Here is a 52,316-nt window from a genome sequence, read left to right on the forward strand (position 1 = left end):
TGAGTCCATAGGGTGAGTCCATAGGGAGATGGTGAGTCCATAGGGAGATGGTGAGTCCATAGGAGCTGATGAGTCCATAGGGTGAGTCCATAGGAGATGGTGAGTCCATAGGGTGAGTCCATAGGGAGGGTGAGTCCATAGGGAGATGGTGAGTCCATAGGGGGAGTCCACAGGGAGATGGTGAGTCCATAGGATGAGTCCATAGGGAGATGGTGAGTCCATAGGGAGAATCCATAGGGAGATGGTGAGTCCATAGGGAGATGGTGAGTCCATAGGGAGATGGTGAGTCCATAGGGTGAGTCCATAGGGAGATGATCAAATCAAATCAAATTTATTTATATAGCCCTTCGTACATCAGCAGATATCTCAAAGTGCTGTACAGAAACCCAGCCTAAAACCCCAAACAGCAAGCAATGCAGGTGTAGAAGCACGGTGGCTAGGAAAAACTCCCTAGAAAGGCCAAAACCTAGGAAGAAACCTAGAGAGGAACCAGGCTATGTGGGGTGGCCAGTCCTCTTCTGGCTGTGCCGGGTGGAGATTATAACAGAACATGGCCAAGATGTTGAAATGTTCATAAATGACCAGCATGGTTGAATAATAAGGCAGAACAGGAAACTGAGTCCAGTTGAGTCATCATGTCAACTCCTGGGGCAGTCCTAGGAGCACGGTGAGTCCACAGGGAGATGGTCAGGTACTCCTGGGGCATGGTCCTAGGGCTCAGGTCCTCCGAGAGAGAGAAAGAAAGAGAGAAGGAGAGAATTAGAGAACGCACACTTAGATTCACACAGGACACCGAATAAGACAGGAGAAGTAGTCCAGATATAACAAACTGACCCTAGCCCCCTCGACACATAAACTACTGGTGCATAAATACTGGAGGCTGAGACAGGAGGGGTCAGGAGACACTGTGGCCCCATCCGAGACACCCCCGGACAGGGCCAAACAGGAAGGATATAACCCCACCCACTTTGCCAAAGCACAGCCCCCACACCACTAGAGGGATATCTTCAACCACCAACTTACCATCCTGAGACAAGGCTGAGTATAGCCCACAAAGATCTCCGCCATGGCACAACCCAAGGGGAGGCGCCAACCCAGACAGGAAGACCACATCAGTGAATCAACCCACTCAGGTGACGCACCCCTTCCAGGGACGGCATGAGAGAGTCTATAGGGAGCTGATGAGTCCATAGGGAGCTGATGAGTCCAAAGGGAGATGATGAGTCTATAGGGAGCTGATGAGTTCATAGGGAGCTGATGATTCCATAGGGTGAGTCCATAGGGTGATGGTGAGTCCATAGGGTGAGCATAGGGAGATGGTGAGTCCATTGGGTGTGTCCATAGGGAGATGGTGAGTCCATAGGGTAATGGTGAGTCCATAGGGAGATGCTGAGTCCATAGGGTGAGTCTATAGGGAGATGGTGAGTCCATAGGGTGAGTCCATAGGGAGATGGTGAGTCCATAGGGTGATGGTGAGTCCACAGGGAGATGGTGAGTGCATAGTGAGATGGTGAGATCATAGGGAGATGGTGAGTCCATACGGAGATGGTGAGTCCATAGGGAGATGGTGATCCATAGGGAGATGGTGAGTCCATAGAGTGAGTTCATAGGGAGATGGTGAGTCCATAGGGAGATGGTGAGTCCATAGGGAGATGGTGAGTCCCTAGGGAGATGGTGAGTCCATAGGGTGATGGTGAGTCCATAGGGAGATGGTGAGTCCATAGGGAGATGGTGAGTCCACAGGGAGATGGTGAGTCCACAGGTAGATGGTGAGTCCACTGGGAGATGGTGAGTCCATAGGGATATGGTGAGTCCACGGGGAGATGGTGAATCTACAGGGATATGGTGAGTCCATAGGGTGAGTACATAGGGAGATGGTGAGTCCATAGGGATATGGTGAGTCCATTGGGTGGGTCCATAGGGAGATGGTGAGTCCATAGGTGAGTCCATAGGGAGATGGTGAGTCCATAGGGAGATGGTGAGTCCACAGGAGATGGTGAGTCCACAGGGAGATGGTGAGTCCACAGGGAGATGGTGAGTCCACAGGGAGTTGGTGAGTCCATAGGGAGATGGTGAGTCCATAGGGAGATGGTGAGTCCATAGAGAGATGGTGAGTCCACAGGGAGATGGTGAGTCCATAGGGAGATGGTGAGTCCACAGGGAGATGGTGAGTCCACAGGGAGATGGTGAGTCCATAGGGAGATGGTGAGTCCATAGGGAGACGGTGAGTCCACAGGGAGATGGTGAGTCCACAGGGAGATGGTGAGTCCACAGGGAGATGGTGAGTCCACAGGGAGATGGTGAGTCCACAGGGAGATGGTGAGAACATAGGGTTAGTTCATAGGGAGATGGTGAGTCCATAGGTAGATGGTGAGTCCATATGGAGAATGTGAGTCCATAGGGTGATGGTGAGTCCACAGGGAGATGGTGAGTCCATTGGGAGATGGTGAGTCCCTAGGGTGATGGTGAGTCCACAGGTAGATGGTGAGTCCACAAGGAGATAGTGAGTCCACAGGGAGATGGTGAGTCCATAGGGAGATGGTGAGTCCACAGGGAGATGGTGAGTCCACAGGGAGATGGTGAGTCCACAGGGAGATGGTGAGTCCACAGGGAGATGGTGAGTCCATAGGTTGAGTCCATAGGGAGACAGTGAGTCCATAGGGTGAGTCCATAGGGAGATCGTGAGTCCATAGGGAGATGGTGAGTCCAAAGGGAGATGGTGAGTCCACAGGGAGATGGTGAGTCCACAGGGAGATGGTGAGTCCATAGGGTGAGTCCATAGGGAGATGGTGAGTCCACAGGGAGATGGTGAGTCCACAGGGCAATGGTGAGTCCATAGAGAGATAGTAAGTTCATAGGTAGATGGTGAGTCCATATGGAGAATGTGATTCCATATGGTGATGGTGAGTCCACAGGGAGATGGTGAGTCCATAGGGAGATGGTGAGTCCCTAGGGAGATGGTGAGTCCACAGGGAGATGGTGAGTCCACAGGGAGATAGTGAGTCCACAGGGAAATGGTGAGTCCACAGGGAGATGGTGAGTCCATAGGGTGAGTCCATAAGGAGATGGTCAGTCCATAGGTTTAGTCCACAGGAGATGGTGAGTCCATCGGGAGATGGTGAGTCCATATGGCGATGGCGAGTCCATTGGGCGAGTCCATAGGGAGATGGTGAGTCCATAGGAGATGGTGAGTCCACAGGGAGATGGTGAGTCCACAGGGAGATGGTGAGTCCATAGGGTGATGGTGAGTCCATAGGGAGATGGTGAGTCCATAGGGAGATGGTGAGTCCATAGGGAGATGGTGAGTCCACAGGGAGATGGTGAGTCCATAGGGTGAGTCCACAGGGAGATGGTGAGTCCATAGGGTGAGTCCATAGGGAGATGGTGAGTCCATAGGGTGAGTCCATAGGGAGATGGTGAGCATAGGGAGACTGTGAGTCCACAGGGAGATGGTGAGTCCACAGGGAGATGGTGAGTCCAAAGGGAGATGGTGAGAACATAGGGTGAGTTCATAGGGAGATGGTGAGTCCATAGGGAGATGGTGAGTCCATTGGGAGAATGTGAGTCCACAGGTAGATGGTGAGTGCATAGGGAGATGGTGAGTCTATAGGGAGCTGATGAGGCCATAGGGAGCTGATGAGTCCATAGGGAGCTGATGAGTCCATAGGGAGCTGATGATGCCATAGGGAGATGATGAGTCTATAGGGAGCTGATGAGGCCATAGGGAGCTGATGAGTCCATAGGGTGAGTCCATAGGGTGATGGTGAGTCCATAGGGTAAGTCCATAGGGTGATGATGAGTCCATAGGGTGAGTCCCAGGGAGATGGTGAGTCCATAGGGTGAGTCCATAGGGAGATGGTGAGTCCAGAGGGAGATGGTGAGTCCACAGGTAGATGGTGAATCCACAGGGAGATGGTGAGTCCTTAGGGATATGGTGAGTCCTTAGGGATATGGTGAGTCCATATGAAGATTTTGAATCCAAAGGGAGATGGTGAGTCCACAGCGAGATGGTGAGTCCACAGGGAGATGGTGAGTCCACAGGGAGATGGTGGGTCCATAGGGTGAGTCCATAGGGAGATGGTCAGTCCATAGGGTGAGTCCACAGGGAGATGGTGGGTCCATAGGGTGAGTCCATAGGGAGATGGTCAGTCCATAGGGTGAGTCCACAGGGAGATGGTGAGTCCACAGGGAGATTGTGAGCCCACAGGGAGATGGTGAGTCCACAGGGAGATGGTGAGTCCATAGGTTGAGTCCATAGGGAGACAGTGAGTCGATAGGGTGAGTCCATAGGGAGATGGTGAGTCCACAGGGAGATGGTGAGTCCATAGGGAGATGGTGAGGCCACAGGGAGATGGTGAGTCCACAGGGAGATGGTGAGTCCATAGGGTGAGTCCATAGGGAGATGGTCAGTCCATAGGTTTAGTCCACAGGGAGGTGGTGAGTCCATCGGGAGATGGTGAGTCCATATGGCGATGGCGAGTCCATTGGGCGAGTCCATAGGGAGATGGTGAGTCCATAGGTAGATGGTGAGTCCATATGGAGAATGTGAGTCCATAGGGTGATGGTGAGTCCACAGGGAGATGGTGAGTCCATAGGGAGATGGTGAGTCCCTAGGGAGATGGTGAGTCCACAGGTAGATGGTGAGTCCACAAGGAGATAGTGAGTCCACAGGGAGATGGTGAGTCCACAGGGAGATAGTGAGTCCATAGGGTGAGTCCATAGGGAGATGGTCAGTCCATAGGGTTAGTCCACAGGGAGATGGTGAGTCCATCGGGAGATGGTGAGTCCATATGGCGATGGTGAGTCCATTGGGCGAGTCCATAGGGAGATGGTGAGTCCATAGGTGAGTCCATAGGGAGATGGTGAGTCCATAGGAGATGGTGAGTCCACAGGGAGATGGTGAGTCCATAGGGTGAGTCCACAGGGAGATGGTGAGTCCATAGGGTGAGTCCATAGGGAGATGGTGAGTCCATAGGGTGAGTCCATAGGGAGATGGTGAGTCCATAGTGTGAGTCCATAGGGTGATGGTGAGTCCATAGGGAGATGGTGAGTCCATAGGGAGATGGTGAGAACATAGGGTGAGTTCATAGGGAGATGGTGAGTCCATAGCGAGATGGTGAGTCCATAGGGAGCGGATGAGTCCATAGGGAGATGATGAGTCTATAGGGAGCGGATGAGGCCATAGGGAGCTGATGAGTCCATAGGGTGAGTCCATAGGGAGCTGATGAGTCCATAGGGAGCTGATGAGTCCATAGGGAGCTGATGAGTCCATAGGGAGATGATGAGTCTATAGGGAGCTGATGAGGCCATAGGGAGCTGATGAGTCCATAGGGTGAGTCCATAGGGTGATGGTGAGTCCATAGGGTGAGTCCATAGGGAGATGGTGAGTCCATAGGGTGAGTCCATAGGGAGATGGTGAGTCCATAGGGAGATGGTGAGTCCATAGGGAGATGGTGAGTCCATAGGTTTAGTCCATAGGGAGATGGTGAGTCCACAGGTAGATGGTGAGTCCACAGGGAGATGGTGAGTCCTTAGGGATATGGTGAGTCCTTAGGGATATGGTGAGTCCATATGAAGATTTTGAATCCAAAGGGAGATGGTGAGTCCACAGCGAGATGGTGAGTCCACAGGGAGATGGTGAGTCCACAGGGAGATGGTGAGTCCATAGGTTGAGTCCATAGGGAGAGGGTGAGTCCATAGGGAGATGGTCAGTCCATAGGGTGAGTCCACAGGGAGATGGTGGGTCCATAGGGTGAGTCCATAGGGAGATGGTCAGTCCATAGGGTGAGTCCACAGGGAGATGGTGAGTCCACAGGGAGATGGTGAGCCCACAGGGAGATGGTGAGTCCACAGGGAGATGGTGAGTCCATAGGTTGAGTCCATAGGGAGACAGTGAGTCGATGGTGAGTCCATAGGGAGATGGTGAGTCCACAGGGAGATGGTGACTCCATAGGGAGATGGTGAGTCCCACAGGGAGATGGTGAGTCCACAGGGAGATGGTGAGTCCATAGGGTGAGTCCATAGGGAGATGGTCAGTCCATAGGTTTAGTCCACAGGGAGATGGTGAGTCCATCGGGAGATGGTGAGTCCATATGGCGATGGCGAGTCCATTGGGCGAGTCCATAGGGAGATGGTGAGTCCATAGGTAGATGGTGAGTCCATATGGAGAATGTGAGTCCATAGGGTGATGGTGAGTCCACAGGGAGATGGTGAGTCCATAGGGAGATGGTGAGTCCCGAGGGTGATGGTGAGTCCACAGGTAGATGGTGAGTCCACAAGGAGATAGTGAGTCCACAGGGAGATGGTGAGTCCACAGGGAGATGGTGAGTCCATAGGGTGAGTCCATAGGGAGATGGTCAGTCCATAGGTTTAGTCCACAGGGAGATGGTGAGTCCATCGGGAGATGGTGAGTCCATATGGCGATGGCGAGTCCATTGGGCGAGTCCATAGGGAGATGGTGAGTCCATAGGAGATGGTGAGTCCACAGGGAGATGGTGAGTCCACAGGGAGATGTTGAGTCCACAGGGAGATGGTGAGTCCATAGGGTGATGGTGAGTCCATAGGGAGATGGTGAGTCCATAGGGAGATGGTGAGTCCATAGGGAGATGGTGAGTCCACAGGAGAGATGGTGAGTCCATAGGGTGAGTCCACAGGGAGATGGTGAGTCCATAGGGTGAGTCCATAGGGAGATGGTGAGTCCATAGGGTGAGTCCATAGGGAGATGGTGAGTCCATAGGGAAATGGTGAGTCCATAGGGAGATGGTGAGTCCATAGGGTGAGTCCATAGGGAGATGGTGAGTCCAGAGGGAGATGGTGAGTCCACAGGGAGATGGTGAGTCCATAGGGATATGGTGAGTCCATAGGGAGATGGTGAGTCCATATGAAGATTGTGAATCCAAAGGGAGATGGTGAGTCCACAGCGAGATGGTGAGTCCACAGGGAGATGGTGAGTCCATAGGTTGAGTCCATAGGGAGATGGTGAGTCCATAGGGTGAGTCCATAGGGAGATGGTGAGTCCACAGGGAGATGGTGAGTCCATAGGGTGAGTCCACAGGGAGATGGTGAGTCCATAGGGTGAGTCCATAGGGAGATGGTCAGTCCATAGGGTGAGTCCACAGGGAGATGGTGAGTCCAGAGTGAGATGGTGAGTCCATTGGGCGAGTCCATAGGGAGATGGTGAGTCCATAGGTGAGTCCATAGGGCGATGGTGAGTCCATAGGGTGATGGTGAGTCCACAGGGAGATGGTGAGTCCATAGGGAGATGGTGAGTCCACAGGGAGATGGTGAGTCCACAGGGAGATGGTGAGTCCACAGGGAGATGGATGAGTCCCTAGGGTGAGTCCATAGGGTGAGTCCATAGCGAGATGGTGAGTCCAAAGGGAGATGGTGAGTCCACAGGGAGATGGTGAGTCCATAGGGAGACGGTGAGTCCACAGGGAGATGGTGAGTCCACAGGGAGATGGTGAGTCCACAGGGAGATGGTGAGTCCACAGGGAGATGGTGAGAACATAGGGAGTTCATAGGGAGATGGTGAGACCACAGGGAGATGGTGAGTCCACAGGGCAATGGTGAGTCCACAGAGAGATAGTAAGTTCATAGGGAGATGTGGGGTCCAAAGGGAGATGGTAAGTCCACAGGGAGATGGTGAGTCCACAGGTAGATGGTGAATCCACAGGGAGATGGTGAGTCCATAGGGAGATGGTGAGTCCACAGGGAGATGGTGAGTCCACAGGGAGATGGTGAGTCCATAGGGAGATGGTGAGTCCATAGGGAGACGGTGAGTCCACAGGGAGATGGTGAGTCCACAGGGAGATGGTGAGTCCACAGGGAGATGGTGAGTCCACAGGGAGATGGTGAGAACATAGGGTTAGTTCATAGGGAGATGGTGAGTCCATAGGTAGATGGTGAGTCCATATGGAGAATGTGAGTCCATAGGGTGATGGTGAGTCCACAGGGAGATGGTGAGTCCATAGGGAGATGGTGAGTCCCTAGGGTGATGGTGAGTCCACAGGTAGATGGTGAGTCCACAAGGAGATAGTGAGTCCACAGGGAGATGGTGAGTCCACAGGGAGATGGTGAGTCCATAGGTTTAGTCCACAGGGAGATGGTGAGTCCATCGGGAGATGGTGAGTCCATATGGCGATGGCGAGTCCATTGGGCGAGTCCATAGGGAGATGGTGAGTCCATAGGAGATGGTGAGTCCACAGGGAGATGGTGAGTCCACAGGGAGATGGTGAGTCCATAGGGTGATGGTGAGTCCATAGGGAGATGGTGAGTCCATAGGGAGATGGTGAGTCCATAGGGAGATGGTGAGTCCACAGGGAGATGGTGAGTCCATAGGGTGAGTCCACAGGGAGATGGTGAGTCCATAGGGTGAGTCCATAGGGAGATGGTGAGTCCATAGGGTGAGTCCACAGGGAGATGGTGAGTCCATAGGGTGAGTCCACAGGGAGATGGTGAGTCCATAGGGTGAGTCCACAGGGAGATGGTGAGTCCATAGGGAGATGGTGAGTCCACAGGGAGATGGTGAGTCCATAGGGAGATGGTGAGTCCACAGGGAGATGGTGAGTCCATATGAAGATTGTGAATCCAAAGGGAGATGGTGAGTCCACAGGGAGATGGTAAGTCCACAGGGAGATGGTGAGTCCACAGGGAGATGGTGAGTCCACAGGGAGATGGTGAGTCCATAGGGAGATGGTGAGTCCCTAGGGTGATGGTGAGTCCACAGGTAGATGGTGAGTCCACAAGGAGATAGTGAGTCCACAGGGAGATGGTGAGTCCACAGGGAGATGGTGAGTCCATAGGGTGAGTCCATAGGGAGATGGTCAGTCCATAGGTTTAGTCCACAGGGAGATGGTGAGTCCATCGGGAGATGGTGAGTCCATATGGCGATGGCGAGTCCATTGGGCGAGTCCATAGGGAGATGGTGAGTCCATAGGAGATGGTGAGTCCACAGGGAGATGGTGAGTCCACAGGGAGATGGTGAGTCCATAGGGTGATGGTGAGTCCATAGGGAGATGGTGAGTCCATAGGGGTGAGTCCATATGGGGAGATGGTCAGTCCATAGGTTTAGTCCACAGGGAGGTGGTGAGTCCATCGGGAGATGGTGAGTCCATATGGCGATGGTGAGTCCATTGGGCGAGTCCATAGGGAGATGGTGAGTCCATAGGTAGATGGTGAGTCCATATGGAGAATGTGAGTCCATAGGGTGATGGTGAGTCCACAGGGAGATGGTGAGTCCATAGGGAGATGGTGAGTCCCGAGGGTGATGGTGAGTCCACAGGTAGATGGTGAGTCCACAAGGAGATAGTGAGTCCACAGGGAGATGGTGAGTCCACAGGGAGATGGTGAGTCCATAGGGTGAGTCCATAGGGAGATGGTCAGTCCATAGGTTTAGTCCACAGGGAGATGGTGAGTCCATCGGGAGATGGTGAGTCCATATGGCGATGGCGAGTCCATTGGGCGAGTCCATAGGGAGATGGTGAGTCCATAGGAGATGGTGAGTCCACAGGGAGATGGTGAGTCCACAGGGAGATGGTGAGTCCACAGGGAGATGGTGAGTCCATAGGGATATGGTGAGTCCATAGGGAGATGGTGAGTCCATAGGAAGATGGTGAGTCCATAGGGAGATGGTGAGTCCACAGGGAGATGGTGAGTCCATAGGGTGAGTCCACAGGGAGATGGTGAGTCCATAGGGTGAGTCCATAGGGAGATGGTGAGTCCATAGGGTGAGTCCACAGGGAGATGGTGAGTCCATAGGGTGAGTCCATAGGGAGATGGTCAGTCCATAGGGTGAGTCCACAGGGAGATGGTGAGTCCATAGGGAGATGGTGAGTCCACAGGGAGATGGTGAGTCCATAGGGATATGGTGAGTCCATAGGGAGATGGTGAGTCCATATGGTGAGTCCATAGGGAGATGGTGAGTCCACAGGGAGATGGTGAGTCCACAGGGAGATGGTGAGTCCATAGGTTGAGTCCATAAGGAGACAGTGAGTCCATAGGGTGAGTCCATAGGGAGATGGTGAGTCCACAGGGAGATGGTGAGTCCATAGGGTGAGTCCACAGGGAGATGGTGAGTCCATAGGGTGAGTCCATAGGGAGATGGTCAGTCCATAGGGTGAGTCCACAGGGAGATGGTGAGTCCAGAGTGAGATGGTGAGTCCATTGGGCGAGTCCATAGGGAGATGGTGAGTCCATAGGTGAGTCCATAGGGCGATGGTGAGTCCATAGGGTGATGGTGAGTCCACAGGGAGATGGTCAGTCCATAGGGTGAGTCCACAGGGAGATGGTGAGTCCACAGGGAGGTGGTGAGTCCACAGGGAGATGGATGAGTCCCTAGGGTGAGTCCATAGGGTGAGTCCATAGCGAGATGGTGAGTCCAAAGGGAGATGGTGAGTCCAAGGGAGATGGTGAGTCCATAGGGAGACGGTGAATCCACAGGGAGATGGTGAGTCCACAGGGAGATGGTGAGTCCACAGGGAGATGGTGAGTCCACAGGGAGATGGTGAGAACATAGGGTTAGTTCATAGGGAGATGGTGAGTCCACAGGGAGATGGTGAGTCCATATGGAGAATGTGAGTCCATATGGAGAATGTGAGTCCATAGGGTGATGGTGAGTCCACAGGGAGATGGTGAGTCCATAGGGAGATGGTGAGTCCCTAGGGTGATGGTGAGTCCACAGGTAGATGGTGAGTCCACAAGGAGATAGTGAGTCCACAGGGAGATGGTGAGTCCACAGGGAGATGGTGAGTCCAAAGGGTGAGTCCATAGGGAGATGTTGAGACCACAGGGAGATGGTGAGTCCACAGGGCAATGGTGAGTCCACAGAGAGATAGTAAGTTCATAGGGAGATGTGGGGTCCAAAGGGAGATGGTAAGTCCACAGGGAGATGGTGAGTCCACAGGTAGATGGTGAATCCACAGGGAGATGGTGAGTCCATAGGGAGATGGTGAGTCCACAGGGAGATGGTGAGTCCACAGGGAGATGGTGAGTCCATAGGGAGATGGTGAGTCCATAGGGAGACGGTGAGTCCACAGGGAGATGGTGAGTCCACAGGGAGATGGTGAGTCCACAGGGAGATGGTGAGTCCACAGGGAGATGGTGAGAACATAGGGTTAGTCCATAGGAGATGGTGAGTCCATAGGGAGATGGTGAGTCCATATGGAGAATGTGAGTCCATAGGGTGATGGTGAGTCCACAGGGAGATGGTGAGTCCATAGGGAGATGGTGAGTCCTAGGGTGATGGTGAGTCCACAGGGAGATGGTGAGTCCACAAGGAGATAGTGAGTCCACAGGGAGATGGTGAGTCCACAGGGAGATGGTGAGTCCATAGGTTTAGTCCACAGGGAGATGGTGAGTCCATAGGGAGATGGTGAGTCCCTAGGGTGATGGTGAGTCCACAGGTAGATGGTGAGTCCACAGGGAGATGGTGAGTCCATAGGGTGATGGTGAGTCCATAGGGAGATGGTGAGTCCATAGGGAGATGGTGAGTCCATAGGGAGATGGTGAGTCCACAGGGAGATGGTGAGTCCATAGGGTGAGTCCACAGGGAGATGGTGAGTCCATAGGGTGAGTCCATAGGGTGATGGTGAGTCCACAGGGAGATGGTGAGTCCATAGGGAGATGGTGAGTCCATAGGGAGATGGTCAGTCCATAGGGTTAGTCCACAGGGAGATGGTGAGTCCATAGGGAGATGGTGAGTCCACAGGGAGATGGTGAGTCCACAGGGCGATGGTGAGTCCATAGAGAGATAGTAAGTTCATAGGGAGATGGTGAGTCCAAGGGAGATGGTAAGTCCACAGGGAGATGGTGAGTCCACAGGGAGATGGTGAGTCCATAGGGAGATGGTGAGTCCACAGGGAGATGGTGAGTCCACAGGGAGAGTGTGAGTCCATAGGGAGATGGTGAGTCCATAGGGAGATGGTGAGTCCATAGGGAGACGGTGAGTCCACAGGGAGACGGTGAGTCCACAGGGAGACGGTGAGTCCACAGGGAGATGGTGAGTCCACAGGGAGATGGTGAGTCCACAGGGAGATGGTGAGAACATAGGGTTAGTTCATAGGGAGATGGTCAGTCCATAGGGTTAGTCCACAGGGAGATGGTGAGTCCATCGGGAGATGGTGAGTCCATATGGCGATGGTGAGTCCATTGGGCGAGTCCATAGGGAGATGGTGAGTCCATAGGTGAGTCCATAGGGAGATGGTGAGTCCATAGGGTGATGGTGAGTCCACAGGGAGATTGTGAGTCCATAGGGAGATGGTGAGTCCATAAGGAGATGGTGAGTCCATAGGGAGATGGTGAGTCCATAGGGAGATGGTGAGTCCATAAGGAGATGGTGAGTCCATAGGGAGATGGTGATTCCACAGGGAGATGATAAGTCCATAGAGAGATAGTAAGTCCGTAGGGAGATGGTGAGTCCACAGGGAGGTCGTGAGTCCACATCGGTCTATATCTATCAGCGCGTCACAACTTTATTCATTTGCACAATGTCTCTTGTTCACTTTCGCTTGTAATTGTACATTCTCACCGAAAATGACATTTGGTAGCTACTTCTAAAACATTTTTAGTAATTCAGCAGACGCTCTTATCCAGAGCGACTTACAATGTTTGACTACTTTATTCTCTCTCCTGCCTGATCATCCTGCCTGCCCTGACCTTGATTCTGCCTGCCCTTCGGTACCTTTTGGACTCTGAACTGGTTTGGACACTTTTGCCTGTCCACGACTATTCTCTTCCCCTATTGGATTAATACATATTGTAAGACTCCAACCATCTGCATTTGGGTCTCGCCTTGTGTCATGATACCTAGAGGAAAACCTGGTTCAGTCTGCTTTCCACTAGACACTGGGAGATGAATTCACCTTTCAGCAGGACAATGACCTAAAAAACAAGGCCAAATCTACTCTTGAGTTGTTTACCAAGAGGACATTGAATGGTCCTGAGTTGCCTAGTTACAGTTTGGACTTAAATGTGATTGAAAATCTATGGCAAGACTTGAAAATGGTTGTCTAGCAACAGGCTTGGGCAGTATTCAGATGTTCATATCGTCATACTGTCCATCTCTCACAAGGGGTGCCAAAAATGCAAGAAAATCCCATTGGGCCTCCATTACCATGATGCTAAATGAGCGATAGCAAACAAACTAATGGCAAAGATAGGCAAATCCAATTCATAAAATTACTGTATCCAAGCATAGCTTAGTAGTCCCATTTAGCTCAGTTGGTAGAGCATGGTGCTTGCAACACTAGGGTTGTGTGTTCATTTCCCACGGAGGACCAGAATCAAAATGTATGCACTCACTACTGTTAGTCGCTCTGGATAAGAGCGTCTGCTGAATTACTAAAAATGTTTTTGAAGTAGCTACCAATTGTCATTTTCGGTGAGTGTGGACAATTACTAGCGAAAGTGAACAAGAGACATTGTACAAATGAAGAAAGTTGTGATGCATGCTTTTCTGAAGGAAGAGCTGCATGTGTACACAGAGCAGAGGGGGGAAGATCAGAGAAGAAACAGCAGCATGTGTACACAGAGCAGAGGGGGGAAGATCAGAGAAGAAACAGCAGCATGTGTACACAGAGCAGAGGAGGAACAACAGCGTGTGTACAGTCATCCGGACATAGGGTCATGAATCAGACATTTGACACGCGCAGTCTACTGTGACGACCCTCCCACTTTGTCTGCCGTATTCTGTCTTTGTTCTTGTTTCCTTATTAGGATGCCGGTGGGCGGAGTTAGGAGGGTCGTCAGCTACATGGGAAACACCTGGGCCAGGTGTCTCCCAGGATAAATACACCACTTCCCCATTCATGGAGGAGACTCTCTCCATGCAGACACCTTTATGGATTTTGTTGTGTTTCTTGGTGGTTTTTGGGTTGTTTGCGACAACATCTTTCAACACCCTGCATTATCACATTCATGCATGCAAAACACTCACTTACACTACTGATTACTGATTACACACACCATTGTATATTTTCATTAGTTGCTTTAGTTAATAAATATATCTTTTGTTACTCCTTATCTCCACGTTGTCTCCCTTTTGTTACGGGCTTTGAGCCGGTTCGTGACACTACTTTATTTTCTCTTGCAGGAGTCAACTGGGAAGACCATCAAAAAGAGAATAGAAAAAGGAGTACGGGAAAACACTGGCACAGAGAGACAGGAAACACAGGGATAAATACACTGGTACAGAGAGACAGGAAACACAGGGATAAATACACTGATACAGAGAGACAGGAAACACAGGAATAAATACACTGGCACAGAGACAGGAAACACAGGAATAAATGCACTGGTACAGAGAGACAGGAAACACAGGGATAAATACACTGGCACAGAGAGACAGGAAACACAGGGATAAATACACTGGTACAGAGAGATAGGAAACGCAGGGATAAATACACTGGCACAGAGAGGCAGGAAACACAGGGATAAATACACTGGTACAGAGAGACAGAAAAAACAGGGATAAATACACTGGCACAGAGAGACAGGAAACACAGGGATAAATACACTGGTACAGAGAGACAGGAAACACAGGTGATAAATACACTGGCACAGAGAGACAGGAAACACAGGGATAAATACACTGGCACAGAGAGACAGGAAACACAGGGATAAATACACTGGCACAGAGAGACAGGAAACACAGGGATAAATACACTGGTACAGAGAGACAGGGAACACAGGGATAAATTCACTGGCACAGAGAGACAGGAAACACAGGGATAAATACACTGGCACAGAGACAGGAAACACAGGGATAAATACACTGGTACAGAGAGACAGGAAACACAGGGATAAAGACACTGGGACAGAGAAACAGGAAACACAGGGATAAAGACACTGGGACAGAGAAACAGGAAACACAGGAAACACAGGGATAAATACACTGGTACAGAGAGACAGGAAACATGGGGATAAATACACTGGCACAGAGAGACAGGAAACACAGGGATAAATACACTGGTACAGAGAGACAGGAAACACAGGGATAAAGACACTGGGACAGAGAGACAGGAAACACAGGGATAAATACACTGGTACAGAGAGACAGGAAACATGGGGATAAATACACTGGCACAGAGAGACAGGAAACACAGGGATAAATACACTGGTACAGAGAGACAGGAAATACAGGGATAAATACACTGGTACAGGGAGACAGGAAACACAGGGATAAATACACTGGTACAGAGAGACATGAAACACAGGGATAAATACACTGGTACAGAGAGACAGGAAACACAGGGATAAATACACTGGTACAGAGAGACAGGAAACACAGGGATAAATACACTGGCACAGAGAGACAGGAAACACAGGGATAAATACACTGGTACAGAGAGACAGGAAATACAGGGATAAATACACTGGTACAGGGAGACAGGAAACACAGGGATAAATACACTGGTACAGAGAGACATGAAACACAGGGATAAATACACCGGTACAGAGAGACAGGAAACACAGGGATAAATACACTGGCACAGAGAGACAGGAAACACAGGGATACATACACTGGTACAGAGAGACAGGAAACACAAGGATAAATACACTGGTACAGAGAGACAGGAAACACAGGGATAAATACACTGGTACACAGAGACAGGAAACACAGGGATAAATACACTGGGGAAAATAAGCGACACCTGGAGGGGGTGGAGACAATTGCAGGAACAGGTGAAACAAATCAGGGTGACACTCGGATTTTGTCTGTGCTTAGCTCCATTCCGTTTATTTTTTTATCCTGAAAAACTCCCAAGTCCTTAACAATTACAAGCATCCCTATAACATGAGGCAGCCACCGCTATGCTTGAAAATATGGAGAGTGATACTCAGTAATGTGTTGTATTGGATTTTCCCCAAACATAACACTTTGTATTCAGGACAAAAAGTACATTTCTTTTCCATTTACTTTAGTGCCTTGTTGCAAACAGAATGTATGATTTTGAGTATTTTTTATTCTGTACAAGCTTTCTTTTCACTCTGTCATTTAGCTTAGTATTGTGAAGTAACCACAATCAAATACAATTTTATTGGTCACATACACATGGTTAGCAGATGTTATTGGTCACATACACATGGTTAGCAGATGTTAATGCGAGTGTAGCGAAATGCTGGTGCTTCTAGTTCCGACAGTGCAGTAATATCTAACAAATTCACAACAACTACCTAATACACACAAATCTAAAGGGGTGAATGAGAATATGTACAAATAAGTATATGGATGAGCAATGGCCGAGCGGCATAGGGAAGGTGCAATAGATGGTATAAAATACAGTATGTACATGTGATATTATTAAAGTGTCCAGTGATTGGGTCTCAATGTAGGCAGCAGCCTCTCTCTGTGTTAGTGATGGCTGTTTAACAGTCTGATGGCCTTGAGATAGAAGCTGTTTTTCAGTCTCTCTGTCCAAGCTTTGATGTACCTGTACTTACCTCACCTTCTGGATGGTAGCAGTATTAACAGACAGTGGCTCAGGTGGTTGTTGTCCTTGATGATCCTTTTGGCCTTCCTTTGACATCGGGCGCTGTAGGTGTCATGGAGGGCAGGTAGTTTGCCCCCGGTGATGCATTGTGCAGACCGCACCACCCACTGGAGAGCCTTGTGGTTGAGGGTGGTGCAGTTTCCGTACCAGGCTGTACGCTCAGGAGCTTAAAACGTCCCACCTTCTCCACTGCTGTCCCTTCGATGTGGATAGGGGGGTGTTTCCTGAAGTCCACGATCATCTCCTTTGTTTTGTTGACGTTGAGTGAGAGGTTGTTTTCCTAACACCACACTCCAAGTGCCCTCTCCTCCTTCCTGTAGTCTCGTCGTTGTTGGTAATCAAGCCCACTACTGTTGTGTCATCTGCTAACTTGATGATTGAGTTGGAGGCGTGCATGGCCATGCAGTCGTGGGTGAACAGGGAGTACAGGAAGGGGCTGAGCACGCACAATTGTGGGGCCCCAGTGTTGAGGTTAAGTGGAGATGTTGTTTCCTACCTTCACCACCTGGGGGCGGCCCGTCAGAAAGTCCAGGACCCAGTTGCACAGGGAGGGGTTGAGACCCAGGGCCTCTAGCTTGATGATGAGCTTGAAGGGTACTATGGTGCTGAATGCTGAGCTGTAGTCAATGAACAGCATTCTTACATAGGTATTCCTCTTGTCTAGATGGGATAGGGCAGTGTGCAGTGTGATGGCGATTGCATCATCTGTGGACCTGTTGGGGTGGTATGCAAATTGAAGTGGGGTCTAGGGTTGCCGGTAAGGTGGCGATGATATGATCCTTGACTAGCCACCCAAAGCACTTCATTATGACAGAAGTAAGTGCTACGATAGTCATTTAGTTCAGTTATCTTTGCCTTCTTGGGTACAGGAACAATGGTAGACATCTTGAAGCATGTGGGGACAACAGACGGGATAGTGAGCGGTTTAAATATGTCCGTAAACACACCAGCCAGCTGGTCTGCGGATGCTCTGAGGACGCGGCTAAGGATGTTGTCTGGGCCAGCAGCCATTATCACAGCCATTAAACTCTAACAGTTTTAAAGTCACCATTGGCCTGATGTTCAAATCCCAGCAGAGTTTGGAAAGGCGCCTGCATCTTTGTAGTGACTGGGTGTATTGAGACACCATCCAAAGTGTAATTAATAACTTCACCATGCTCAAAGGGATATTCAGTGTGTGCTTTTTTTATTTTTACCCATCTACCAATAGGTGCCCTTCCTTCCGAGGCATTGGAAAACCTCCCTGGTCTTTGTGGATGAATCTGTGTTTGAAATTCACTGCTAGACTGAGGGACTACAGATAATTGTATGTGTGGGGTACAGAGATGAGGTAGTCATTAAAATATCATGTTCAACACTATTATTGCACACAGTTAGTCCATGCAACTTGTCTTGTTAAGCTAATTTTATTTAGGCTTGCCGTAACAAAAGGGTTGAATAATTTTTGACTCAACATTTCAGATGTTCATTGTTAATTATTTTGAGATTATAAAAAAAAAACATTATTCCACTTTGACATTATGGGCTATTGTGTGTAGGCCAGTTATACAACATATCAATTTAATCCATTTTAAATTCAGGATGTAACACAACAACATGTGGAAAAAGTCAAGGGTGTAAATACTTTCAGAAGGCTCTGTAAACTACAGAGTAAATGTCACAGTAGTATCGTCCATTCTATACTATAGTTGGTAGTGTAGGAATGGCTCTGAAGTATGGCCACCCAGTTCACAATCCTATTGACAGAACAGGAATATTATCTACTGGGAGATTTCTTGAATACTGTCAGCAGCTAAAACTGATTTCCGATGACTCCCTGTCCCTAATCACTACTCAGTGTTACTACAGTCCCTGTTCTGACCTCTCACCCACACATTAACTACTCACTGTTACTACAGTCCCTGTTCTGATGTCTCACCCACATGTTAACCACTCACTGTTACTACAGTCCCTGTTCTGATGTCTCACCCACACATTAACTAATCACTGTTACTACAGTCCCTGTTCGACCTCTCACCCACACATTAACTACACACTGTTACTACAGTCCCTGTTCTGATGTCTCACCCACACAATAACTACTACACTCACACACTCTACGCTAAGGACTGATTGTTAACGCTTATCTTTAGGATGATGAATATGATGACCCCCAAAGATGGCGGTATCTGAGAGGGGTCATCCATCTATCCATCTATCACTCCTTAAATGCCCTGGAGGCACTCAACATGCAGTTTGGAGTGATCTGTGTCTCCACCTACTAGCAGGCTCAATCACTGCAGGTTTTCAGATAGTCCAGACAAAATTTATGACATGCCTTTTAGTTTCCTTCTCCATTTTGGAACATCTTTCACTTCTGGATTAGTATTGTAGTTAGAATTTAATACATGGTTTAGTAAATAGGGGCAGCAGGTAGCCTAGTGGTTAGAGTGGAGGGGTGGCAGGTAGCCTAGTGGTTAGAGTGGAGGGGTGGCAGGTAGCCTAGTGGTTAGAGCATTGGACTAGTAACTGGAAGGTTGCATGATCAAATCCCTGAGCTGACAAGGTAATAATCTGTGTTCTTTCCCTGAACAAGGCATTTAACCCACTGTTCCTAGGCTGTCATTGTAAATAAGAATTTGTTCTTAACTGACTCGCCTAGTTAAAAAAAGGTTAAAAAAATTGCATTGACAGGAAACACTGTTGGGGAAATATCAACTTTCTGTATTCTGATCAGCCTCCAGTATTTATGCTGCAGTAGTTTATGTGTCGGGGGGCTAGGGTCAGTTTGTTATATCTGGAGTACTTCTCCTGTCCTATCCGGTGTCCTGTATGAATTTAAGTATGCTCTCTCTAATTCTCTATTTCTCTCTTTCTTTCTCTCTCTCGGAGGACCTGAGCCCTAGGACCATGCCTCAGGTCTACCTGACATGATGACTCCTTGCTGTCCCCAGTCCACCTCCAGTTTCAACTGTTCTGCCTGTGATTATTATTATTTGACCATGCTGGTCATTTATGAACATTTGAACATCTTGGCCATGTTCTGTTATAATCTCCACCCGGCACAGCCAGAAGAGGACTGGCCACCCCACATAGCCTGGTTCCTCTCTAGGTTTCTTCCTAGGTTTTGGCCTTTCTAGGGAGTTTTTCCTAGCCACCGTGCTTCTACATCTGCTCTGCATTGCTTGCTGTTTGGGGTTTTTGGCTGGGTTTCTGTACAGCACTTTGAGATATCAGCTGATGTATGAAGGGCTATATAAATACATTTGACAATCAGGCAGGATATAACCCCACCCACTTTGCCAAAGCACAGCCCCCACACCACTAGAGGGATATCTTCAACCACCAACTTACCATCCTGAGACAAGGCCGAGTATAGCCCACAAAGATCTCCGCCACGGCACAACCCAAGGGGGGTGCCAACCCAGACTGGAAAATCACGTCAGTGACTCAACCCACTCAAGTGACGCAGCCCTCCTAGGGACGGCATGGAAGGGCACCAGTAAGCCAGTGACTCAGCCCCTGTAATAAGGTTAGAGGCAGAGAATCCCAGTGGAGAGAGGGGAACCGGCCAGGCAGAGACAGCAAGGGCGGTTCGTTGCTCCAGAGCCTTTCCGTTCACCTTCACACTCCTGGGCCAGACTACACTCAATCATATGACCTACTGAAGAGATGAGTCTTTAGTAAACACTTAAAGCTTGAGACCGAGTCTGCGTCTCTCACATGGGTAGGCAGACCAATCCATAAAAATGGAGCTCTATAGGAGAAAGCCCTGCCTCCAGCTGTTTGCTTAGAAATTCTAGGGACAGTTAGGAGGCCTGCGTCTTGTGACCGTAGTGTTTGTGTAGGTATGTACGGCAGGACCAAATCGGAAAGATAGGTAGGAGCAAGCCCATGTAATGCTTTGTAGGTTAGCAGTAGAACCTTGAAATCATCCCTTGCCTTAACAGGAAGCCAGTGTAGGGAGGCTAGCAGTGGAGTAATATGATCAAATTTTTTGGTTCTAGTCAGGATTCTAGCAGCCGTATTTAGCACTAACTGAAGTTTATTTAGTGCTTTATCCGGGTAGCCGGAAAGTAGAGCATTGTAGTAATCTAACCTAGAAGAAACAAAACCGTGGATTAATTTTTCTGCATAATTTTTGGACAGAATGTTTCTGATTTTTGCAATGTTACGTAGATGGAAAAAAGTTGTCCTTGAAACAGTCTTGAGATGTTCGTCAAAAAGAGAGATCAGGATCCAGAGTAACGCCAAGGTCCTTCACAGTTTTATTTGAGACGACTGTACAACCATCAAGATTAATTGTCAGATTCAACAGAAGATCTCTTTGTTTCTTGGGACCTAGAACAAGCATCTCTGTTTTGTCCTATTTTAAAAGTAGAACGTTTGCAGCCATCCACTTCCTTATGTCTGAAACACAGTCTTCTAGCGAGGGCAATTTTGGGGCTTCACCATGTTTCATTGAAATATACAGCTGTGTGTCATCCGCATAGCAGTGAAAGTTAACATTATGTTTTCGAATGACATCACCAAGAGGTAAAAACCTTGTGGGAGATCTGTCAACATGCTCTTGAGCAGGACGTTGACCCTTTGTTGCTTCTGTGTATCGCTCTGGATTGGAGTCTGTTAGTTGACTGGTGTGATGTGGTTGTTGAGTGGCTTCACTGCAAGTATATTGGATGTTTTAAATATTTTTTTTAAATGTATCAAGACAAGAGATGCTAACCATCCCCCTCATCATTGTGTTGAACAAGTCAAGAGATTCTGATGGACACACAAACTTGGTAACCACCTAGCCTACCAAAGACAGAACAGTTTAATGGACACACCAACTTGGTAACCACCTAGCCTACCAAAGACAGAACAGTTTAATGGACACACAAACTTGGTAACCACCTAGCCTACCAAAGACAGAACAGTTTAATGGACACACCAACCTGGTAACCAACTAGCCTACCAAAGACAGAACAGTTTAATGGACACACCAACCTGGTAACCACCTAGCCTACCAAAGACAGAACAGTTTAATGGACACACCAACTTGGTAACCAACTAGCCTACCAAAGACAGAACAGTTTAATGGACACACCAACTTGGTAACCAACTAGCCTACCAAAGACAGAACAGTTTAATGGACACACCAACTTGGTAACCACCTAGCCTACCAAAGACAGAACAGTTTAATGGACACACAAACTTGGTAACCACCTAGCCTACCAAAGACAGAACAGTTTAATGGACACACCAACCTGGTAACCACCTAGCCTACCAAAGACAGAACAGTTTAATGGACACACCAACCTGGTAACCACCTAGCCTACCAAAGACAGAACAGTTCTCAGGCTACTGTGGATGAACCCTCCTCACTCCTAAGGACCCTTGATGAGGTGTGTAGTGTCTCTCTGAGGTGTGTACTGTTCCCTTTCACTTTTACACTGTATGTCACAAAGGTATAGTCAAGTGGTTCAATGTCAAGAATGGATATAGTTTCATCAACAGGAATGAGACAAGGGAAGACGTCTTCTTTGACGTCTTAGTACATGTTAAATGAAACAGTTCCGTTAGGATCGAATCTACGTTCATGTACCTGCAATACCTCAGAATGCATGGCTGTATGTTCTAAACTAAAAGTTGACCCCTAAACTGTTCATTTATCTGCTGTTGTGGTGCTGCTCAAATATCAGTCTGGATTGATAACATGCCACAAGCTGCAGTTTGTCCATTTGTTTCCACCCCCCTTTTCCCACTTCCTGTGATTCTGTATGATACTTTGATGACTAGTGTCTAACTTGTAGAGAGCGATTGGAGCTTATGGTATTTGTATATTTGTTTTCTAATTTGCTTCATAATTGGTATGTAAATGCATATTTTACAAAAATAAACCCATGAGTGTAAGTTGTTAGTCTGGTCCCAGATCTGTGGTCTCCTTCTATAGCCTGGTCCCAGATCTGTTGTCTCTTTCTATAGCCTGGTCCCAGATCTGTAGTCTCCTTTTGTAGCCTGGTCCCAGATCTGTAGTCTCCTTTTGTAGCCTGGTCCCAGATCTGTTTGTGCTCTGGCCAACTCCATAGCTCAAACCAAACTGTTTGGCATGACAGCTCAAACAGGCTGGCACTCAGGCTAATACTTTGTTGTTGAACATACAAAATGAATTTGTCATCGGGACAACTAAAATACTGAGAGTCATCAAGTAAGTTGCTTCATATCATCAGTCCTACAGTAGGACTGTAACTGACTGCATGAAGTCAACTCTAGACATCTTTCAGAATGAACACATGGTATACAGTACAAAGCAGAAGTGTTTAATCATGAACAACCACCTCAGAGGTGTCTATGTTCTAAATAGACCAATCTGTGGTGAAAGCAGAACATTCACAATATATTCAACACACGCAGCTTGTTATTAATCAGTTTCAGACACTAACTGAAATACCTCTAACTCAACAGATAACTATCTGAAGGGGGTTGATCTCTAACTCAACAGATAACTATCTGAAGGGGGTTGATCTCTAACTCAACAGATAACTATCTGAAGGGGGTTGATCTCTAACTCAACAGATAACTATCTGAAGGGGGTTTGGGGATTTTATAAAGCAGTAGAGCAACATCTGAAAACTAGCAGATCAGTGTTTGACTACTATACACATTTACCTAGCTCTGGTCCAGGCCGTTACAATTCCTCTAACGCCATGGACCAGAGCTAACATTTACCATACAATCATGGTCATGTTCAAGACTGAACCTGAGATTAAAAGCATACAGTACATGATATACACAGTTGTCCATCTTTCATTATGCATTCATTAGCCAACAGTTAAAGGTTGAAAAGGTACATGACTGACTTCCTCATGTAAAATACTCTGCAGTGTATCAAAGCAGCAGTTTATTATATATATACAAGGATGTTATTTCTCTGAGGTTCAGATTACACTTCCCAAATATATGGTTCAACTTGAATCTCAATAAGGCACACCACATCTCTCCCACATTGTGTTCCAGTGTGCTTCTAGAGCTTCTGTCGATCGCTTCTCCAATCTGTAATACCGCCGGTCTGCATAATCTGCTGTTAGTGGGAAGAAATCAAATACTTCTGCAAAACTAGTCACTCCTAGCTTTTAAGATTTTGGGTCTGAGTCCCAAATGGCACCCCTATCCCATATATAGTGCACTACATTTGATTATAGACCTATGAGCCCTGGTCAAACATAGTGCACTTTATAGAGAGTAGGGCATCATTTGTGACGCACCCTTTCTCTACAGTGTGTTGCTGTAGGGGGTCTGAGCATGCTGAGGTAAAGAATGCACTAACTGTAAGTCTCTCTGGATAAGAGAGTCTGCTAAATGACTCACTACTGTAAGTCTCTCTGGATAAGAGCATCTGCTAAATGACAAATGTAAATGTAAGAAGCTGCATTGCATCTATGGAAATGAAGGATGCAGCTGCCTGCTGTGTATTATTGAACAACGCTCTGCCGTCGTCGACACAATGCTTTAATGATGCTCTTTGAAGGCAGATGGAGTCAGAGCCCAACATCCAGCATAGTTCACCTTAGTTCATGTCAACTCTGTGAGGGATGATGAGGCCTGAACAGCCTTCCCAGGTCTCCATCAGTCTCTCTCTTCATCAGCCTCCTATACAGTCTCCCGTGGCAGTCTCATCTCTGCCATCAAACCTGAGGTGGAATAAAGAGTTCAGTCTGATCTCTGACATCAAACCTGAGGTGGAATAAAGAGTTGGGTACCTACCCTGGGTGTGTGTTGAGTACCTACCCTGGGTGTGTGTTGAGTATCTACCCTGGGTGTGTGTTGGGTATCTACCCTGGGTGTGAGTTGGGTATCTACCCTGGGTGTGTGTTGGGGACCTACCCTGGGTGTGTGTTGGGACCTACCCTGGGTGTGTGTTGGGTATCTACCCTGGGTGTGTGTTGAGTATCTACCCTGGGTGTGTGTTGAGTACCTACCCTGGGTGTGTGTTGGGGACCTACCCTGGGTGTGTGTTGGGTATCTACCCTGGGTGTGTGTTGGGGACCTACCCTGGGTGTGTGTTGGGGACCTACCCTGGGTGTGTGTTGGGTATCTACCCTGGGTGTGTGTTGAGTACCTACCCTGGGTGTGTATTGGGTACCTACCCTGGGTGTGTGTTGGGTATCTACCCTGGGTGTGCGTTGGGTATCTACCCTGGGTGTGTGTTGGGTATCTACCCTGGGTGTGCGTTGGGTATCTACCCTGGGTGTGCGTTGGGTATCTACCCTGGGTGTGCGTTGGGTATCTACCCTGGGTGTGAGTTGGGCTCCGTCCATGAGGCTCTGTCTGAGCAGCCCTGTCACAGTCTCCAGCTCCTGTTCAGCCTCGTGGACATTGGGGTCCAGCTGTAACACCTCCTGGAGGTCACTGCTGGAAGACAGGTAGTCCTGGGAAGGGAGGGAGAGGAGGCGAAGAGAGTGGGGTAGAGGAAAAGAGAGTGAGGATGAAGAAAGGGTGAGAGTGTGTGGAGAAAGAGTGAGAGAAGGAGGGGGAGGTAGAATGTCAAAAAGTGGTTAAAAATCAATGGTATTTGGTATTTTATTAGGATCCCCATTAGACTTTGCGACAGCAGCAACTACTTGTCCCGGGATCCACACAAAACACAACATATTACAGAACATTAATAGACAAGAACAGAACTACATACATGTTTTTAAAACAGCACACATATCCTACATATCAATACACACAAACTATCTAGGTCCAATAGGGGAGAGGCGTTGTGCCGTGAGGTTTTGCTTTATTAGTTTTGTTAAACCAGGTTTGCTGTTCATTTGAGCAATATGAGATGGAAGGAAGTTCCATGCAATAATGGCTCTATATAATACTGTACGCTTTCTTCAATTTGTTCTGGAGCTGCGTGTAAGTTGACTATGCAAACCATTTGGTATTTTCAACACATTAATGTTCCTTATTAAAACATGAAGTGATGCAGTCAGTCTCCCCTCAACTCTTAGCCAAGAGACACTGGGATGCATAGTATTAATATCAGCCCTCTGATTACAATGAAGAGCAGGATGTGTTGCTCTGTTCTGGGCCAGAAGCACCTTAACTCAGTCCTCTGCAGCACTGGACCACATGACTGGACAATAATAATAAAAACATGTTGCATCTCTTCTATCCTCAAGGGCGATAGTGTCCATTGGTTTTCCTTGTTCTTCTCACAAAAACATGGGCACAAAACCATTTTTTCCAAGTTTATAACAGAAAAATCTGCAACGTGAAAAAGGCTTTTTAAAAATATATATTTTACATATAAACAAAAAAACGACTTCATGTTTCTATTTTCACAAGTGGGTGTGGTTACATGTGGAATGCCTGTCATTTTACAAATGCACATGCAACAGTTCCTGTCTCTTCAAAATAGAAGTTCATCCTTCTAACTTCATTCTATTAATCTACTATCTATTATACCTATTAAGTCATATATTAATGCCAGTGGTGTAAAGTACTTAAGTAAAAACACTTTAAAGGACTATTTAAGTAGTGTTTTGGGCATATCTGTAAAGTACTACTTATTGTAAGTAGATATTTTGGAGTATCATTACCTGACTTTACTATTTATATTGATTATAAGTTTTAATTTTTACTCACTAAACAAATACTGCCTTTGTAAACTATGTTGGAGAGTTGGAGTGTGTCCCTGTTTGTACGTACACTACCGTTCAAAGGTTTGGGGTCACTAAGAAATGTCCTTGTTTTTGAAAGAAAATCACCTTTTTTGTCCATTAAAATAACATTAAAATGATCAGAAATACAGTGTAGACATTGTTGATGTTGTAAATGACTATTGTGGCTGGAAACGGCTGATTTTTTAAATGGAATATCTACGTAGGCGCACAGAGGGCCATTATCAGAAACTATCACTCCTGTGTTCCAATGACACGTTGTGTTAGCTAATCCAAGTTTATAATTTTAAAAGGCTAATTGATCATTAGAAAACCCTTTTGTAATTATGTTAGCACAGCTGAAAACGGTTGTGCTGATTAAAGAGGCAATAAAACAGGCCTTCTGTAGACTAGTTAAGTATTTGGAGCATCGGCATTTGTTGGTTCGAATACAGGCTCAAATTGGCCAGAAACAAATAACTTTCTTCTGAAACTCATCAGTCTATTCTTGTTCTGAGAAATGAAGGCTATTCCATGAGAGAATTTGCCAAGAAACTGAAGATCTCGTACAACTCTGTGTACTACTCCCTTCACAGAACAGCGCAAACTGGCCCTAACCAGAATAGAAAGAGTAGTGGGAGGCCCCAGTGCACAACTGAACAAGAGGACAAGTATATTAGAGTGTCTAGTTTGAGAAACAGACGCCTCACAAGTCCTCAACTGGCAGGTTCATTAAATAGTACCTGAAAAACACCAGTCTCAACGTCAACAGCAAAGAGGCAACTCCAGGATGCTGGCCTTCTAGGCAGAGTTGCAAAGAAAAAGACATATCACAGACTGGCCAATAAAAATAAAAGATTAAGATGGGCAAAAGAACACAGACACTGGACAGAGGAACTCTGCCTAGAAGGCCAGCATCCTGGAGTCGCCTCTTCACTGTTGACATTGAGACTGGTGGGCGGGGGTTTCTGATCAATTTGCTAACCAGCTAACCATTTACAGTAATAGATTAATAAATAGCTATTAATTGGTGACTTAATTAATAGATGAATAAATAGCTATTAATTGGTGACTTAATAGATAGTAGATGAGGTTAGAAGGGTGAACTCCTATTTCGTGCTTCTACACCTGCATTGCTTGCTGTTTGGGGTTTTAGGCTGGGTTTCTGTACAGCACTTTGAGATATCAGCTGATGTACGAAGGGCTATATAAATAAATTTGATTTGATTTGATTTTGATTTGATTTTGAAGGGACAGGAAGTATTGGTTGTGCATTTGGCCAATAAAATGCATTCCACATGTAACCCCACCCACATGTTAATTGTTTTTGGTTTATCTGCTGAGTGAACAAAAAACAAGCTGTTTTTCTGTTTTTGGAAAACACAGTGTTCATTGGTTTTCCTTGTTCTTCACACAAAAACATGCGTTGAACCAACTAGGACTTTGAATAATAGATAACCACCTGTAAGCCTTTAAACGCCAGCGCCCGTCTATAGAAGGCCTTCTTATTGGTTGGTTCCAGCTTGAGGGCGGAGTCACAGTCCTGTCTGGCCTCTTCAAAACAACCCAGTCTCAGATAACAGATGGCTCTGGGGGTGAAGGGTAGGAGTTAAGGACTGACAGTGGGCTTGAAAGTGGTCATGTATCATGGCAATTTTTGTGTACAGTACTACACTGATAAAGAACTGTGCTTACAATCATATAAAAATAAATCAAATAAATGCCACTCGCACTTGACTTCCCCCTACTAGCATGGACATTACTGAGGAAAAATGGACTTCCCCCTCCTAGCATGGACATTACTGAGGAAAAATGGACTTCCCCCTACTAGTATGGACATTACTGAGGAAAAATGGACTTCCCCCTACTAGCATGGACATTACTGATGAAAAATGGACTTCCCCCTACTAGCATGGACATTACTGAGGAAAAATGGACTTCCCCTACTAGTATGGACATTACTGAGGAAAATGGACTTCCCCTACTAGCATGGACATTACTGATGAAAAATGGACTTCCCCCTACTAGCATGGACATTACTGAGGAAAAATGGACTTCCCCCTACTAGCATGGACATTACTGAGGAAAAATGGACTTGACTGAGATATGTGGTTATGATGAATCCACTAACTGTAAGTGGCTCTGGAGATCTATCTGCTGAATAACTCAAATGTAAATCTTGTCTATAAGCACTTCCTATTATCTACTGTAAGTATTAACTTAGGTTTGATCTGAAGGATTAGGGGTCACCTGTTGCTAAAGCAGGAACACTTGTCAGGTTAGGGTTAGTATGCTATTAGGATTATGGTTAGTATGCTAACATGATTAGGGTTTGTATGCTAGCAGGGTTAGGGTTAGTATGCTAGCAGGGTTAGGGTAGTATGCTAGCAGGTTTAGGGTTAGTATGCTAGCAGGGTTAGGGTTAGTATGCTAACAGGGTTAGGGTTAGTATGCTAGTAGGGTTAGGGTTAGTATGCTAGCAGGGTTAGGGTTAGTATGCTAGTAGGGTTAGGGTTAGTATGCTAACAGGGTTAGGGTTAGTATGCTAGTAGGATTAGGGTTAGGGTTAGTATGCTAGCAGGGTTAGGGTTAGTATGCTAGCGGGGCAGGATTAGCAGGGTTAGGGTTAGTATGCTAACAGGGTTAGGGTTAGTATGTTAACAGGGTTAGGGTTAGTATGCTAGCAGGGTTAGGGTTAGTATGCTAACAGGGTTAGGGTTAGTATGTTAACAGGGTTAGGGTTAGTATGCTAGCAGGGTTAGGGTTAGTATGCTAGCAGGGTTAGGGTTAGTATGCTAGCAGGGTTAGGGTTAGTATGCTAACAGGGTTAGGGTTAGTATGTTAACAGGGTTAGGGTTAGTATGCTAGCAGGGTTAGGGTTAGTATGCTAGCAGGGTTAGGGTTAGTATGCTAACAGGGTTAGGGTTAGTATGCTAGCAGGATTAGGGTTAGTATGCTTAGCAGGGTTAGGGGTCACCTGTTGGTAAAGCAGGAACACTCGTCAGGTTTGATTTTAAGGCATTCACTGTACTTTTCTAGACCGTCATGGAACTGGCTTTTCCTCACATGCTCATTTCCTTCTGTTTTGAGAGAGGCAAAGCGAGCCTCTGCTTTTTTGGCTGCGGAGAGAGAGAGAAGCAGTTATCAGCAATGATGCAAGAGGAAATCTGCAGACTCAGAGCAATATGATTTGTTTTTCTAACTCAAATCAAAATCAAATTTTATTTGTCACATACACATGGTTAGCAGATGTTAATGCGAGTGTAGCGAAATGCTTGTGCTTCTAGTTCCGACAATGCAGTAATAACGAGCAAGTAATCTAACTAACAATTCCAAAAAAAACTACTGTCATACACAGTGTAAGGGGATAAAGAATATGTACATAAGGATATATGAATGAGTGATGGTACAGAGCAGCATAGGCAAGATACAGTAGATGATATCGAGTACAGTATATACATATGAGATAAGTATGTAAACCAAGTGGCATAGTTAAAGTGGCTAGTGATACATGTATTACATAAGGATGCAGTCGATGATATAGAGTACAGTATCAACATATGCATATGAGATGAACAATGTAGGGTAAGTAACATTATATAAGGTAGCATTGTTTAAAGTGGCTAGTGATATATTTACATAATTTCCCATCAATTCCCATGATTAAAGTGGCTGGAGTAGAGTCAGTGTCATTGACAGTGTGTTGGCAGTAGCCACTCAATGTTAGTGGTGGCTGTTTAACAGTCTGATGGCCTTGAGATAGAAGCTGTTTTTCAGTCTCTCGGTCCCAGATTTGATGCACCTGTACTGACCTCGCCTTCTGGATGGCAGCGGGGTGAACAGGCAGTGGCTCGGGTGGTTGATGTCTTTGATGATCTTTATGGCCTTCCTGTAGCATCGGGTGGTGTAGGTGTCCTGGAGGGCAGGTAGTTTGCCCCCGGTGATGCGTTGTGCAGACCTCACTACCCTCTGGAGAGCCTTACGGTTGAGGGCGGTGCAGTTGCCATACCAGGCGGTGATACAGCCCGCCAGGATGCTCTCGATTGTGCATCTGTAGAAGTTTGTGAGTGCTTTTGGTGACAAGCCGAATTTCTTCAGCCTCCTGAGGTTGAAGAGGCGCTGCTGCGCCTTCCTCACGATGCTGTCTGTGTGAGTGGACCAATTCAGTTTGTCTGTGATGTGTATGCCGAGGAACTTAAAACTTGCTACCCTCTCCACTACTGTTCCATCGATGTGGATGGGGGTGTTCCCTCTGCTGTTTCCTGAAGTCCACAATCATCTCCTTAGTTTTGTTGACGTTGAGTGTGAGGTTATTTTCCTGACACCACACTCCGAGGGCCCTCACCTCCTCCCTGTAGGCCGTCTCGTCGTTGTTGGTAATCAAGCCTACCACTGTTGTGTCGTCCGCAAACTTGATGATTGAGTTGGAGGCGTGCATGGCCACGCAGTCGTGGGTGAACAGGGAGTACAGGAGAGGGCTCAGAACGCACCCTTGTGGGGCCCCAGTGTTGAGGATCAGCGGGGAGGAGATGTTGTTGCCTACCCTCACCACCTGGGGGCGGCCCGTCAGGAAGTCCAGTACCCAGTTGCACAGGGCGGGGTCGAGACCCAGGGTCTCGAGCTTGATGACGAGCTTGGAGGGTACTATGGTGTTGAATGCCGAGCTGTAGTCGATGAACAGCATTCTCACATAGGTATTCTTCTTGTCCAGATGGGTTAGGGCAGTGTGCAGTGTGGTTGAGATTGCATCGTCTGTGGACCTATTTGGGCGGTAAGCAAATTGGAGTGGGTCAAGGGTGTCAGGTAGGGTGGAGGTGATATGGTCCTTGACTAGTCTCTCAAAGCACTTCATGATGACGGATGTGAGTGCTACGGGGCGGTAGTCGTTTAGCTCAGTTACCTTAGCTTTCTTGGGAACAGGAACAATGGTGGCCCTCTTGAAGCATGTGGGAACAGCAGACTGGTATAGGGATTGATTGAATATGTCCGTAAACACACCGGCCAGCTGGTCTGCGCATGCTCTGAGGGCGCGGCTGGGGATGCCGTCTGGGCCTGCAGCCTTGCGAGGGTTAACACGTTTAAATGTCTTACTCACTTCGGCTGCAGTGAAGGAGAGACCGCATGTTTCCGTTGCAGGCCGTGTCAGTGGCACTGTATTGTCCTCAAAGCGGGCAAAAAGTTATTTAGTCTGCCTGGGAGCAAGACATCCTGGTCCGTGACTGGGCTGGGTTTCTTCCTGTAGTCCGTGATTGACTGTAGACCCTGCCACATACCTCTTGTGTCTGAGCCGTTGAATTGAGATTCTACTTTGTCTCTGTACTGGCGCTTAGCTTGTTTGATAGCCTTGCGGAGGGAATAGCTGCACTGTTTGTATTCAGTCATGTTACCAGACACCTTGCCCTGATTAAAAGCAGTGGTTCGTGCCTTCAGTTTCACACGAATGCTGCCATCAATCCACGGTTTCTGGTTAGGGAATGTTTTAATCGTTGCTATGGGAACGACATCTTCAACGCACGTTCTAATGAACTCGCACACCGTATCAGCGTATTCGTCAATGTTGTTGTCTGACGCAATACGAAACATCTCCCAGTCCACGTGATGGAAGCAGTCTTGGAGTGTGGAGTCAGCTTGGTCGGACCAGCGTTGGACAGACCTCAGCGTGGGAGCTTCTTGTTTTAGTTTCTGTCTGTAGGCAGGGATCAACAAAATGGAGTCGTGGTCAGCTTTTCCGAAAGGGGGCGGGGCAGGGCCTTATATGCGTCGCGGAAGTTAGAGTAACAATGATCCAGGGTCTTTCCACCCCTGGTTGCGCAATCGATATGCTGATAAAATTTAGGGAGTCTTGTTTTCAGATTAGCCTTGTTAAAATCCCCAGCTACAATGAATGCAGCCTCCGGATAAATTGTTTCCAGTTTGCAGAGAGTTAAATAAAGTTCGTTCAGAGCCATCGATGTGTCTGCTTGGGGGGATATATACGGCTGTGATTATAATCGAAGAGAATTCTCTTGGTAGATAATGCGGTCTACATTTGATTGTGAGGAATTCTAAATCAGGTGAACAGAAGGATTTGAGTTCCTGTATGTTTCTTTCATCACACCATGTCACGTTGGCCATAAGACATACGCCCCCGCCCGTCTTCTTACCAGAAAGATGTTTGTTTCTGTCGGCGCGATGCGTGGAGAAACCCGCTGGCTGCACCGCTTCGGATTGCGTCTCTCCAGTTAGCCATGTTTCCGTGAAGCAAAGAACGTTACAGTCTCTGATGTCCCTCTGGAATGCTACCCTTGCTCGGATTTCATCAACCTTGTTGTCAAGAGACTGGACATTGGCAAGAAGAATGCTAGGGAGTGGTGCACGATGTGCCCGTCTCCGGAGTCTGACCAGAAGACCGCTTCGTTTCCCTCTTTTTCTGAGTCGTTTTTTTTTTTTGGTCGCTGCATGTGATCCACTCGGTTACACTGGTTGTAAGGCAGAACACAGGATCCGCATCGCGAAAAACATATTCTTGGTCGTACTGATGGTGAGTTGACGCTGATCTTATATTCAGTAGTTCTTCTCGGCTGTATGTAAAGAAACCTAAGATGACCTGGGGTACTAGTGTAAGAAATAACACGTAAAAAAACAAAAAACTGCATAGTTTCCTAGGAACGCGAAGCGAGGCGGCCATCTCTGTCGGCGCCGGAAGTACAGTAGTATTCATTAAACTCATTAAACTCATTAAACTCATTAAACTACTTCTAGCTGACTGTAAATATAAAAAAAACTTTCCTACAATGACTTCTAATGTCAAATGAGCAAAAACTGACTGGTCTAATCCACAGCACACCATTCTGGTCAACTCAACAGATATGACATTTCATATTCAGCACACTGGGTAGTCTGGATAGAGAAATCTGATTAAGGTGCTCCCTTAAGGAGTGCTGGTGTCTCACATGACAGACCTTGTTTTATTAATCTGTATCTATTTCAGAATAATCTGCATGGACAATCTCTTTCTACCAGTCTGACTCTGGACAGTGGGTAAAAACTAACGGTCGGTCTGTGGTGAGATAATCAACAGAATGTTGTCATGCTGAAGCCTGAAGGGAGTCAGCAGCAGCCAGGCAACCAGACCCTGCTTGTTCCATGACTACCACCCTGTGACTGGCTGACCCGTGGGTATCAGGTTACACTCTACATAACTACCATACTGTGACTGGCTGACCCGTGGGTATCAGGTTACACTCTACATAACTACCACACTCCGACTGGCTGACCCGTGGGTATCAGGTTACACTCTATTTAACTACCACAATGTGACTGGCTGACCCGTGGGTATCAGGTTACACTCTACATAACTACCACACTGTGACTGAATGACCCGTGGGTATCAGGTTACACTCTACATAACTTCCACACTGTGACTGGCTGACCCGTGGGTATCAGGTTACACTCTACATAACTACCACACTCTGACTGAATGACCCGTGGGTATCAGGTTACACTCTACATAACTTCCACCCTGTGACTGGCTGACCCGTGGGTATCAGGTTACACTCTACATAACTACCACACTGTGACTGGCTGAACCGTGGGTATCAAGTTACACTCTACATAACTACCACACTGTGACTGGCTGACCCGTGGGTATCAGATTACACTCTACATAACTACCACACTCTGACTGGCTGAACCATGGGTATCAGGTTACACTCTACATAACTACCACACACTGAATGGCTGACCCGAGGGTATCAGGTTACACTCTACATAACTACCACACTCTGACTGGCTGACCCGTGGGTATCAGATTACACTCTACATAACTACCACACTCTGACTGGCTGACCAGTGGGTATCAGGTTACACTCTACATAACTACCACACTGTGACTGGCTGACCCGTGGGTATCAGGTTACACTCTACATAACTACCACACTCTGACTGGCTGACCCGTGGGTATCAGGTTACACTCTACATAACTAACACACACTGACTGGCTGACCCGTGGGTATCAGGTTACACTCTACTTAACTACCACACTGTGACTGGCTGACCCGTGGGTATCAGGTTACACTCTACATAACTACCACACTCTGACTGGCTGATCCGTGAGTATCAGGTTACACTCTACATAACTACCACACTCTGACTGGCTGACCCGTGGGTATCAGGTTACACTCTACATAACTACCATACTGTGACTGGCTGACCCGTGGGTATCAGGTTACACTCTACATAACTACCACACTGTGACTGGCTGACCAGTGGGTATCAGGTTACACTCTACATAACTACCATACTGTGACTGGCTGACCCGTGGGTATCAGGTTACACTCTACTTAACTACCACACTGTGACTGGCTGACCCGTGGGTATCAGGTTACACTCTACATAACTACCATACTGTGACTGAATGACCTGTGGGTATCAGGTTACACTCTACATAACTACCATACTGTGACTGGCTAACCCGTGGGTATCAGGTTACACTCTACATAACTACCACACTCTGATTGGCTGACCCATGGGTATAAGGTTACACTCTACATACTGTAACTACCATACTGTGACTGGCTAACCCGTGGGTATCAGGTTACACTCTACATAACTACCACACTGTGACTGGCTAACCCGTGGGTATCAGGTTACACTCTACATACTGTAACTACCATACTGTGACTGGCTAACCCGTGGGTATCAGGTTACACTCTACATAACTACCACACTCTGATTGGCTGACCCATGGGTATAAGGTTACACTCTAGCGAGTATAAAAACAAAACGGGGCTGTTTAGAAGCCTCTTGGACCTAGACTTGGTGCTCCGGTACTGCTTGCCATATGGTAGTGGAGAGAACAGTTTATGACAAGGGTGGCTGGAATCTTTGACCATTTTTGGGGCCTTCCTCTGACACCGACCTAGTATAGAGCTCCTGGTTGGGAGGAAGCTTGGCCCCAGTGATGTACTGGGCTATACTCACTACCCTCTGTAGCGGTGATGCAACCAGACAGCATGCTGTTGATTGTGCAGCTGTATAATTTTTTGAGGATCTGGGGACCCATGACAAATATTTTCAGTCTACTGAGGGGGTATAGACATTGTTGTGCCCTCTTTACAACAGTCTTGGTGTGTTTGGACCATGATAGTTTGTTGGTGATGTGGACACCAGGGAACTTGAAGATCTCAACCCGCTCCACTACAGCCCTGTCGATGAGAATGGGGGCGTGTCCAGCCCTCCTTTTCCTATAGTCCACGATCAGCTCCTTTGTCTTGCTCGGGTTGAGGGAGAAGTTGTTGTCCTAGCACCACACTGCCAGTTCTCTCCCTATAGGCTGTCTCATTGTTGTCGGTGATCAGGCCTACCACCATTATGTCATAAGCAAATTTAATGATGCTGTTGGAGTCATGCTTGGCCATGCAGTCATGAGTGAACAGGGAGTACAGGAGGGGACTAAGCATGCACCCCTGAGGGGCCCCCGTGTTGTGGATCAGCGTGGCAGATGTGTTGTTGCCTACCCTTACCACCTGGGGGCGGCCCGTCAGGAAGTCCAGGATCCAATTGCATAGGGAGGTGTTTAGTCCCAGTGTCCTTAGTTTAGTGATGAGCATTGGGGGCTCTATGGTGTTGAACACTGAGCTGTAATCAATGAACAGCATTCTCACATACAGTAATGTACCTTTTGTCCAAGTGGGAAAGGGCAGTGTGGAGTGCAATTGAATTTGCGGCATCTGTGGATCTGTTTGGGCGGTATGCGAATTGGAGTGGGTCTAGAGTTTCAGGCATGATGGTGATGATGTGAGCCATGACCAGCCTTTCAAAGCATTTCATGGCTACCGACCTGAGTGCTATGTGGCGGTGGTCATTTAGACAGGTTACCTTTGCATTCTTGGGACTGTGGTGGTCTGCTTGAAACATGTTGGTATTACAGACTCAATCAGGGAAAGGTTGAAATTGTCAGTGAAGACATTTGCCAGTCGGTCCGCACATGCTCCGAGTACACGTCCTGGTAATTGCCCCACGGCCTTCTGAATGTTGACATGTTTAAAAGTCTTGCTCACATCAGCTATGGAAAGCGTCTGGAACAGCTGGTGCTGCCTCAAAGCGAGCATAAAAATAAAATTAGCTCATCTGGTAGGCTCGAGTCACTGTGAAGCTCAGGGCTGAGTTTCTCTTTGTAGTCTGTAATAGTTTGCAAGCCCTGCCACATCCGACGAGTGTCAGAGCCGGTGTTGTAGGATTCAATCTTAGTACTGTATTGACGCTTTTGCCTGTTTGATGGTTTGTCTGAGGGAATAGCGGGATTTCTTATAAGCGGCTTGCTCCTTGAAAGCGGAAGCTCTAGCCTTTATCTCAGTGAGGATGTTTCCTGTGATCCATGGCTTCTGGTTGGGATATGTACGTACAGTCACTGTAGGGATGACGTCCTCAATGCACTTATTGATGAAGCCGTTGGCTGTGGTGGTATACTCTTCAATTTCATTGGATGAATCCCGGGAACATTTTCCATTCTGTGCTAGCAAAACAGTCCGGTTGCGTAGCATTCGCTTCATCTGACCACTTCCGTATTGAGCGAGTCACTGGTACTTCCTGCTTTAGTTTTTGCTTGTAAGCAGTAATCAGGAGGATAGAATTATGGTCAGATTTGCCAAATTGAGGGCGAGGGAGAGCTTTGTACATGTCTCTGTGTGGAGTAAAGGTGGTCTAGAGTTTCTTTTCCTCTGGTTGTACATTTAACATGCTGGTAGAAAGGAGGTAAAACTGATTTAAGTTTGCCTGCATTAAAGTCCCCGGCCACTAGGAACCGCTTCTGGATGAACGTTTCTTTGTTTGCTCCCGAGTGGCAATGCATCTCAATGTAAGAGGTGTCACTACAGTTCCTGGTTCGAATCCAGGCTGTTTTACATCCGGCCGCAATTGGGAGTCCCGAAGGGCGGCGCACAATTGGCCCAGCGTCGTCTGGGTTTGGCTGGGGTAGGCCGACATTGTAAATAAGAATTTGTTCTTTACTGACTTGCCTAGTTATATAAAGGTTAAATAAAATTAAAATAATTATGTATGACTTTATACAGTTGGTTGAGTGCAGTCTTAGTGCCAGCATCGGTTTGTGGTGGTAAATAGGCAGAAATGAAAAATATAGATGAGAACTCTCTTGGTAGATCGTGTGGTCTACAGCTTATCATGAGGTACTTTACCTCAGGCAAGCACCACCCCTCGTCTTACCAGAGGTTGCTGTTCTGTCTTGCCAATGCACGGAAAACCCAGCCAACTGTATATTATCTGTGTCGTCGGTGAAACATAAGATATTACAGTTTTTAATGTCTCTGTTGGTAGGATAGTCTCGAACGGAGCTCATCCAGTTTATTCTCCAGTGATTGCACGTTGGCCAGTAGCACGGATGGTAGAGGTGGGTTATCCACTCGGCGACGAATTCTCACAAGGCACCCAGATCTGTGCCCCCTTTATCAATTCAATTCAAGGGGCCTTGGCTCGGGAAACACATGTTTACATTGCAAAAGCAAGTGAAATGGATAATAAACAAACAGTAAGTATAACATTTACAAAGTTCCCAAAAGAATAAAGACATTTCAAATGTCATATTATGTCTAAATACAGTGTTGCAACGATGTGCAAATAGTTAAAGTACAAAAGGGAAAATAAATAAACATAAATATGGGTTGAATTTACAATGGTGTTTGTTCTTCACTGGTTGCCCTTTTCTTGTGGCAGCAGGTTACAAATCTTGCTGCTGTGATGGCACACTGTGGGATTTCACCCAATAGATATGGGAGTTTATCAAAAAAATTAAAATATTTGTGGGTCTGTGTAATCTGAGGGAAATATGTGTCTTTAATATGGGCATACATTTGGCAGAAGGTTCTGAAGTGCAGCTCAGTTTCTACCTAATTTTGTGGGCAGTGTTGCACATTGCCTGTCTTCTCTTCAGAACCAGGTCTGCCTATGGTGGCCTTTCTCAATAGCAAAGCTATGCTCACTGAGTCTGTACATAGTCAAAGCTTTCCTTAATTTTGTGTCAGTCACTGTGCTCAGGTATTCTGCCACTGTGTACTCTCTGTTTAGGGCCAAATAGCATTCTAGTTTGCTCAGTTGTTATCTTTTCGTGTCCTCATGATTTGGTTGGGTCTTGTTGTGTTGCTGTCCTGGGGCTCTGTGGGGTGTGTTTGTGTTTGTGATCAGAGCCCAAGGACCAGCTTGATTAGGGGACTCTTCTCCAGGTTCATCTCTTTGTAGGTGATGGCTTTGTTATGGAAAGTCAGGGAATCGGATCTCCGTCTCCTCTTCATGTGAATGACGGGGATTTGGGCCTGGTCCGGGAGCAACAGTATATCCTTCGCGTCAGACTCATTAAAGAAAAAATCTTTGTCCAGTTTGAGGTCAGTAATTGCTGTTCTGATATCCAGAAGCTCTTTTCGATCAGAAATATTATGTACAAAATAAGTTCAAAACAACAACCAAAAAAACACAAAATAGCACAATTGGTTAGGAGCCTGTAAAACGGCAGCCGTCCCCTCCGGTGCCATTGTCACTGTGACTGGCAGACCCGTGGGTATTAGGTTACACTCTACATAATTCATTGATTCCCCTTGAGACAACTCATCAGGAATACTTCTACCATTCACTCAGATTCCCTGTGACACACTTATATATCTATATGTTGCAGCTATTAGATCAAGAACACAACTTCAGCACTTGGATGGATTTGGTCAACTTCACATGTTTCATTGTGATGAGTAATCCTTTCCTCAGACCTGAAGACTTGTGTATTGCCTAGGCTTTAGCTCAGTGGACTAAAGCTGTCTTGAATTGCATGGACAACCCAGGTTCAATACCCGGTCTTTCCATCCAGTTCTCTGCTGCCAATGACAGGAACAAACTGCAAAAATCTCTGAAGCTGGAGACTAATATCTCCCTCACTAGCTCACAGATCACTGCACCTGTACATAGCTCATCTGTAAATAGCCCATCCAATCTACCTCATCCCCATACTGTATTTATTTATTTATTTTGCTCCTTTGCACCCCAGTATCTCTACTTGCACATTCATCTTCTGCACATCTACCATTCCAGTGTTTTAATTGCTATATTGTAATTACTTCGCCACCATGGCCTATTTATTGCCTTAACTCCCTTATCATACCTCATTTGCACTCACTGTATATAGACTTTTTGTTTTCTTTTGTTCTATTGTATTATTGACTGTTTTGTTTATTCCATGTGTAACTCTGTGTTGTTGTATGTGTCGAATTGCGATGCTTTATCTTGGCCAGGTCGCAGTTGCAAATGAGAACTTGTTCTCAACTAGCCTACCTGGTTAAATAAAGGTGAAATAAAATAAATAAACATTTTTTAAAATTAGATCACGATGAAACATGTTCAAACTGTTTGATATCTGCTAGGTCTGAACTAGTGGGTAGCCTAGTGGTTAGAGCGTTGGACTAGTAACCGAAAGGTTGCAAGTTCATATCCCTGAACTGACAAGGTACAAATCTGTCGTTCTGCCCCTGAACAGGCAGTTAACCCACTGTTCCTAGGCCATCACTGAAAATAAGACTTTGTTCTTACTTAACTGACTTGCCTAGTTAAAAAAAGATCTGGTCATTTCACGGTACGGCTAGCCAGTAACCAGGATGTGATGTGGCTAGCCAGTAAACAGGAAGTGATGTGGCTATCCAGTAAACAGGAAGTGACCTCTGACCTTCTCTAGCCTGGACCAGCTCAGCGCTGGGGTCTTTCTGCCTGTGGTGCTGCTGAGCTGACAGTGGGACTAGAGGGATCTCCGGAAGCTTCTGTCTCCAGTCAGGGCCGTCCTGCTCAATAAGCTGCTTGGTGATCCTGGAGGAAAACACACTCAGGTCACACAGTTCACATCCTAAAATAAACCCTGACACGATATTGACAACTGCAAGTTCATTTTCACATCAGAATTTCACTGCAGGGGAACGAACTGTCATGGTTGTATGGCCATACACAATGTCCTATGAGGGGGGCTGCTTCAAATCCTTGGTTTACCTGTGGACACTGTCGTGTGCCGCCTGCACCCCGATGTCTATCTGCAGAACAGTCTTAAAATCCACGTAGGCCTGTCGGTAACGTTCCATTGACTCATAGGCCGTGGCCCTGCGGAGGAGGGGCTTCAGGGAGAAGGGCTGAAGATCCAATGCCCTGGGGTTAATAGGATCAGAGGGAGGGAGAGAAAGAGAGAGAGAGTGAGAGAGACAGAGAGAGGATCACAACCCCCACTTTGCGTTTGGTCACGTTGTGTTCCAGGTGGTGGGACAAGACTTCACCTCAGTCTTGACACTCTAGGCTGCAGCAGATAATGTCTGCCATTTAGAAACACGTGATAGAGAGATGGTGTGTGTGGATGGAAACCTAAAACACATGCCATTTGTCTAACCTATAAACAGAGGCAGAACAGAGGCAGACAGTCTGTAAACAGAGGCAGACAGTCTGTAAACAGAGGCAGACAGTCTGTAAACAGAGGCAGACAGTCTGTGAACAGAGGCAGACAGTCTGTAAACAGAGGCAGAACAGAGGCAGACAGTCTGTAAACAGAGGCAGACAGTCTGTAAACAGAGGCAGAACAGAGGCAGACCGTCTGTGAACAGAGGCAGACAGTCTGTGAACAGAGGCAGACAGTCTGTAAACAGAGGCAGACAGTCTGTAAACAGAGGCAGACAGTCTGTGAACAGAGGCAGACAGTCTGTAAACAGAGGCAGACAGTCTGTGAACAGAGGCAGACAGTCTGTGAACAGAGGCAGACAGTCTGTAAACAGAGGCAGACAGTCTGTGAACAGAGGCAGACAGTCTGTGAACAGAGGCAGACAGTCTGTGAACAGAGGCAGACAGTCTGTGAACAGAGGCAGACAGTCTGTGAACAGAGGCAGACAGTCTGTGAACAGAGGCAGACAGTCTGTGAACAGAGGCAGACAGTCTGTGAACAGAGGCAGACAGTCTGTGAACAGAGGCAGACAGTCTGTGAACAGAGGCAGACAGTCTGTGAACAGAGGCAGACAGTCTGTAAACAGAGGCAGACAGTCTGTGAACAGAGGCAGACAGTCTGTAAACAGAGGCAGACAGTCTGTGAACAGAGGCAGACAGTCTGTGAACAGAGGCAGACAGTCTGTGAACAGAGGCAGACAGTCTGTAAACAGAGGCAGACAGTCTGTGAATAATGTGTTTGTAGTGCCACGAACATGTGTGAAACACTACAACAACAACCACATGATGAGCATGAATGAGTTTAATACAGACTGGAAATCTGTCTCTCTCTAACAGCCTAATACTCTGTCTCTCTCAGACAACCTAATACTCTGTCTCTCTCTGTCTCTCTCAGGCAGTCTAATACTCTGTCTCTGTCTGACAGCCTAATACTCTGTCTCTCTCTGACAGCCTAATACTCTGTCTCTCTCAGACAGCCTAATACTCTGTCTCTCTCAGACAGTCTAATACTCTTTCTCTCTCTGTCTCTCTCAGACAGCCTAATACTCTGTCTCTCAGACAGCTTAATACTCTGTATCTCAGACAGTCTAATACTCTTTCTCTCTCCGTTTCTCTCAGACAGTCTAATACTCTGTCTCTCTGACAGCCTAATACTCTGTCTCTCTCTGACAGCCTAATACTCTGTCTCTCAGACAGTCTAATACTCTGTCTCTCTCTGTCTCTCTCGGACAGTCTAATACTCTGTCTCTCTCAGACAGTCTAATACTCTGTCTCTCTCTGTCTCTCTCGGACAGTCTAATACTCTGTCTCTCTCAGACAGTCTAATACTCTGTCTCTCTGACAGCCTAATACTCTGTCTCTCTGACAGCCTAATAGTCTGTCTCTCTCTGTCTCTCAGACAGCCTAGTACTCTGTATCTCGCTGTCTCTCTCTGACAGCCTAATACTCTGTCTCTCAGACAGCCTAATACTCTGTCTCTCAGACAGCCTAATACTCTGTCTCTCTCAGACAGCCTAATACTCTGTCTCTCTCAGACAGCCTAATACTCTGTCTCTCAGACAGCCTAATACTCTGTCTCTCTCAGACAGCCTAATACTCTGTCTCTCAGACAGCCTAATACTCTGTCTCTCAGACAGCCTAATACTCTGTCTCTCAGACAGCCTAATACTCTGTCTCTCAGACAGCCTAATACTCTGTCTCTCAGACAGCCTAATACTCTGTCTCTCAGACAGCCTAATACTCTGTCTCTCTCAGACAGCCTAATACTCTGTCTCTCAGACAGCCTAATACTCTGTCTCTCAGACAGCCTAATACTCTGTCTCTCAGACAGCCTAATACTCTGTCTCTCAGACAGCCTAATACTCTGTCTCTCAGACAGCCTAATACTCTGTCTCTCAGACAGCCTAATACTCTGTCTCTCAGACAGCCTAATACTCTGTCTCTCAGACAGCCTAATACTCTGTCTCTCAGACAGCCTAATACTCTGTCTCTCAGACAGCCTAATACTCTGTCTCTCAGACAGCCTAATACTCTGTCTCTCAGACAGCCTAATACTCTGTCTCTCTCAGACAGCCTAATACTCTGTCTCTCAGACAGCCTAATACTCTGTCTCTCAGACAGCCTAATACTCTGTCTCTCAGACAGCCTAATACTCTGTCTCTCAGACAGCCTAATACTCTGTCTCTCTCTGACAGCCTAATACTCTGTCTCTCTCTGACAGCCTAATACTCTGTCTCTCAGACAGCCTAATACTCTGTCTCTCAGACAGCCTAACACTCCTGCCACTAGAGGTGGGATGTGTTTCAAATGGCACCATATGCCCTATATAGTGCACTATAATCAGGGCCCTGGTCAACAGTAATGCATTATATCTGGAATAGGGTTCCATTTGGGACACAGATGTAGAAGAGTATTGGCCTGTAGAAGGGGCGATAGCAAGGCCTCCTCACCTGGTGCAGTCCTGGATACACTCTGTGTTGCTCCCATCCTTCAGGTAGCAAGCAGCTCTGTTAGAGTAGAGAATACACAGGTCCTCTCCACTCTCTATACCTTTAACAACACGCAGCTCTGTTAGAGTAGAGAATACACAGGTCCTCTCTATATCTTTAACAACAAACAGCTCTGTTAGAGTAAAGAATACACAGATCCTCTCCACTCTCTATACCTTTAACAACACGCAGCTCTGTTAGAGTAAAGAATACACAGATCCTCTCCACTCTCTATACCTTTAACAACAAAGACAACTTGTATTTCAAAGTCATTTAAATAAAAATATAATTAAAAAAATAACAAAGCGAGCAACGAAAATAACAGAGAGCATTTTGTCCATACTCTGCTCAGATCTCAGTTAAACTTGTTAATAGGACAGACTATGGTGTTGAGTGTGTGTGTGTGCACACCGTACATTTTGCATGGTCAAGCCAATTACAAGGAAAAGGCTTTCCACTGCCCTTTCTCCAAGGAGCTCAATCTGCAGCATCAGCCATTGTTGACCATCATCAGTCATTACACAGTAGTGATGGATTCCTGTCAGTCTAGATAATGTGGTTGGCTGTTGTGTTTTTCCCTGCTACTAGCATCTATTTGTGTTGCCACCCACGAGCTTTCATGACGTTTTGGAAATTCAACTGAATCCAATTTGCAGGAGTGTAATGTTAATGCCTACGCAGCAGCATGTCACGAGCCCATACTCCAGACACACTACCAGCAATAGGGATTGGCTGATGAGGGCTCTGGGATGACTATCATAAAGCCCAATCACAACAAAGAGGCCTGTGTCAGGAAATGGACCCTGTAGAAACTAGGAACGAGTGACACTTAATGTGAACCTGGGTCTAATACCCATTTCCTCCATGACACACATACAGCAGCTGGGAGGAACATGATCTTCCTGTCGCAGTCCTTATGACTACCTTCATTGTCATTATTCAAGTACCCACAATATCCTACATCACTGACAGTGGGCCTCTTAAGTCCTGTGACCTGTTAAAACATCTGGTGTAGGCCTGTTTCCTGTTAAAACATCTAGTGTAGGCCTGTGTCCTGTTAAAACATCTAGTGTAGACCCGTTTCCTGTTAAAACATCTAGTGTAGGCCTGTGTCCTGTTAAAACATCTAGTGTAGGCCTGTGTCCTGTTAAAACATCTAGTGTAGACCCGTTTCCTGTTAAAACATCTAGTATAGACCTGTTTCCTGTTAAAACATCTGGTGTAGGCCTGTGTCCTGTTAAAACATCTAGTGTAGGCCTGTTTCCTGTTAAAACATCTAGTGTAGGCCTGTTTCCTGTTAAAACATCTAGTGTAGACCTGTTTCCTGTTAAAACATCTAGTGTAGGCCTGTGTCCTGTTAAAACATCTAGTGTAGGCCTGTGTCCTGTTAAAACATCTAGTGTAGACCCGTTTCCTGTTAAAACATCTAGTGTAGACCTGTTTCCTGTTAAAACATCTGGTGTAGGCCTGTGTCCTGTTAAAACATCTAGTGTAGGCCTGTTTCCTGTTAAAACATCTAGTGTAGGCCTGTTTCCTGTTAAAACATCTAGTGTAGACCTGTTTCCTGTTAAAACATCTAGTGTAGGCCTGTTTCCTGTTAAAACAGTTACTGTAGGCCTGTGTCCTGTTAAAACATCTGGTGTAGGCCTGTGTCCTGTTAAAAAATGTATTGTTGGGCCTGTGTCCTGTTAAAAACATGTAGTGTAGGCCTGTTTCCTGTTAAAACATCAGGTATAGGCCTGTTTCCTGTCAAAACATCTAGTGTAGACCTGTTTCCTGTTAAAACATCTAGTGTAGGCCTGTTTCCTGTTAAAACATCTAGTGTAGACCTGTTTCCTGTTAAAACATCTAGTGTAGACCTGTTTCCTGTTAAAACATCTAGTGTTGGGCCTGTTTCCTGTTAAAACATCTAGTGTAGGCCTGTTTCCTGTCAAAACATCTAGTGTAGGTCTGTTTCCTGTTAAAACATCTAGTTAAAACATCTGTTAAAACATCTAGGCCTGTTTCCTGTTAAAACAGTTACTGTAGGCCTGTGTCCTGTTAAAACATCTGGTGTAGGCCTGTGTCCTGTTAAAAAATGTATTGTTGGGCCTGTGTCCTGTTAAAAACATGTAGTGTAGGCCTGTTTCCTGTTAAAACATCTAGTGTAGGTCTGTTTCCTGTTTAAACATCTAGTGTTGGGCCTGTGTCCTGTTAAAACATCTGGTGTAGGCCTGTTTCCTGTTAAAACATCTAGTGTAGGCCTGTGTCCTGTTAAAACATCTGGTGTAGGCCTGTTTCCTGTTAAAACATCTGGTGTAGGCCTGTTTCCTGTTAAAACATCTAGTGTAGGTCTGTTTCCTGTTAAAACATCTAGTGTAGGCCTGTTTCCTCAGTTATATGAAATGGATTTTGCACTAACCCACTTTCCTTCACTGCTGGAACCTGAAACATTAAGTTCAGGGCCGGTTCCAGGCATAAGCAATATAAGCGGTCACTTGACATTTTTGTTGTTGTTGTAAATTAGGAACTCAGTCGGGGTCTCAACTTACTATTGAGAGTTAAAATAGTAGAATTTAGAAATGTTGTTGTGCATCAGCAGTTTGTCTAGTTATGTCCATCACCGACAGTCACTCAATTAGCCGCCAACTAACATTTTTTTTTGCCAGCTATCTAAACTTGTATTAATCATGGCCAAATAGCGACCGGGCACGCAGGGCACATGTCCAGGGGCCCTGACCTCCAGGGGGCCCCCATTGATTGTCTTCGTCATTCTCACTCAGATGTCATTAACACAGCATAAGCCATGTAAAATGTATAGAATTGCAGGAAATTTGCTCTAAAACTGCTAAATAAATATCTCCAGCCCATGGCAAAATGGGTAGAATTGCATAAAATGTGTTGTACAATTGCAACTTCCTCTCTGCCCCATGTGAAAATGTGTAGCATAAGAATTGCAGGAAACATGCTTTAATGGTCCAATGCAGCAGTTTTTATCTCAATAATAAATCATTTCTTGTAACATTTAAGTACCTTACTGAGATTGTTTTAAATTAAAATGGTTGAAAATAAACTAAAATAGCTTTTTAACAAAAGGCAATTTCTTAATCAAGAATTTTGCTAGAACTGTCAAGGAGTGGCGAGGGGAAAACAAAGAATGTGCTGTTATTGAGAGAGAGGTTGGGAACTCTCTGTCTTATTGGTCGATTAACTAATTTAACACATGGTGATGTCACCATGGAAGGCCAAAACTCCATCCCACCAAAACAGGCTGAAATTTCTGGCTTTTCAAACACCCGCATACATAAGGTGTGAGGCCCCCAACCAAATCTAGCTTAGGGCCCCCAAAAGGCTAGAGCCGGTCCTGATTGAGTAACACGCTGCTGCCTGCTGAGATGAAACACACATCAAAGACATGTATGAGGTCATGAACTCTGAGACTAAATCCCATCCTGAGACATCAAACTCTGTAACAAGCAACTGCTATTGATTGTACTCCACCTGCGTCACAGCAGCCATCGATGGCTGCAGAGTATTTCTCCACAGCATCTGCAAACTGTCCTTTTTTGAAGAGGTGGTTACCCTCGTTCTTAAGCCGGCCCAGGTGGGGCGGCAGAGCTCCAGCGGGGGCGTCCAGATAGCTGGTGTCTGGTGGGATGTCCTTACTCTGGTTCCTGTCCCCCTGGGTGGCTCCGTTGGCCATCGACCCCTTCTCTGGGGGACCCTTCCCTGCCTTGGGCTTCTCCGTACTCCCAGCTCTGCTTCTCCTCCTGAATCCTGGGGTGGCCTGGTCCGTTTTAGCCCCCCCGGATCCAGAGGGCTTATCCTGTGCATTCCCCATTATTATCTCTGTACACTGCAGTGTCAAAGCTTTCCTCCCCCTAGAGCAGCAGCCTAGTCTAAGCTGGATGGAAGATCTGGTGTCAGGACACGCCCCTACTGGTGGAGTCAGCAGTGACATCACAAAAGGGGGCGGTGTTGTTGCATTGCAGTGCTGAGAGAGGAGAGATATTTCATGAGGCCACTGCATGAGGGAGAACTGGTGCTTGGCAGGAGAGAGGAGCCAGTTATGCGGCCAGCAGTTAGGTGATGTCAGGGAAGAATGAGGATATTCCTCTGGGGACACTTCAGGAACAGAACTCTCTGGGAAACCAGTGAAATATGCTACATCCTAAATGGAATCCTATTCCCTAAGTAGTGCACTACTATACATCCTAAATGGAATCCTATTCCCTAAGTAGTGCACTACTATACATCCTAAATGGAATCCTATTCCCTAAGTAGTGCACTACTATACATCCTAAATGGAATCCTATTCCCTAAGTAGTGCACTACTATACATCCTAAATGGAATCCTATTCCCTAAGTAGTGCACTACTACACATCCTAAATGGAATTCTATTCCCTAAGTAGTGCACTACTATACATCCTAAATGGAATCCTATTCCCTAAGTAGTGCACTACTATACATCCTAAATGGAATCCTATTTCGTATGAAGTACCCTACTTCTGACCAGAGCCCATAGGCCTCTGTATTCAGTTCAAAGTAATATCCAGTAAGTACTAATATTAATGATAGAGTGCTATGAATGATATTGCTCCAGTATCTCTTTAGGGTGTCGAAATAATTAGCATATTTATAGGTGAAACTCCTAGACTAGGTAACTCCTAACTTATAATTAGCATATGTATAGATGTGTAAGGTTATACTCCAAGACTAGGAAACTCCTAACCTACTTTGGACTCCTACTCCTTGGGGACAAACAGACAACTGAACCCTTCAGTCACTACAATAAACATGACACAATTCTACATCCACACTCATCAAGGTTCTGTAGTGGAGATGTCTTGACCAGTAGAAACATGACACTGTTCTACAAATCAAATCAAATTTTATTTGTCACATACACATGGTTAGCAGACGTTAATGCGAGCGTAGCGATATGCTTGTTCTTCTAGGTCCGACCACGCAGTAATGTCTAACAAATGATTGAACAATTTCACAACTACCTTTAACACACAAGTGTAAATGAATGAATAAGAATATGTACATATAAATACAGTGGGGAGAACAAGTATTTGATACACTGCCGATTTTGCAGGTTTTCCTACTTACAAAGCATGTAGAGGTCTGTAATTTTTATCATAGGTACACTTCAACTGTGAGAGACGGAATCTAAAACAAAAATCCATAAAATCACATTGTATGATTTTTAAGTAATTAAATGGCATTTTATAGCATGACATAAGTATTTGATACATCAGAAAAGCAGAACTTAATATTTGGTACAGAAACCTTTGTTTGCAATCACAGAGATCATACGTTTCCTGTAGTTCTTGGCCAGGTTTGCACACACTGCAGCAGGGATTTTGGCCCACTCCTCCATACAGACCTTCTCCAGATCCTTCAGGTTTCGGGGCTGTCACTGGGCAATACAGACTTTCAGCTCCCTCCAAGGATTTTCTATTGGGTTCAGGTCTGAAGACTGACTAGGCCACTCCAGGACCTTGAGATGCTTTTACGGAGCCACTCCTTAGTTGCCCTGGCTGTGTGTTTCTGGTCGTTGTCATGCTGGAAGACCCAGTCACGACCCATCTTCAATGCTCTTACTGAGGGAAGGAGGTTGTTGGCCAAGATCTCGCGATACATGGCCCCATCCATCCTCCCCTCAATACGGTGCAGTCGTCCTGTCCCCTTTGCAGAAAAGCATCCCCAAAGAATGATGTTTCCACCTCCATGCTTCACGGTTGGGATGGTGTTCTTGGGGTTGTACTCATCCTTCTTCTTTCTTCAAACAAAGCGACTGGAGTTTAGACCAAAAAGCTCTATTGTTGTCTCATCAGACCAGATGACCTTCTACCATTCCTCCTCTGGATCATCCAGATGGTCATTGGCAAACTTCAGACGGGCCTGGACATGCGCTGGCTTGAGCAGGGGGACCTTGCGTGCGCTGCCGTATTTTAATCTATGACGGAGTAGTGTGTTACTAATGGTTTTCTTTGAGACTGTGGTCCCAGCTCTCTTCAGGTCAATGACCAGGTCCTGCCGTGTAGTTCTGGGCTGATCCCTCACCTTCCTCATGATCATTGATGCCCCACAAGGTGAGATCTTGCATGGAGCCCCAGACCGAGGGTGATTGACCGTCATCTTGAACTTCTTCCATTTTCTAATAATTGCGCCAACAGTTGTTGCCTTCTCACCAAGCTGCTTGCCTTATTGTCCTGTAGCCCATCCCAGCCTTGTGCAGGTCTACAATTTTATCCCTGATGTCCTTACACAGCTTTCTGGTCTTGGCCATTGTGGAGAGGTTGGAGTCTGTTTGATTGAGTGTGTGGACAGGTGTCTTTTATACAGGTAAATAGTTCAAACAGGTGCAGTTAATACAGGTAATGAGTGGAGAACAGGAGGGCTTCTTAAAGAAAAACTAACAGGTCTGTGAGAGCCAGAATTCTTACTGGTTGGTAGGTGATCAAATACTTATGTCATGCAATAAAATGCAAATTAATTACTTAAAAATCATACAATGTGATTTTCTGGATGTTTGTTTTAGATTCCGTCTCTCACAGTTGAAGTGTACCTATGATACAAATTACAGACCTCTACATGCTTTGTAAGTAGGATAACCTGCAAAATCAGCAGTGAATCAAATACTTGTTCTCCCCACTGTATATGGATGAGTGATGGCCGAATGGCATAGGCAAGATGCAGTAGATGGTATAGAGTACAGTATGAGATGAGTAATGTAGGGTATGTAAACATTATATAAAGTGGCATTGTTTAAAGTGACTAGTGAAACAGTTATTACATCCAATGTTTAATTATTAAAATGGCTAGAGATTTGAGTCAGTATGTTGGCAGCAGCCACTCAATGTTAGTGATGGCTGTTTAACAGTCTGATGGCCTTGAGAAAGAAGCTGTTTTTCAGTCTCTCGGTCCCAGCTTTGATGCACCTGTACTGACCTCGCCTTCTGGATGCTAGCAGGGTGAACAGACAGTGGCTCGGGTGGTGGTTGTCCTTGATGATCTTTTTGGCCTTCCTGTGACATCAGGTGGCGTAGGTATCCTGAAGGGCAGGTAGTTTGCCCCCGGTGATGCGTTGTGCAGACCTCACTACCCTCTGGAGAGCCTTACGGTTGTGGGCGGAGCAGTTGCCGTACCAGGCGGTGATACAGCCCGACAGGATGCTCTCGATTGTGCAGCTGTAAAAGTTTGTGAGTGTTTTTGGTGACAAGCCAAATTTCTTCAGCCTCCTGAGGTTGAAGAGGCGCTGCTGCGTCTTCTTCACCATGCTGTCTGTGTGGGTGGACCATTTCAGTTTGTCCGTGATGTCTACGCCGAGGAACTTAAAACTTTCCACCTTCTCCACTACTGTCCCATCGATGTGGATGGGGGGGTGCTCCCTCTGCTGTTTCCTGAAGTCCACGATCATCTCCTTTGTTTTGTTGACGTTGAGTGCGAGGTTATTTTCCTGACACCACACTCCGAGGGCCCTCACTTCCTTCCTGTAGGCAGTCTCGTCGTTGTTGGTAATCAAGCCTACCACTCTAGTGTCGTCTGCAAACTTGACTGAGTTGGAGGCGTGATGGCCACGCAGTTGTGGGTGAATAGGGAGTACAGGAAGGGGCTGAGCACGCACCCTTGTGAAGCCCCAGTGTTGAGGATCAGCGGGGTGGCTACAATAGTCATTTACAACATTAACAATGTCTACACTGTATTTCTGATCAATTTGATGTTATTTTAATGGACAAAAAAATGTGCTTTTCTTTCAAAAACAAGGAATTTATGCATGCCCGGGCGGTGTGCAGACAAACAAATTAAAATTCCATTTAAATTGTAATACTTCTGACAGCCATCTGTTTAACTCTGCCCATAACTTTTGGACTTTATAACGTTCCCAGAACTCATGGATTATTGAGTCATTGTTAGTTTTACACGTCAGAGATGATTCTGCCATTGTGCTGTAGAATTTGTGAATCATGTCTCTTGTATAAGAAATTATATACATTAGTTTATACTGGATTAAGCCTACCTTTTTGACAACTGTAACTTCGTTAGTTGTGTCCCAACATTCCCTCCAACATCAGTTATTTTTAAGTCTTGGTTCCAATAGTTAATATTTTTTTCTAAGAGGTTGTCAGTTGGATATGCTCTCTGCAAAGTTTTATATATCTTACCTATCACATGAACAGCCTTTTCTGACTCAAATAAGATTCCCTCGATGTTTCTCTGATATCCAAATGACTTAAAAAGCAACATTTCATGATATGAAACTTTTAAGTTGCAAAATTTGAAAATACTGTATCTACATTGGTCAGTCCAAAATGACTTTTTAATTCTGTCACGGAAATACATTTATTTCCTGTTACCAAGTCATTTATGGTTTCTATGCCTTTAGTTGTCCATGTGGACCAATTTATCAGTGAATCGTGAAAAGCTATCCAAGACTTGTTCCAAATGGTTGTGTTTTTAGGGAGTGACATTGGTTCTTGTAAAATATGTTTGATCTTCTTCCATATTGTTATACTGTTTTTAACTATGAAGTTGTTCACGTTCTTAGCTTTATCTTTGAAAATAGACACGTAAAAAGATTCTGGGGATGAGCATGCGCATTTTGATTATGTACCCATTGTTCCTCGTGAGTGCATTTAACTATATGTCACAAGTAAAAGCCTTGGGTAGAGAGTTGATATAATTCCAAGTCTGGAAGTTTAAAACCACCCTCAGACTCAGGAAGGTTAAAAGCACCCTCAGACTCAGGAAGGTTAAAAGCACCCTCAGACTCAGGAAGGTTAAAAGCACCCTCAGACTCAGGAAGGTTAAAAAAAACCTCGGACTCAGGAAGGTTAATAGCACCCTCAGACTCAGGAAGGTTAAAAGCACCCTCAGACTCAGGAAGGTTAAAAGCACCCTCAGACTCAGGAAGGTTAAAAAATACCTGACTCAGGAAGGTTAATAGCACCCTCAGACTCAGGAAGGTTAAAAGCACCCTCAGACTCAGGAAGGTTAATAGCACCCTCAGACTCAGGAAGGTTAAAAGCACCCTCAGACCCAGGAAGGTTTAAACCGCCCTCAGACTCAGGAAGGTTAAAAGCACCCTCAGACTAAGGAAGGTTAAAAGCACCCTCAGACTCAGGAAGGTTAAAAGCACCCTCAGACTCAGGAAGGTTAAAAGCACCCTCAGACTCAGGAAGGTTAAAAGCACCCTCAGACTCAGGAAGGTTAAAAGCACCCTCAGACTCAGGAAGGTTAAAAGCAAGACCAGGAAGGTTAAAAGCACCCTCAGACTCAGGAAGGTTAAAAGCAC

The 52,316-nt window shown here is 46.3% G+C and overlaps 1 protein-coding gene and 1 long non-coding RNA gene across 2 annotated transcripts; one reads left to right on the forward strand and one right to left on the reverse strand.

The window, feature by feature from the left end:
- Nucleotides 1-22,719: 22,719 nt before the first annotated feature.
- On the reverse strand, nt 22,720-47,093 carry spag1a (sperm associated antigen 1a). Its single transcript, XM_024405195.2, has 8 exons — nt 46,513-47,093; nt 42,994-43,093; nt 40,112-40,264; nt 39,798-39,934; nt 29,079-29,220; nt 27,564-27,690; nt 24,743-24,880; nt 22,720-24,142 (listed from the first exon to the last, which is right to left on the reverse strand). Exons 1-8 carry the CDS (start codon nt 47,039-47,041, stop codon nt 24,137-24,139), a joined length of 1,332 nt encoding a protein of 443 aa, XP_024260963.2. The 5' UTR covers nt 47,042-47,093; the 3' UTR covers nt 22,720-24,136.
- Nucleotides 47,094-51,704: 4,611 nt separating this feature from the next.
- On the forward strand, nt 51,705-52,071 carry LOC121838988. Its single transcript, XR_006078517.1, has 2 exons — nt 51,705-51,746; nt 51,961-52,071. It is a non-coding gene; the product is annotated as an uncharacterized LOC121838988 (long non-coding RNA).
- The last annotated feature ends 245 nt before the right edge of the window (nt 52,072-52,316 follow it).

The sequence above is a fragment of the Oncorhynchus tshawytscha genome, linkage group LG13 (assembly GCF_018296145.1).
Source record: "Oncorhynchus tshawytscha isolate Ot180627B linkage group LG13, Otsh_v2.0, whole genome shotgun sequence".
Lineage (NCBI taxonomy): Eukaryota > Metazoa > Chordata > Actinopteri > Salmoniformes > Salmonidae > Oncorhynchus > Oncorhynchus tshawytscha.

What these genes read in the sequence shown, in the direction of transcription:
- spag1a (XM_024405195.2), bottom strand. Translation starts at nt 47,041, where the DNA reads ATGCAGTGGCCTCATGAAATATCTCTCCTCTCTCAGCACTGCAATGCA. An exon ending in GCTGGTCCAGGCTAGAGAAG is followed by an intron (nt 29,221 to 39,797) that starts GTCAGAGGTCAC and finishes CTCTCTCCGCAG; the next exon opens with CCAAAAAAGCAGAGGCTCGC. An exon ending in TGGCGTTTAAAGGCTTACAG is followed by an intron (nt 24,881 to 27,563) that starts GTGGTTATCTAT and finishes CTCCCTTCCCAG; the next exon opens with GACTACCTGTCTTCCAGCAG.